The following is a 60,948-nucleotide window of genomic DNA, read 5'->3' as shown; positions in this document are numbered from 1 at the left end:
ATTGCTCAGTTTGGCCGGGCGGGCAGCTCCAAACTTCTTCCATTTAAGAATGGAGGCCACTGTGTTCTTGGGGACCTTCAATGCTGCAGACATTTTTTGGTACCCTTCCCCAGATCTGTGCCTCGATACAATCCTGTCTCGGAGCTCTACGGACAATTCCTTCAACCTCATGGCTTGGTTTTTGCTCTGACATGCAACTGTGGGACCTTATATAGACAGGTGTGCCTTTCCAAATTACATTACATTACATTTAAGTCATTTAGCAGACGCTCTTATCCAGAGCGACTTACAGTTAGTGAATACATATTATTATTTTTTACACTGGCCCCCGTGGGAAACAAACCCACAACCCTGGCGTTGCAAACGCCATGCTCTATCAACTGAGCTACATCCCTGCCGGCCATTCCCTCCCCTACCCTGGACGACGCTGGGCCAATTGTGCGCCGCCCATGAGTCTCCCGGTCGCGGCCAGCTGCGACAGAGCCTGGATTCGAACCAGGATCTCTAGTGGCACAGTTAGCACTGCGATGCAGTGCCTTAGACCACTGCGCCACTCAGGAGACAAATCATGTCCAATCAATTGAATTTACCACAGGTGGACTCCAATCAAGTTGTAGAAACATCTCAAGGAGGATCAATGGCAACAGGATGCACCTGAGCTCAATTTCAAGTGTCCTAGCAAAAGGTCTGAATACTTATGTAAATAAAGTATTTATGTTAAAAATTTTACACATTTGCAAAAATGTCTAAACCTGTTTTCGCTTTGTCATTATGGGGTATTATGTGTAGATTGCTGAGGATTTTTATTTGTTTTATCCATTTTAGAATTAGAATAAGGCTGTAACTTAACAAAATGTGGAAAAATTCAAGGGGTCTGAATACTTTCTGAAGGCACTGTAGATGAACTGCTCAATATGCAAGTGCTGACTGTAAATTGAACAAAGTGCTTTTCAATAATCTCTCCTTTCTCCCGAAGTGTGCACTTCTTAAATTCTCCCCCCCCTGCAAGAATGGATACGCTGCTACCCTGGATGCGCCTAGGCCACCCCCTGGATGACAAAGAAGTGAGCAGGGTAAAACCAAAGATGGTGGTATATAGTATACTGACTCAAAGGCAGGGAACATATCGACAACAATAGTACCATTTTGAGTTACAAGGGATATGGTTGAGTCATGAATAGGTTACGTTGCCAAATAGCTGTCTGCCTAGACACAAGTCACTGTCTGAGCATTCGCAAACAGCGTCTGCCATATCACGGCATGTATAAACTACTAGACATTTGTCTCAAGAGTTGCAAAATACTCAATAACGTGTTTTTATTGAGGGGCGTAAAGAACACATTTGAATAGTGAATGTCCGACTCTAGCAACTTAGGCCTACAATCGTTTTTATGTAGGGGAAATGGCACGATACAGTTACACGTGATGTCGGGGCTCATCTCACAGTGACCTCAATAACCAAATATTCTGTTTGGGGAGTGCAGAGACTGCAAGAAAAATTTGAACGGATTGTGATAACCAGTAAAAAAAAAAAAAAAAAAGCCAGGGCACATCACACTCACACCTCCATCAATCACACTCTGACAATGGAAGTTCATATACATAATGAGGTTTTGGTAGCACAGACCGATTTTATTCCTCACACCTGAAATTGACAAAGACAAGAAACACCTTCATTTGACACACAGTGAGGTGAAAAGCTGAGCTTTTTAAGAGCAAGCTCCCTGCTATTGGCTGTTAAGACAAGACAGTGACAGGTATAAAATGTGTTTTGATAATGCATCAACACCTATTTCATTCCTGAGAAGATTTGCTGTACATTTCAAGTTATTGAAAAATGCAGTCTAAAATGTAACATACTTTAACCAACAAACACAAGGTATGTAAACATTGATAACTTAATAATTTTAGATTGTACCGTACTGTGATGTACGTATATTTGCAAATGGATAGTGAAATGCTGAGATCCATGTCCTACTCCCAGTGATTACAATAAAGGTTCTCTATCTGGCAACAAAGCATTTGTAGTAATGCATCACTTGGCAGAGATTTGAAATGGTTGGTGAAGCAATCATTCAGACAGACAGCATTGTGGGCCTCGGACCACAGTGTGTGTAGTGTAAGCTACAACCCCTATACAGCAGAGTACATTAATGCACAGATATGAGCCATGTGAGCCCTCATTGCAATTGTTTGCCAGTAGTACAATAAATCAATTATCAAAATGTTGTAACATTGTCTCCAAGCGCTGATTCTACAACTTTGGTTGGGGCATTTAAGTCAATGGCAATATCGCACCAATCAATAACAGACGAACCAAAAGGCCCATTAGCAGCCTACATTACCAGGCAATTTAGATGTAGCTTGGTGCGCAATAATGCTAAGAATGATCTCATGAAAATTCAAATGTAAGCTGATCTTAAAGTCAGCTTATGAATGTGCCGCATTCATTTGATTCTTTGCATACAGGATCAGAGCAATCATTTCAAATGCCTTTTACAGACTGTAAATGACTTACACCAATCTTGACTTCCTCTTAATCCTTTATACTTCTTTACATAAGAGAAGACCATGAAGCAAACTACTGTCCATAAAGTTGATATTAAACCACAAGAAAGGGTTACATTAAATGATTTCCTTCATAAGACACATACTCTGGATAGAAAACTTGTACGAAATCTTTAAAAAAGATTTTCTCTTGTCCCTCTGTCTTTTCCAATGGAAGGCATAATACTTCTTGGCTAAGTAAAGTACGTTTGTGGGAAATGTACATCATCTTTGTAGTCTTCAAGCTTCACAGGAGAATTAGGTGCAAATATGCCTCTCCTCTTCAGCAGTGTGGGCAGGCGCTAGAGTTCATCACGTTCGCTTCCTGGAAGGTAAACAAGGGTGAGAAATGACTGCTGTTATCTGGTACCGTTTAGACCTGTCAGGACATTGGGTTGTATTTGGGGTAACTGTAAATAAGTTGACAAAAACGAAATAAAAAAGCTAAAATAAAGGGGGAAAATACATTGATACAGTGGAGAAAAAAAGTATTTAGTCAGCCACCAATTGTGCAAGTTCTCCCACTTAAAAAGATGAGAGAGGCCTGTAATTTTCATCATAGGTACACGTCAACTATGACAGACAAAATGAGAGAAAAAAATCCAGAAAATCACATTGTAGGATTTTTAATGAATTTATTTGCAAATTATGGTGGAAAATAAGTATTTGGTCAATAACAAAAGTTTCTCAATACTTTGTTATATACCCCTTGTTGGCAATGACACAGGTCAAACGTTTTCTGTAAGTCTTCACAAGGTTTTCACACACTGTTGCTGGTATTTTGGCCCATTCCTCCATGCAGATCTCCTCTAGAGCAGTGATGTTTTGGGGCTGTCGCTGGGCAACACAGACTTTCAACTCCCTCCAAAGATTTTCTATGGGGTTGAGATCTGGAGACTGGCTAGGCCACTCCAGGACCTTGAAATGCTTTTTACGAAGCCACTCCTTCGTTGCCCGGGCGGTGTGTTTGGGATCATTGTCATGCTGAAAGACCTAGCCACGTTTCATCTTCAATGCCCTTGCTGATGGAAGGAGGTTTTCACTCAAAATCTCACGATACATGGCCCCATTCATTCTTTCCTTTACACAGATTAGTCGTCCTGGTCCCTTTGCAGAAAAACAGCCCCAAAGCATGATGTTTCCACCCCCATGCTTCACAGTAGGTATGGTGTTCTTTGGATGCAACTCAGCATTCTTTGTCCTCCAAACACGACGAGTTGAGTTTTTACCAAAAATATATTTTGGTTTCATCTGACATTCTCCCAATCCTCTTCTGGATCATCCAAATGCACTCTAGCAAACTTCAGACGGGCCTGGACATGTACTGGCTTAAGCAGGGGGACACGTCTGGCACTGCAGGATTTGTGTCCCTGGCGGCGTAGTGTGTTACTGATGGTAGGCTTTGTCACTTTGGTCCCAGCTCTCTGCAGGTCATTCACTAGGTCCCCCCGTGTGGTTCTGGGATTTTTGCTCACCATTCTTGTGATCATTTTGACCCCACGGGGTGAGATCTTGCGTGGAGCCCCAGATCGAGGGAGATTATCAGTGGTCTTGTATGTCTTCCATCTCCTAATAATTGCTCCCACAGTTGATTTCTTCAAACCAAGCTGCTTACCTAATGCAGATTCAGTCTTCCCAGCCTGGTGCAGGTCTACAATTTTGTTTCTGGTGTCCTTTGACAGCTGTTTGGTCTTGGCCGTAGTGGAGTTTGGAGAGTGACTGTTTGAGGTTGTGGACAGGTGTCTTTTATACTGATAACAAGTTCAAACAGGTGCCATTAATACAGGTAACGAGTGGAGGACAGAGGAGCCTCTTAAAGAAGAAGTTACAGGTCTGTGAGAGCCAGAAATCTTGCTTGTTTGTAGGTGACCAAATACTTATTTTCCACCATAATTTGCAAATAAATTCATAAAAAATCCTATAATGTGATTTTCTGGATTTCTTTTCTCAATTTGTCTGTCATAGTTGACGTGTACCTATGATGAAAATTACAGGCCTCTCTCATCTTTTTAAGTGGGAGAACTTGCACAATTGGTGGCTGACTAAATACTTTTTTTCCCCACTGTACACACACCCCACTGGGCACACATTGGTTGAATCAACATTGTTTCCACGTCATTTCAATGAAATTACATTGAACCAATGTGGAATAGACGTTGAATTGACATCTGTGCCCAGTGAGATTTAGATTGATATGTTCAGAGACTTCTCTACCGTATGGAAGCAGCTATAACGGGACTGGAAACTGAGTGAGTGTTCTGTCTCTGTATGCTAACCTGTCTTCTCTGGAGAGGAGGAGGGTGCAGTCGTCGGGCTCTGCATCTGCGTTGCTCGGTCATTGTCTTTCTGCTCCTGGACGTCTCGCAGTAACTGTTTGATCTTGTTGTCGTACTCCACCCACTCAGGCACGATCCTCACGGCCGCCGACAGCTTGGGCTCCTTGGTCTTGGGGTTATTGCACTGCAGATAACGCAGACAGACACATCAGTCATGACTTCTTCCACCAGAACAGTGGACTTCCTCACAACACAACAACCCCTCCCGGTGTCTGCGGCTACCATTTAAAGCTGATCCGATTTTCTTCTCCATTAAAAGAGACAGTATCTCATGTATCGCTGGTGTCCCAGGGTCAGAAAAGAGTATGCAGTCATTGTGAGCCTGTCAGATATTCCCACAGCCAATTCTTCACTCTATCGTCATAATTAGTTTAGGAGATGGGGGAAATAACACCAATTTCCCATATTTTCTACTGTCATCACAAAAGCTTAGAGCAGATAAATGCCAAACACATTAGCATTACTGGATGGATGATAGAAGTTATGGAGCCTAAAAGGATATGCAATAACACTGAGAGTCAACATCATGGACTCTACATAGGATCCATACTCAAAAGATTGGCACTTAGTATGAACTGCTCTTCCTCAATAAAAATGAATATGGGAGGCTGTCAGCACTTTTACAAGCTCTTGCGGAATAGACTAAGAAATGGTGGCCTTCCCTTTGCGCAAGTGGACTCACAGCTATGCTGAAGTTGCTACAACTGTCAGGTTGTAACTGATAAAGCCACACTAGGACGGTCAACTGCTACTGTATAAACATTTACTTTACTCTATCAACTCTATTGAATCCCCAACTAAACTAAAATAACAGTTTTTTTGGAGCTCACAGCAGTGGAGGTGAACGTATAAATTACACTTCTATTCTTGACTGTGTTAGCTGCTAAATATCAGCTAGGATTATTCTTGCTTCCTGCAGAGGTAGACGATGGAGAATTCTATATATGCTGCTGTTAAGGGGGTGTGTTGTAGAGACATTTCCATCAGTAAGAGTATGTCTGGCATAGTAATGAGATGCCCTTCCTCAGTCAGTCAGTCAGATAGATAGAACATAGACCCACCAGGTCAATGGTCTTGGCGGTGGTCTTGGATGCGTTGTCACACCAAGTCTCACACCAAAGCCACTCCTGGGGCAGGGACTTGATGGCCACCTGGTGGATCATGTTGTTGGGCAGGTCCTAGCAGAATGAAATCAAACATTTACTCTACATTTCAATTAATAGTAATTAGACATTTACTGACAGAATTTTCAAAAGGTAAGCAGAAACAGATCCTCTGCTACGGGCATGTCATTGTAATTCAGTAGTTGTCCAGCCATTGAGACGGAGAGAAGTGTGTGATGTCCCTCTCACCTGGTCCAGGTTGGACAGACTGTTGGGGTCCTGGCTCAGGGCTTGGTACTGGCCACGTAGTCGGTCTCCTGCTGCTATCTTCCGGAACTTCTTCAGATCCACTACATACAGAGCACTGGACAGAGAGAGAGGAGACGGTTATGAAACAGTCAAAATGCTTTGAAATGAATAACCCACCTAGAGGGAAATACTGCTATCATAAACCGAAGCTAAATGTCCCAGTCATCCACATTTATAAGCGTATGTAGTGTATCATGTTAACATACACAAAGGTGCCACGTACTTAATGTGCCATGACTCCCATCACAGATCATGACAGTCTGACTAAATTAAATCTGATTCATACAGGATAATTTACCGGCATTTCAGCGAGCTCTGTGGTTTGGTTCATTTCACACCCTGTCTACCCTGCTTGGCTGTGGTTGGCCCCATGCAGCTGTGCAGCCTGCTGGAATCAAATAAAATGTTCCTGATTTGCTGGCGGCCTTTGTTCCAGCTAGCTAGCCTCCCAGGCAATGGACTCCTGCTCTGGCCCTGGCCCAGTGGATAGAGCGCCTCGCTGGGGAGATTAATATGTTCAGCAGGGCTGGCTGGCTGAATTAAGCCGCTTCAAACGGGCCAGCAGCACCCCCACACTCCCAACAAGGAACCAGTGCACTAGTCCCTTTCCTTTTTTACCATGCCTAGTTATTCATGTATAGCAATGCGGACACAGGGCTGTAAATATTGAGGCTGAAGTAAAGATATTTTCTCACTTCTGGAAGTAACTGTCTGTTCAATGTGGTGTTCCACATACATATCGTATGGCTTTCATGGTTCAGTCTCACAGAGTGCAAGGAATGAAACAACATGTCAATGAAGACCAACCCCAAGCAGCGAATAGAGGTGCGATACTGTAGTTGTGATACAAATATTCTCGTCTGTGTGAGAGAGAAAAAGGAATGTTTTATCAGAGAAGGTAATTTATCTATGCAGAGGATAGGATCCTGCTGCATCTTCCACACCCACAGTCCCCTCTGAGAACCATGTTATGCCTCGTTGTGAAGGACAGGAAATAATCCATGAATGTTTCTGTATAAACCGCCAATAGTCGACTCAAAGGAGTCACTGTCAAATACTGAACGTTACTGTTTTCTAATGTATGCATTTATTCTGCTGAATACATTGAGGGAACACATTTTCCTTGAATTGTATTTTCCTTCATCTCTTCGGCGAATAACTTATGTGAAATATCAATACAATGACAGTGCATCGGCCTTAAAAAGGGAAAAAAGAGGAGGATACCATAACTGTCAAGCTTGTATGCATTAGCAAAGAATATGTGCTTACTATGCAATAGTAACATTGTAAAAATGCACTTCCAGTGGCTGGTGGACATTAATAGCATACACAATAGTGCTTCAAATCAAAACGTCAAACTGTGTAGGTATTGTAGCGGTGTTTACCTAATGTGGTATCTCCTGTTCCCCAGATGTGAGGCCCAGTAGCCAGTCTTCCAGAAGCGGTAGCCCTCCATCTCCTTCCGACTGTCACAGAAGGGAGTGTACCCATAGGGGGCGCCCTCTAGGTTCAAATCCCTCAGCTCCTTCAGATCGGCCCTGACTATCTGTGAGGACCGGGAACAACAGTAAATCAGCACCAATGACAGCACTAAAACCGGTCGGTTGACATGCACAAATCCTGCAGGTCCACTTCTAGGTGATATATAATTTTTTATTATGGGTATCCATTTGATTTTGTAACAGCGGTATCTTGTTTTCACTAGACAGTTACCTGGTCAGCGTCCACAAATATGATTTTGTCCACAGCCAGGGGGAAGAGGACATCCAGGAAGAGGATCTTGTAACCCCAGATGATCCTCTGTTTCTCAGTCTGCTGGTGGAGCCAGCGGGGCCATTTGTATTGGACCAGCTCATACTGGAAACCATAGGCCTCAGCCATGTAAGGTATGGACTCCTAAACACACAACCTCATATAATGAGAGAAAAAATAGATAGTTCCTAGCAGAAAAATAATGATTTTTCTTCTTTAGGTTAATGAGAAAATGTACAATATGTTCTGACATTTGGTCTCAGAAAACAATTATTGTGAGGAATTGACTAAAATCCTCCTCAAAAACCAGCTGGAATTGTTCGAAATAGGTTACACTTGATCATTGTAAATATATAGACACTGTGCACTTGGTAATGCACATTTCACAGATCAAGCAAAGCGCCCTTGAAGCATAAAATAGTTTGAATCTTTCATAAATAGTGAAACATTCCAAATGCAGAACATTTATAGAATTTTATAACACTCCCCATTTCCTGTGGCTCGTTTGACTATTTTAGATATATATGATGTAGCTTAGTAGGCGTTCATGTATATGGACTCATCCCTATAGGAAGAGGAACAGATGGATAAAAAGAGGACAATCACAAAGGAGAAGGCATCCCACAGTTCCTTTCATCCCTCAACACAAACAAATCTATTTCTCCCAGGGGTCGCGCTGCAGCGAGGAGAAAGTTATCACGACAAGACAGGAAGGCAGAAAGTTTGTGTGGAGTCAAGCCGTGAGGCGGTTACCTTGAAGGACGGTGAGAGGTAATTCTTGAGGAACCAAAACTTCACAGGGGTTTTGGTGTGCTGGAGTACGGACAGCATCATTATTCTGGAACAGGAGGAGAGAGAGGGAGAGAAAGAAAGAGAATGAGAGGGAGGGAGGGAGAGAAGGAGTAAGTCTCAGAGGATGAGGGCTAAGAAAAGGCAAGAGGCGCGTGGGGCCTCCAGACCAGCAGTGTACGTCTCTGTGTGTGTGTGTGTGTGTGTGTGTGTGGGCGTCTCACCTCAGGAAGCGCTCGTACAGATGGCCCGAGGCCACAGAGAAGATGTTGAGCACATCCTCCCTGTTCTTCTCTCTGTCCTCTGAACTAGACCCACCACCTGCGATGCTACAAAGGACCATGCACGTTACATAAGCTTGATTGAAGTAGCCTGCTCAGTAACCTCCTCAGACAAACACCACTACCTCACAATCTAGCCAGCATGCCTCGGCTACAGCCTGAAGGAACCATACTGCACTATTTCAGTAACAGAGATGATTCTCCAAACATAAATCACTTATAATTTACACTTGAGTAGCGTTTGCTGAGCGACAGAATTGCAAAGATCGTGGCACCACTCTGGTAGACCTAGATCAGTTGTTAGTGTCTTTTACAGCAGAAAGTGCCACTGCTCTCCTGCTGGCTCTCCTCCAGAGTAATCAACTGATTACAGCAGAGACACAATAAAGGCAGATGTAACTTTTATGGGGCCCATTCTGTTTTCCTCCACAAATATCAAATAAAGAACAGATAATTAAATAGTCTCTCACAACACCTCCAGAGCACTAGCTCCTCTCTATTCCCACTCGGCTTGCTAATGGCAGATGGTTTTGGACTCAGTCATGAGATTGGTGAACCCTCTGGGATAGTCAGGTGTATTGACTGAATGGATCTATTCTGGACATGGCATGTGAACAGAGTATTTGAGAAGCGTGAAAGCCCCAGAAGCTGCTATGGAGAGAAAGGCAGCTGGAAGTGCTGTATCCAGGTTCTATTCAATATCCAATCCAAATCTAGCCTAAACTGATCTGATAGCGTGTAGTATAAAATAAATAATAATTAACATGTAAAAACATTAGCACTGTAAAAACTGACTGTTAAAAAAGATGCCATGAACTAAGATAAAAGGTAGGAGTCCAGGCAGGTGTTTATCAAACCAGGCACTGTCCAAACTCATAAGATCATGCAGGGCACATTTGTAGGAAACCAATCAGGGCTTGTGCTTGGGGCAGTGATGTCTGCAGTCAAACTGTGTGTCCTTCTCTGTAACAGACTGCTGATGAGGGGAGTGTGTCTCTCCTCCCACACTCAATCAGCAGAGCAAAGCAAGGCCCAGAGGCTCCAGCGCATAGAATTGAAGAGGGAAAGAAAGTCTGCATCTCTCTGCCCTCGCACACACAATACTGTAGCAAACCGTCTATGTTCTCTCCCTGTCTTACAAGTCTGTCCAACTTGTCTGTATCTGTCAAATCTCTCTCTCTCTCTCTCTCTCTCTCTCTCTCTCTCTCTCTCTCTCTCTCTCTCTCTCTCTCTCTCTCTCTCTCTCTCTCTCTCTCTCTCTCTCTCTCTCTCTCTCTCTCTCTCTCTCTCTCTCTCTCTCTCTCTCTCTCTCTCTCTCTCTCTCTCTCTCTCTCTCTCTCTCTCTCTCTCTCTCTCTCTCTCGCTCTCTCGCTCTCTCGCTCTCTCTCTCTCTCTCTCTCTCTCTGCTTGAATTCTTTGCTTCAGTCCTCTATTCATGTCATACAAGGCTAAAGCCTTCCTCTCTTCCATTCTCATACAAGAGCCAGCCTCACAGTGTTACTGTAAGCCCCACCAATGCACTGGTACAGTGAGCTGGTTGCTGGGCCGTCACCACTGTGGTCCGGAGGATGCCTTGTGCTTGGCCTTGCTAAGCCTGTCATTATGAAGGGCTGGAGGGGGCGAGGGCTGAGGGGCGAGAGGCGGCCTCCATTGTGAGGGCCAGATAATGCCATCTACAGCTCTCTGCTCCAGCGGGACCCCAGATAAGCAGCTTTAGGTCTTCAGCTTTTCAGGTGAGGGCTGGTTTGGACGACATGCACCAGATAATCCAGACCTCTGGAATGACCCAACCCTCAGAGTACTGTCCACCCATCCACAGCCTGAGTACAATCACAGATGAACTCCAGAGCTGGATTGTAACTCTCCGCATTTCAGTTCCTACTACAGCCACAACAACGTCAGTTTACTGTGTGGGCAGTTCTAGCAGTATTTCTCTACGTCAAAGCATATTATTTTCATGAGAAAATATAATGTTCAATAAAATAAGGGTTTATACCAGTGACTTCAATGTGACAGTAAGAAAATAACCAGTGTAAAAATAAAATAAAAAGCATAATTATCATTAGGAACTGAGCCTGGGAAGCAACCAAGACTCTTCTATGTTAATGAATATGGTAAACAGACAGGTTAAGTAGTTGCAGCAACACACGTCCTACCTTTTCTCAAAAGTGCTCCACACACTTCACACAGCAAGCATTAGGTGAGGAGACAGATCACACAATTAGGGTGTGTCAGTGGAAACACAACACGCTACACACATACACACATACCTAGGTCTACAGTAGCACATTTTTTTTGCAATAGATTTTACAGAGTAATATCTCAGTCTGGCTCCGAGGGCACCATCTCTCCTGCTGAAACCGCAGCATTATTAGTGACCATAGATAGTGGATCAACTCGCCCACAAATCAATGCTCTTACCACCATTCTATTAATGTAACTTGATCAAATTAAGTCTATGTAAAATATAGCTACTGTATGTGAGAATGCGCCACACTCTTACCTAGCAATGGAATCCCATATTCCCTTATTCTCTGTGGCTTCACTTAGGAGATCCTCGCTGATTTTGTCAGTCTTTTTCTGAACCTACAGTGGGGAATTAGATAGAGGCACACAGTTTTTTTTTCTTCATTTCTCTCTAAAGCTTGGAAGTACACTTGAATCCATGCAATATCCTTAGATTAGGAGATGACACATTACACTACGAAAAATGGGTGAATATCTCCAAACTACATTGTCTTGGAGTGTGCTTGTGTTAGAGCTACACTACATTACCTAAAGTATGTGGACACCTGCTCGTCGAACATCTCATTCCAAAATTATGGCCATTAATATGGAGTTGGTCCCCCCTTTGCTACTATAATAGACTCCACTCTTCTGGGAAGGCTTTCCACTAGATGTTGGAACATTGCTGCGGGGACTTGCTTCCATTCAGCTACAAGAGCGTCAGTGAGGTCGGGCACTGATGTTTGGCGATTACGCCTGGCTCGCAGTCGGCGTTCCAATTCATCCCATACATGTTCCCTAAACTATTGCCACAAAGTTGGAAGCACAGAATCGTCTAGAATGTCATTGTAAGCTGTAGCGTTAAGATTAAGGGGCCTAGCCCGAACCATGAAAAACAGCCCCAGACCATTATTCCTCCTTCACCAAGCTTTACAGTTGGCGCTATGCATTGGGTCAGGTAGCGTATTCCTGGCATCCACCAAACCCAGATTTGTCCGTCGGACTGCCAGATGGTGAAGCGTGATTCATCACTCCAGAGAATGCGTTTCCACTGCTCCCGAGTCCAATAGCGGCGAGCTTTACACCACTCCAGCCGACACTTGGCATTGCGCATGGTGATCCTAGGCTTGTGTGCGGCTGCTCGGCCATGGAAAACCATTTTCATGAAGCTCCCGACGAACAGTTATTGTGCTGACGTTGCTTCCAGAGGCAGTTTGGAACTCGGTAGTGAGTGTTGCAACCGAGGACAGATGATTTTTACGCGCTACGCGCTTCAGCACTCGGCGGTCCCGTTCTATGAGCTTGTGTGGCCTACCACGTCGCGGCTGAGCCGTTGTTGCTCCTAGACGTTTCCACTTCACAATAACAGCACTTACAGTTGACCGGGGCAGCTCTAGCAGGGCAGAAATTTGACCAACTGACTTGTTTTTTTGTTTGTTTTTTTGGGGGGGTAGATCAGCTTAATATTGCAGATAGATTGTAACTTCCATCAATGTAATTGTCTGCATCACTTCCAATCCCCCATGTTTATATATATATATATATATACAGTGGGGAGAACAAGTATTTGATACACTGCCGATTTTGCAGGTTTTCCTACTTACAAAGCATGTAGAGGTCTGTAATTTTTATCATGGGTACACTTCAACTGTGAGAGACAGAATCTAAAACAAAAATCCAGAAAATCACATTGTATGATTTTTAAGTAATTAATTTGCATTTTATTGCATGACATAAGTATTTGATCACCTACCAACCAGTAAGAATTCCGGCTCTCACAGACCTGTTCGTTTTTCTTTAAGAAGCCCTCCTGTTATCCACTCATTACCTGTATTAACTGCACCTGTTTGAACTCGTTACCTGTATAAAAGACACCTGTCCACACACTCAATCAAACAGACTCCAACCTCTCCACAATGGCCAAGACCAGAGCGCTGTGTAAGGACATCAGGGTTAAAATTGTAGACCTGCACAAGGCTGGGATGGGCTACAGGACAATAGGCAAGCAGCTTGGTGAGAAGGCAACAACTGTTGGCGCAATTATTAGAAAATGGAAGAAGTTCAAGATGACGGTCAATCACCCTCGGTCTGGGACTCCATGCAAGATCTCACCTCGTGGGGCATCAATAATCATGAGGAAAGTGAGGGATCAGCCCAGAACTACACGGCAGGACCTGGTCAATGACCTGAAGAGAGCTGGGACCACAGTCTCAAAGAAAACCATTAGTAACACACTACGCCGTCATGGATTAAAATCCTGCAGCACACGCAAGGTCCCCCTGCTCAAGCCAGCGCATGTCCAGGCCCGTCTGAAGTTTGCCAATGACCATCTGGATGATCCAGAGGAGGAATGGGAGAAGGTCATGTGGTCTGATGAGACAAAAATAGAGCTTTTTGGTCTAAACTCCACTCGCCGTGTTTGGAGGAAGAAGAAGGATGAGTACAACCCCAAAAACACCATCCCAACCGTGAAGCATGGAGGTGGAAAAATCATTCTTTGGGGATGCTTTTCTGCAAAGGGGACAGGACGACTGCACCGTATTGAGGGGAGGATGGAAAGGGCCATGTATTGCGAGATCTTGGCCAACAACCTCCTTCCCTCAGTAAGAGCATTGAAGATTGGTCGTGGCTGGGTCTTCCAGCATGACAACGACCCAAAACACACTGCCTTGGCAACTAAGGAGTGGCTCTGTAAGAAGCATCTCAAGGTCCTGGAGTGGCCTAGCCAGTCTCCAGACCTGAACCCAATAGAAAATCTTTGGAGGGAGCTGAAAGTCCGTATTGCCCAGCGACAGCCCCGAAACCTGAAGGATTTGGAGAAGGTCTGTATGGAGGAGTGGGCCAAAATCCCTGCTGCAGTGTGTGCAAACCTGGTCAAGACCTACAGGAAACGTATGATCTCTGTAATTGCAAACAAAGGTTTCTGTACCAAATATTAAGTTCTGCTTTTCTGATGTATCAAATACTTATGTCATGCAATAAAATGCAAATTAATTACTTAAAAATCATACAATGTGATTTTCTGGATTTTTGTTTTAGATTCCGTCTCTCACAGTTGAAGTGTACCTATGATAAAAATTACAGACCTCTACATGCTTTGTAAGTAGGAAAACCTGCAAAATCGGCAGTGTATCAAATACTTGTTCTCCCCACTGTATATATACATACACACACACATATATACACACATACATATATATATATATACATATACACATACACACATACATACATACATACATACATATCCTTAAAATATATATATATTCCCCTTTATTACTTTCCAACCCCGCCACCCTTTCCCCACTTGGAGTAAACTAGTGAACAACAACGCCTAGGCCTCTACTTCCAGCCCATACCCACTATCTACATTTTATGGACACAGTCAATTTTACAATAATTACATTTTGTTTGTTCTTTCTCCTGAACTTCTTCTACTCTCAACCTCTCCGATCATTTTCATGATGTCCATCCGGTTTGCTTCTATATGCCATATCTTTCTAACTGTGCTCCTTCACAAAAGCTCCCAACCTACAACCCATACACTTATTATGGACACAGCGTGCCTACATTATTAGTTATCTTGTTATTGTTTGTTGTTAGTTGTTATTAGTCCCATCCTTCAATTCCATTCAACACCTCCCATCTATCTTTTAACACCATCCATATAGGATTTATATTTGCCATATATATTTCAACTGTACTGTGATGTCTTACAAAAGTTCTGAACCTTTCTATTCTCATTGTTTCTACAGATTGTGAATTGAAAATAAACATTTTTGCTAATAGTATTATTATGTTATTGATCGATTGACTATGACTTTTCAGATCACCCAGTAGTGCTATCTGCAGGGTTAGCTCCAGGTAAATATTGCAATCCTTTAGCCATTCCTGGACCTGTGTCCAAAAACAAGCTACAAATGAACAGTACCAAAACAAATGATCTAATGATTCTGTCTCTTCGCAGCAAAATCTGCAGAGCTGGGAAGATTGTATCCCCCATATAAATAACATTGGTAGCAAGAATTGTATATAATAATTTAAATTGAAGGATTCTAAGTTTTGAATCCGGTTTGTTTTGCGTATCAGTCCAACTGACTTGTTGGAAAGGTGGCATCCTATGACGGTGCCACGTTGAAAGTCTTCAGTAAGGCCATTCGACTGCCAATGTTTGTCTATGGAGATTGCATGGCGGTGTGCTTGATTTTATACACCTGTCAACAACAGGTGTGGCTGAAATAGCCAAATCCACTAATTTGAAGGGGTGTCCACATACTTTTGTACATATAGTGTATGTGGTTAGAGAATACATACCCTGACTTTGATGATCTTGCTATGGAAGCTGTTCAGCACAACTTTAACATCACCAGAATCAGCAGGAGAATCAGTCCCATCATGCCTGTAAGAGAGCCAACAATTAGGGGGAAATAGTTAGAACATGGACATAGTATTCTCTGAACAGCATCTCCCATTTGCCTCTTCCCTGTGAAAGTAACCAACTCTTCCACTTTACTTTCAGATCACCATGACCATTTAAGATGTATATAGCAATATATATTATATTATATAGCTATATAAAATTATATTTGAGTTTGTGGATAAATTTACATCTGCCAGATGCCTTTTATGACGTTTTTGCCCTGAAGACCATTCAAAAAGTCTAGAAAAGTTGAAAAAACTAAAAGGCTGCTTCCTGGAAAACGACGCGTCACTTGCATAGCGTATTCAGTTCAATATATTGTAGTATCCACATACACGTAGGCCACCAGCTAACATGTGTCATTAACTGTGAAGAAGCCCACAGCACGAGTGTCCCACTCCCAGCCAAACCCATCAATCCAGAGGGAGGGGAAAAAAACACAAGGACAACAACAAAGGTTATGCTCAGGAAGAAAACACACGGTGAGAGAAAAGCACTGGGGACCACCGACAAGGCATTCAGACAGACAACAGAATAATGCATGCAAACAGGCCTTTCTGGGAACTCCGCCAAGGTCTTGCTCTGATCATATTAATCCCCCCTGCTCGTCATTCAGCATCCCTTTTATTCCATTTGATCTGTCGTTACTTTCCAACCGTGCTTTCTGTTTTATCTATTGACACATTCTTTATGAGGAAACCCCTGTAGTTTCAATTGTGTGGCCACTGGACTTAGGCTGTAATTGTTTTAAGATGACCCAGTGCTCTATTCTTAACCCTTGTCCAGTGGAGAGTGTGTCTCTGTGGAGTAAGTAACATTAGACACCCAAGGTCCGAGGGTTAGAACACCACTGAACAACCTACAGCCAGAGATGAGCAATAGGCTATCATGGCTCAGCAAACCATCATGACTTCAGTGCTTACTAAAGGCAGAGAATTAACCGTATCACTATGATAAATGTCCGCCCTCATTGGGCACAAAGTGCATTTTCCCCCGTTGGAAAGTGCTGTTTGGTTTGGACTGGTCCACTGTCGCCTCTGCCTCAGCCGAGGCCATTAGGGGCTGTGGTGGGAAAAGCACAAGAGATCAATTTGTATCCGGGGAGAGCTGGGCGTCTCATTCATCGCTGTCAGGGGCAGTACGCTACAGGAGAGAGCACGGCGTTGGGACATGCAGTGAACAGACACTCCCACTCTGCTCCGATCGGCCCCCCTAACCAGAGCAGAGAGCCATTAACAGCAAGAATAATGGCGCTGCCAAGGTGAAAAATGACAACACCTTTTAGCTTAACCTGGAGGAGTGGGGAATAACTATTGTTGTCTGATATGATTGTGGTGGAATCCAGGGCTGGAGGTGTCCTAAACCTTTCCTGTGTGGAGATGAATGGGCGGGTAATAGCTGGGAGACCCAATGTACTGTATGGATCCATGGACGGAATCACGGAATTGTCCATTCATATTCTCTAGGATTTCCATGCACAGTACTGCAAGTGGTGTCATGAGTGATATATTTATGACGGTTTTAATAAGATTAATTTGTTCATTAGTTTTATGTGTTTTTAAAAGATCGGATAGATAAATGCATGGAATTTCAAAAAGGCTTGACCAAGCCGCAACCCTAGAGAGGAATGTCTAAAATCGACTACAGTTAATGTACATCATGGGATATAAAAAAAAACATCAACGTGCCCTGTATAAGCAGCAATCCACACCCACGCCCTTCCTAGCAGCCAGGAAGATATTGTGCTGCTGATTTTCCTGGGTTTAGAGCAGGTGACCGGCTGAATCATCCCTCCACTCGGTCTTCCCTCTAATAGCATCCCTCCCTCCATCCCTCCTCCCACCAGTCTCTGTCTCCGAGGCCATACACACACAGCACAACTCCCTGCACTCATCAAAACCTTGAGCTGCAACAAAGTCAGCAGCTCCCTGCGTTACCATAGTGATGTGCTTGATACCTCCAGCGAGCGGTTACTGAGGTAAAAAAACAGATGTTGTACAGATGGAGACAGTTAATTACCAGCAGGTTCTGCATGCGTTCACACATATTACTAACTTATATCTGGAATGCAGTGAAATCATATCATGATATGATGAGAGAAAACTGATGGCAGACTGGGAGATTCAAAGGAAAATTAATGCTCAATCATTAGGAAAATCAACTAAAATATTGACTCTGTAGACTGACTATACTCACGCTAGAATTTGATAGATATCCTCCGACCTCCCCTCCCGTAGCTTCAAGATCCAGGCTCCAGGATTGGCTTTCAACTGGAAGTATCCCTATTGACAACATCGGTTAAGATAACATCAAAGAATTATCTGAGATCCATTTATTTATATATTTTCATTCCTTGAGTCCATTATCAGAAGCATAGCTGTACACAGTTCTGCAAACTGTCTCCATATGAGCACCAAACCCTCCATAACAATGCCATTCAAATTCCTATTTGAGCCATAATGAAACTTGGAGCCAAGATGGCGCCCATTCAACTACTACATTTGAGTGGTTCTCACCAGGTTGGCCATGACGATGGTATCCTGCATGAGGGGGTCCTGGCTCATGCCCAGGGTGAACTGCAGGCCGCGGGGGGGCTGGCCCGTAGACAGGTCAAAGCAGTGGCCCTCCAGCAGCAGGTGCTCCAGCTCGTACTCTGCAGTCACTACACCTTTCATCTGAACAGAGGTTAAAAGGTCAGAGGGGAAATGAAGAATACCATCTGGGGGAGGGTTAAGGAGGAGAATCACGTCTCTTCCCTTGGTTTGGTCTGATACCCATTAGCCTAGCTCAGTACCTCCTGTAGGTGGATGTTGTCCAGATCATAGGGGCTCCTGACTGCCTCCACCATCCAGCTCTCTGGGGTGATCATGTTCAGGGTGAGGAGGGGCGACTCAGGGAGTTCCAAGAAGTGAGCCATTGGTCCTGCAGACACTGTTTCATTGGCCAGGAAAGACACATCCGACTCCAACACAAAACGGTAGAAGCTAAAGAGAGAAGAGTTCAGTGAGGAGTGACAGAAGTCGATAGGTTCTCACCTAAAACTGTGAATGTTAACAATTATCAAGATTAGGTCATTTGAGACAGATGCATCGCAACTGAGTAGCTTCTGTTAGCTATAGACATACACGTTGTATATTATTTAACTTTCTCGGGAAGGGAGTCGTTCTATTGTGAGCGCTGAGGATACAGTGTCTTAAAGGGAGGTATCTGAAACCGTATCGGCCAATAATAGGAACGTATGCCCCAGATATAGAGTATATTCTACTTCTATGGTATTAGTCAGCCAGAGTTTCCACATAGGTTATTGTCTGCTAATCTTTATGCTAATTGCTTTTTCTTCAATCTGCCCTCTGACACAGTGAAGTCGTAATGAGTAAAGATAAAGCGGCAGACGATCAATATTACTAACACCTTCTCTCTGTATTTAAAACTGACAACCGATCCCAGAGGCTAAAGGATCCTCACATTTCCTCCCGAGAAGATTTTTCAAAAGTTAATTTCAGTCGCAGCAGCTTGTCTTGCTGCTGGGGAGAGTTAGAGAGAGGAGCGCTTTGACTCCAGGGTGGAAGAGAGCGAGAGCTGGTGCATATAAAGTTAGGAGGAGAGGGGACAGAGGATTAAATTACTGAGCCATAACCAAGTCTCCAGAGGAAACTCTCTTTCTCTCGCTCTATCTTTATTGGATTGGTCCAAATTTGGAAGAGTGAACCAATTCTAGACAGAGAGAAAAGTCAGAAAGAGCTGAAGACGGCAGCCAACTGAACTGATATCCTCCTCGCCATCCCCCTCAAGCCATGAAAGTCTTGGAAGACATTACAATGTGCTCACAATGGCAGCGGATGAGATGCACCTGTGCTCGCCAGTAGCAAAGTATCCCAAATAGTGAGCAATAGAGTTAGCAGCCCTCAGTCACTGCTGGGGTGCGGTAGTTGGAAGGAGTCTTGTGCTCTAAACTGGCTTATTATTCATTTTCCCATATTCTCCTAAACCCACAAATTAAGTTAACATTTACACACTGATACCATCAAATATCATTAATGTTAAGAAAGAAACTCCACTCAATTGCACCTATGCGATCAAGAGATTGAGTCTACCTTAAAACCTCCACACCTCTATGCACTACCATATATGTTCTAAACTATTTGTCTTGAGAAGCAGGGGAGGCCCAGAGCAATAAGGTGGTGTTATTAAACAGATAGCATCTGTGGGGTAGTCTCAGAGAGGTCCTGGGTGGTCACACACACACACACACACACACACACACACACACACACACACACTACAGTACTTGGGCAGGAAGTTTAATTAGGAGCAGAGGAGGAGGCTTACCTCTTGAGGGGCATATCGGACAGCTTGGCCCGGCAGTTCATAAACACCTGCAGTTTCACATTGACCACTTGACTGAGCACCTGCAAGAGGGGAGTGGGAGGCAGAACCCAGTTAGCGTACACAGCAAAATAAACCACTCAGCAGACGGGGTAAACCTACACGCTCCAAGTTCTACAGACAAGCTCAAAGTCTGCTGTCCATCTTTACTCAGCTACTGTATCCCGCTGTGAAAATCTGTTTGAACTGGCTAACACAAGACATAGTTTCTCCTTAATAAACACAGTGATTAGTGCTCAGGTTGACAGGAAGATTCAAACAGAGGTGAGGGCATAAGAACAGCGTGTCCGACTGTGTACAGCTGGTTCTCTCCCGTGTGTCCCAGCCGTGCCTGGCTGCCTGCAGCTGATTGAGTGGCAGGGTGATCACCGCCGCATCCCAGCACACTGCAACATACTCTCCTGGCCAACGCGACACACTCCACATCACACCAGAAGTGGCTGGCTGCTCAGGAAGTGATAGCAAGGTGACTCATAGAATTCACCTCAGTCATATAACAGGCAGGCAGGCAGCTAATGTACAGAGTGCAGCCAGTGGGTTTGTGTCAGTGAATCATCATCATCAGACTGAATAAGCAGGCAGCTCCAAATAGCACTGTCCTTTCCTTTTCCCTGAGGAACTCAGAGCTGTACATTTCACACTGTGCAGCAAAAATAACTGGCAAATATCTGTCAAGTTGGGTAATTAGCATGGAATAGCCCTTGCAGAGCAATAGAGTTATTTACATTTTAGTCATTTAGCAGACGCTCTTATCCAGAGCGACTTACAGTTAGTGAATACATATTTTTTTTATACTGGCCCCCCGTGGGAATCGAACCCACAACCCTGGCGTTGCAAACGCCATGCTCTATCAACTGAGCTACATCCCTGCCGGCCATTCCCTCCCCTACCCTGGACGACGCTGGGCCAATTGTGCGCCGCCCATGAGTCTCCCGGTCGCGGCCGGCTGCGACAGAGCCTGGATTCGAACCAGGATCTCTAGTGGCACAGTTAGCACTGCGATGCAGTGCCTTAGACCACTGCGCCACTCAGGAGTTATCTCTGAATCTATTTACAAACATGTCCATTTAGGGAAAGTCACATTTAATGAATGATGAAATTGTAAAGAAGCATTGAAAATGTACCTTTCAGCCTATATAAAAGAGAGAATGAAAATAATGAAAAGTAATAACATCAGTTATGGGTTTGAAAACATTCAGCCTGCACTTTCACACTTGCCCTTGTCGGAGCTTGTCAATATCTCTGCAGCCTTCCTGCAAATGAAACCGAATGTTGAATGTCCTTGACGTAGTCACAATGAAATAGAGGTGATAGAGAAAAGGGAAGCGCTGCTTACAATCAACAGCGGTGACATCTTCTGGGCGTCCCGGGTCACGGGGTCCACGATGGCCACCACGTCGTAGAACACCTGGTCTTCCCGAGGGGCGAGATGGAGCACGCTAGGGAGGAGGAAGAAAAGGTAGTGTCAACACTCAGCAACACGTTGGCAACGTGGCTCTACTTCCACAACACTCAGCAACACGTTGGCAACGTGGCTCTACTTCCACAACACTCAGCAACACGTTGGCAACGTGGCTCTACTTCCACAACACTCAGCAACACGTTGGCAACGTGGCTCTACTTCCACAACACTCAGCAACACGTTGGCAACGTGGCTCTACTTCCACAACACTCAGCAACACGTTGGCAACGTGGTTCTACTTCCACAACACTCAGCAACACGTTGGCAACGTGGCTCTACTTCCACAACACTCAGCAACACGTTGGCAACGTGGCTCTACTTCCACAACACTCAGCAACACGTTGGCAACGTGGCTCTACTTCCACAACACTCAGCAACACGTTGGCAACATGGCTCTACTTCCACAACACTCAGCAACACGTTGGCAACATGGCTCTACTTCCACAACACTCAGCAACACGTTGGCAACGTGGCTCTACTTCCACAACACTCAGCAACACGTTGGCAACATGGCTCTACTTCCACAACACTCCCTCTCCCTATTAGTACCGTTTCCAAATGATACAACTAGCAATTCCCCGACCCATTACAACAAAAGGAAAGCCCGGTGAAACTAAAAGTGCAGTAGTGGGAGACATAGTGGTGAGTGAGAGTGCTATCCTTCACCTGTGCTTGTCTTTGACAAAGCGGACATCTTTCCTGCCCTCTCCTTTAGGGGCGGCGGCGAGGAGGGCGTCCACTTTCATGACTAGATCGCTGGCTCTGGGGGGCAGAGGAGTACAAGGGTTATTCCATCACTTATTGATGACGCTTGTTAAGGTAGTCAGAGAGAGAAGTCAGAGAGAGAAGCCAGAGTATGCGTCCCAAATGGCACCCTTTTCCCTTTATAGTGCACTCCTTTTGACAAGGGCCCATAGGGGGAATAGGGTGCACTATGTGGGAATAGGGTGCCATTTGGAACACAGCCAGAGACATCTGTCCTCGGCTCAGAGTTGTGACTTCAATCTGTTTCAGGGGGGGACATTTTGAATGAATAATATGGCTCAAGACAGATCCTGCAATCTTTAAAAACGGACATTTCTCCACATAGAAATACACAAGACTATTTCCAAAAACAGTAGTCTTTTTTATAGTTTAGAAAATAAACGTAATGTGAGGCTCTAGGGGTTATGAGAAGTGATTTGGAAAATGATCTGAGTATTTTCACTTGATAACATCTTATGATTTTCATCATAGGATATGAGAAATGATTTTCACTTGACTTTCATCATAAAATGATGATTTGTGCATCAGCGTCCATCGCAGAAGGTGAAGCACAGGGCACTGCTACAGACAGTGAGTCCAAACAGAGAGAGAGAGATGTTAACAAACATACTGCTTTCCCTTCATTCCCATCTGCTTGATTCTAGCTTTGACTTTCTCGGCTGTGGTGCTCAGCGTAATCTTCTCTAACAAATGGAAATCCTCTACGTTGAATTCCTCCTCGTCTTCAAATGGCCCCAGGATCTAGCATGGAGAGAAGAGAATACAATCATGGTCAGACCTTACATTCAATGTTTTCAGAGAGTGGAAACGTGATGTGCCACACAGAGCAAACAACCCTCAAAAATAAAATCCCTTAACAATTTTCACTAATAGAATGCATTCCTCAACAATGTCAAAGTTCAACAATGTGCTCTGATGTACCTGTTTCTAGACATTGAATGTTGGACTTTTGTACAGAGCATCCACCTAAAATAAAGTACTAATCTAAAGGGAGATGGGTGTTTCATCTCTTCCCCCCATATGGTCATTGTGTTCCAGGGCTGCTGCCTCTCCATTTTCCCTTTCTATTTTAAGAGGAGAGAAAGCATCCCCTACTCTGCTGGACGGACTGCAGAGGAATGTAAAATGATATTAATTGTTACTGCCATCTCAGGGTCTGGCCCCTTCATCCTTTGCTGTCAGCACTGCTGCTGCTGCCGAGACATCAGTCATCAGCTCTGCTCTATGATAACACACACACACACAGACGCACACACACGGACAAGCGCACACACAAACACACACTCTCACACGCTGCAGCCCTCTGTGCCACCTGTGACCTCTGGGAAACAGACGTCATGCTGACTGGACAGTCCAGAGGAGCTATGTGAAACACCAGAGAGAATAATACTCACCTCCTACAGCAGCTTACTGTGGAATAACCCGCTCATCTCATCTCCCCCTGACAACACTGACAGCGCTTACTTTACCGAAAGGTCAATGTGCTCTACTACCTCTCCCGATTGACAGTAATCCATGGTTCATATAATTATTTGTTATGATGTTTAGTATCATTCGGTAAGTAATGCTGAGATAATACATTTCCTGGTGTGTTAATGTCATTGCAGTGGACAGTGGACTGTATCACTATAACACTGGTAAAACAGGGACTGTAGAGTCCTGTCCACTCACCCTGCCGTTGCTGACCACGGCCCTTTGTCCAGTGTGCAGCCTCAGGACATCTCTGCAGAACAGCTGCTGACTGCGGATGAAATCCACCTCCATGGTGTTGAACTTCTTCTCAAAGGCATCCGCGTCCATGCCCTGCAGTGGAGAAAAAGAAACACAGTCGTACTGTACATGTCTGAAGAACGGGTGATATATGATTGGAAAGGCCTCCTGAAGGACATCGCTCCCATTGCAGTCCACTCAAAACAAAGTCTGAATCGCATTGATGTAAAGTAGGATGCATGCCGGGCTAGAAATCACTTTGTTATTGACAAATCGTTGAAGTCCTGCATCAGGGGCAATCACTGCTCCGCTATTAAACATACATATTTCAAAGTCAGAGCCAGCTGAGCTAATAGCAATGCACATGCTGGGAGAAAAAAAAATCAGAAGAGAGATTAATCAATTTGTAATTAATCTAACACAAATTTAATTAAACATTGGCCATTTTGTCCATAACAAATCAGCCACCAGAGAGAGTGTTCAGTTTGCAGAGTCAGGTTATTAGTTTCTCAAACAATTTTTTCACCCCCAAGGAGAACAGGTGAAATACCAATAATGTCAGCCCCAACTATGTCAGCAAGTCTGTCTGGCAGCCAGTAATAACATCATATCCCCAGCTCTCTGGATCCCAAACCCCAACCCACAGAGCTCCACACACAGAGCCACTGCTGATATTTCCATCACTATCCCTCCTTCCCCTCCTCCTTCCTCCCTCCTTTAACGAGGGCAGTAATTGAAGGCCAGGCTGCTGTGGCAACTCTCCCAGCCTCTCTGTGTTAAGGCCACTGGCTGAACACTCACTAGACTCACCAGGATTTACTGTTGTCACTGGTGAGAGTTAAAATGGGGGGGGGGGGGGGGGGGGGGGATTTCCTGTCAGTTGATTGGCTGATCGATCCCCGAGAAGAAGGTTTGCTATGAGTCTGCCAGTGTGAATGAATCCTATACTGTAATAGTGTGGAGACAGACTGAGTGCAGGAAGAACACCTGTGGTTGTAGAGATGGCTTAGAGGAGAGTAGAGGAGGGGAGCCATGGTCAGGCTTGATCAGGCATATGGCTGTACCACACAGCCACGAAGACCAGGCAGCAGCTCAGCCACCACGGTCTCTCTGGGGATGGGGTATCCAAAGAACACTGGTAGTTAAGTATTCAGCACGTGGACCTTGTGCTCACTCCTCACGCTCTGACTGATCAAGTGTAACTGACAGTGAGTAGGTCTATGCATCCTTTGTATGGAAGCTGTCAGGCATGCTCAATATTTATACTACCACGTTATATTCAGGGTGTGGCGAAATGAGAAGAGGTGCTCATCCGTCACCAGTCCTGTGGCACAGGGTTTCACAAAGAGAACAGTGGAGACGAGTCTCCAGTCATTCGGCAGTAGCTAATAATTCAAGGGCTCCATGTCAAATCTATGAACCAACTACAGTGCCTTCAAAAAGTATTCATACCCCTTGATTTATTTCACGTTTTGTTGTTACAGCCTGAATTCAAAATGGATTAAATAGCTTCTTACCCATCAACACACAATACCCCATAATGACAAAGCTAAAACAAACATGTTTTTAGAAATGTTTGCTAATTTATTGAAAATGAAATATCTCATTTACATACAGCACCAGTCAAAAGTCTGGACACCCCTACTCATTCCAGAGTTTTTCTTTATTTTTACTATTTTCTACATTGTAAAATAATAGTGAAGACATCAAAACTATTAAATAACACATATGGAATCATGTAGTCACCCAAAAAGTGTTAAACAAATCAAAATATATTTTATATTTGAGATTCTTCAAAGTAGCCAGCCTTTGCCTTGATGACAGCTTTGCACACTCTTGGCATTCTCTCAACCATCTTCATGAGGTAGTCACCTGGAATGCATTTCAATTAACAGGTGTGCTTTGTTAAAAGTTAATTTGTGGAATTTATTTCCTTCTTAATGCTTTTGAGTTGTTGTGACAAAGTAGGGGTGGTATACAGAAGATAGTAAAAGACCAAGTCCATACAGTGGATTGCGAAAGTATTCATCCCCCTTGGCATTTTTCCTATTTTGTTGCCTTACAACCTGGAATTAAAATTGATTTTTGGGGGGGTTTGTATCATTTGATTTACACAACATGCCCACCACTTTGAAGCTGCTAAATATGTTTTATTGTGAAACAAACAAGAAATACGACGAAAACTTGAGCGTGCATAACTATTCACCCCCCCAAAGTCAATACTTTGTAGAGCCACCTTTTGCAGCAATTACAGCTGCAAGTCTCTTGGGGTATGTCTCTATAAGCTTGGCACATCTAGTCACTGGGATTTTTGCCCATTCTTCAAGGCAAAACTGCTCCAGCTCCTTCAAGTTGGATGGGTTCCGCTGGTGTACAGCAATCTTTAAGTCATACCGCAGATTCTCAATTTGAGGTCGTGGCTTTGACTAGGCCATTCCAAGACATTTAAATGTTTTCCCTTAAACCACTCGAGTGTTGCTTTAGCAGTATGCTTAGGGTCATTGTCCTGCTGGAAGGTGAACCTCCTTTCCTTGTCTCAAATCTCTGGAAGACAAACAGGTTTCCCTCAAGAATTTCCCTGTATATAGCGCCATCCATCATTCCTTCAATTCTGACCAGTTTCCCAGTCCCTGCCGATGAAAAACATCCCCACAGCATGATACTGCCACCACCATGCTTCACTGTAGGGATGGTGTTCTCTGGGTGATGAGAGGTGTTGGGTTTGCGCCAGACATAGCGTTTTCCTTGATGGCCAAAAAGTTCAATTTTAGTCTCATCTGACCAGAGTACCTTCTTCCATATGTTTGGGGAGTCTCCCACATGCCTTTTGGTGAACACCAAATGTGTTTGCTTATTTCTTTCTTTAAGCAATGGCTTTTTTCTGGCCACTCTTCTGTAAAGCCCAGCTCTGTGGAGTGTATGGCTTAAAGGGGTCCTACGGACAGATACTCCAATCTCCGCTGTGGAGCTCCTTCAGGGTTATCTTTGGTCTCTTTGTTGCCTCTCTGATTAATGCCCTCCTTGCCTGGTCTGTGAGTTTTGGTGGGCAGCCCTCTCTTGGCAGGTTTGTTGTGGTGCCATATTCTTTCCATTTTTTTATAATGTATTTAATGGTGCTCCGTGGGATGTTCAAAGTCTTAGATATTATTTTATAACCCAACCCTGATCTGTACTTCTCCACAACTTTGTCCCTGACCTGTTTGGAGAGTTCCTTGGTCTTCATGGTGCCGCTTGCTTGGTGGTGCCCCTTGCTTAGGGATGTTGCAGACTCTGGGGCCTTTCAGAACAGGTGTATATATACTGAGATCATGTGACAGATCACGTGACACTTAGATTGCACACAGGTGGACTTTATTTAACTAATTATGTGACTTCTGAAGGTAATTGGTTGCACCAGATCTTATTTAGGGGCTTTATAGCAAAGGGGGTGAATCCATATGCACGCACCACTATTCCGTTATTTATTTTTTAGAATTCTTTGAAACAAGTTATTTTTTTCATTTCACTTCACCAATTTGGACTATTTTGTGTATGTCCATTACATGAAATCCAAATAAAAATCTATTTAAATTACAGGTTGTAATGCAACAAAATAGGAAAAACGCTAAGAGGGATGAATACTTTTGCAAGGCACTGTATTATGGCAAGAACAGCTCAAATAAGCAAAGAGAAACGACAGTCCATCATTACTTTAAGACACGAAGGTCAGTCAACCTGGAAAACGTCAAGAACGTTGAAAGTTTCTTCAAGTGCAGTCGCAAAAACCATCAAGCGCTATGATGAAACTGGCTCTCATGAGGACTGCCACAGGAAAGGAAGACCCAGGCTTACCTCTGCTGCAGAGGATAAGTTCACTAGAGTTACCAGCCTCAGAAATTGCAGCCCAAATAAATGCTTCACAGAGTTCAAGTCACAGACAAATCTCAACATCAACTGTTCAGAGGAGACTGCGTGAATCAGGCCTTCGTGGTCGAATTGCTGCAAAGAAACCACTACTAAAGGACACCAATAATAAGAAGAGACTTGCTTGGGCCAAGCAACACGAGCAATGGACATTAGACCGGTGGAAATCTGTCCTTTGGTCTGATGAGTCCAAATTTGATATTTCTGGTTCCAATCGTCGGGTCTTTGTGAGACGCCGAGTAGGTGAACGGATGATCACTGTATGTGTGGTTCCCACCATGAAGCATGGAGGAGGTGGTGTGATGGTGTGGGGGTGCTTTGCTGATGACACGGTTGGTGATTTATTTAAAATTCAAAGCACACTTAACCAGCATGGCTACCACAGCATTCTGCAGAGATACGCCATCTCATCTGGTTTGCGCTTAGTGGGACTATAATTTGTTTTTCAACAGGACAATGACCCAAGACACACCTCCAGGCTGTGTAAGGGCTATTTGACCAAGAAGGAGAGTGATGGAGTGCTGCATCAGATGACCTGGCCTCCACAATCCCCCGACCTCAACCCAAATGAGATGGTTTGGGATGAGTTGCACCGCAGAGTGAAGGAAAAGCAGCCAACAAGTGCTCAGCATATGTGGGAACTCCTTCAAGAATGTTGGAAAAGCATTCCAGGTGAAGCTGGTTGAGAGAATGCCAAGAGTGTGCAAAGCTGTCATCAAGGCAAAGGGTGGCTATTTGAAGAATCTCAAATATAAAATATATTTTTATTTGTTTAAGACTTTTTTGGTTACTACATGATTCCATATGTGTTCTTTCATAGTTTTGATGTCTTCACTATTATTCTACAATGTAGAAAATAGTGAAAAAACCTTAAATGAGTAGGTGTGTCCAAACTTTTGACTGGTACTGTAAGTATTCACACCCCTGAGTCAATACATGTTACAATCACCTTTTGCAGTGATTACAGTCTTTACGGGTAAGTCTCTAAGAGCTTTGCACACCAGAATTGTACAATATTTGCACATTATTATTTAAAATATTCTTCAAGCTCTGTTGTTGGTTGATGATCATTGCTAGACAGCCCTTTTCAACTCTTGCCATAGATTTTCAAGCCGATTTTAGTCAAAACTGTAACTCCCTAGTCCTTTCCGATGACAAGCATACCCATAACATGATGCAGCCACCACCATGCTTGAAAATATGTAGAGTGTTACTCTGTGATGTGTTGTGCTGGATTTGCCACAAACATAACGCTTTGTATTCAGGACATAAAGTTCATTTCTCTGCTAATTTCTTTGCTGTTTTACTTTAGTGCCTTATTGCAAACAGGATGCATGTTTTGTAATATCTTTATTCAGTACAGGCTTCCTTCTTTTCACTCTGTCAATTAGGATAGTATTGTGGAGTAACTACAATGTTGTTGATCCGTCCTCAGTTTTCTCCTATCACAGCCATTAAACTCTAACTGTTTTAAAGTCACCATTGGCCTCATGGTGCAATCCCTGAGCGGTTTCCTTCCTCTCCGGCAACTGAGTGAGAAAGTATGCCTGTATCTTTTTAGTGACTGGGTGTATTGATACACTATCCAAAGTGTAATTAATAACTTCACCATTCTCAAAGGGATAATCAATGTTTGCTTTTTTATCAACCAATAGGTGCCCTTCTTTGCGAGGCATTGGAAAACCTCCCTGGTCTTTGTGGTTGAATCACTGCTCTGATGAGGTAGTCATTCAAAAATCACGTTAAACACTATTATTGCACACAGAGTGAGTCCATGCAATTTATTATGTGACTCGTTAAGCAAATGTTTACTCCTGAACGTATTTAGGCTTGCCATAACACAGGGGTTGACTCATGACATTTCAGCTTTTCATTTGTCATTAATTTGTAAAAATGTCTAAAAAGATAATTCCACTTTGACATTATGGGGTATTGTGTGTAGGCCAGTGACACAAAATCTCAATTTAATCCATTTTAAATTCAGGCTCTAACACAACAAAAATGTGGAAAAAGTAAAGGGGTGTGGATAGTTTCTGAAGGCACTGTACTCTCTATGTGAGGGGGGAAAGGCACCACTCTCGCTCTTCAAGTTAAGTAAGAGTCTACTGACACACCCGTGTGTCAATCTCAAATCAAATCTTATTTGTCACATGCGCAGAATACAACAGGTGTAGACCTTACCGTGAAATGCTTACTTACAAGCCCTTAACCAACAATGCAGTTCAATAAATAGATTCAAGAAAATATTTACTAAATAAACTAAAGTTAAAAATAAAATAAAAAGTAACACAATAAAATAACAATAACGAGGCTATATACAGGGGGTACCGGTACCGAGTCAATGTGCGGGGGTACAGGTTAGTCGAGGTAATTTGTACATGTAGGTAGGGGTAAAGTGACTATGCATAGATAATAAATGTAAATAGTCTGGGTGGCCATTTCATTAATTGTTCAGGAGTCTTATGGCTTGGGGGGTAGAATCTGTTAAGGAGCCTTTTGGACATAGACTTGGTGCTCCGGTAGCGCTTGCCGAGCGGTAGCAGAGAACAGTCTATAACTTGGGTGACTGGAGTCTTTGACAATTTTTTGTGCCCACCTAGTATATAGGTCCTGGATGGCAGGAAGCTTGGCCCCAGTGATGTACTGTGCCGTACGGTTGGATGCCGAGCAGTTGCTATACCAGGCGGTGATGCAACCAGTCAGGATGCTCGCGATGGTGCAGCTGTATAACTTTTTGAGGATCTGGTGACCCATGCCAAATCTTTTCAGTCTTCTGAGGGGGAAAAGGTGTTGTCGTGCCCTCTTCACGACTGTCTTGGTGTGTTTGGACCATGATAGTTTGTTGGTAATGTGGACACCAAGGAACTTTAAACTCTCGACCCGCTCCACTACAGCCCCGTCGATGTTAATGGGGGCCTGTTCGGCCCTCCTTTTCCTGTAGTTCGATCAGCTCCTTTGTCTTGCTCACATTGAGGGAGAGGTTGTTGTCCTGGCACCACACTGCCAGGTCTTTGACCTCCTCCCTATAGGCTGTCTCATCATTGTCGGTGATCAGGCCTACCACTGTTGTGTCATCAGCAAACTTAAATGACGGTGTTGGAGTCGTGCTTGGTAAGATGTAAAAACAAAACAAAAAAACATGAAAATCTGTCCGTTTAAGCTAGAGATATCTGTTTTCTTTCATGGGCTGCGTCTCAATCCACCGCATCCGCCTATGTCGGCCTTCCGTATCTATGGTGGAAGGTGGTCGAGCTACAGCGGTGTTTGTCAGACCACGAGACATCCCGAAAATCGGTCTTATCAAGAAAGTGCCTGTAGCGTCTAAACGGTTTGGCCTACAAATTAATATGACCACACTGTGGCCACGATGGTATTCTCCGTTTTGCTCTATGACCCCCACAAGGGACTAGTCTGAAGATAACCTGGTACCGGTTTTAAAAAAAATAATGGAAGTATGGAGGTAGTTTTGTGCCATCAAAAATAAGGGGTTAAATATGTGTCCAAAATAACATTTCCTGATCTTTCTTATATCTCCTAGATATAGGACAGACACTTTAAAGCATTATTCCTTATGATTTATTTTTTACTGTCTGTTTTGCCATTTATGAATGTGTTATTCATTGTGTTCCTATGGGCTAAAGTAGTAAAGGCCAAATTGTATATTTTATCAAATAATATTTTCTTGTATATACCTACAGGGGTCCTAAAATTCAAAAGCAAATTGCTAAATAATCCATGGTATGGCCATCTTAAAACAATTACATATGTTATCTTAGTAGACCCCCCCCCCCCCCCCCAGTTTACCTTCACCAGTAAGTTCTTCATCTTGGTTCCTTGTTGGAGGAGCTGGACAGTTTCCTCTTTAAGGATTTTCTGCACAAACTCCACTGCGGCCTTATTCTTCTGGGTGAGCAGGGCGGCCCACACTGCCCTGTTGAGCACAGTGCTGTCCTCGCTGGGCGCACCACCGCTGGGATTATCAATCACCCCCACACGCACACCACCACTGGCCCTCTGCACACACACACACACACACACACACACACACACACACACACACACACACACAAGGGAGGTTAGAGAGCACTTAGCCTAGCACTGATTTATTACACACTCCTATTTACAGAGTGGAGGTGTCAAGAAAGGAGTGAAGAATGTTAATTGAATTAATATAACCTTCAAGGTGTATTCTCTTCTTTTGTAAAGACAACACACAATAGCAGCTTGTTTAAGTGCTGTAATGTTCATCCTTCCCTCGTTGTCTGCACCATGAGAACTTTCACATCTGCACATAGCATTATGTCAAGCTTAATGGCCCAGTGGAGTCAAAAACGTGATTTTCCTGTGTTTTATATACACTCGTCGGACAGTTTATTAGGTACACCCATCTAGTACCGGTCGGATCCCCCTTTGTCTTCAGAACTGCCTGAATTCTCCGGGGCATGGATTCTACAAGGTTTTGGAAACGTCCCACAGGGATGTTGGTCCATGCTGACGCTACGGCATCACGCAGTTGCTGCAGATTGGAGGCGGTACATACATGCTGCCAACAGCCAGTTCATCTCATCCCAAAGATGCTCTATTGGGTTTGGTTAGCAACAATGTTCAGATACGCTGTGGCGTTCAATCGTTGCTCAATTGGTATCAAGGGACCTAACGTGTGCCAGGAAAACATTCCCCACACCATTACACCACCATCACCAGTCTGTACCGTTGATACCAGGCAGGATGGGGCCATGGACTCATGCTGCTTACGCCAAATCCTGACTCTGCCATCAGCATGACGCAACCAGGATTCGTTGGACCAGGCGATGTTTTTCCACTCCTCAGTTGTCCAGTGTTGGTGATCGCGTGCCCACTGGAGCTGCTTCTTCTTGTTTTTAGCTGATAGGAGTGGAACCCGGTGTGTGGTCGTCTGTTGCAATAGCCCATCCGTGACAAGGATCGACGAGTTGTGTGTTCCGAGATGCCGTTCTGCACACCACAGCTGTACTGCGCCACTATTATGTCTGTCTGTGGTCCGCCTGTTAGCTTGCACGATTCTTGCCATTCTTCTTCGACCTCTCTCATCCACGAGCTGTTTTCGCCCACAGGACTGCTGCTGACTGGATGTTTTTTGTTTGTTGCACCATTCTCAGTAAACCCTAGACACTGTCATGCGTGAAAAGCCCAGGAGGGCGGCCATTTCTGAGATACTGGATCTCGCGCCCCTAGTACAGACGATCATACCACATTCAATCTAACAGTAATTGAATGCCTCGACGCCTGTCTGACTGCTTTATATAGCAAGCCATGGCCACGTGTCTCACTGTCTGTTGGAGCGATACATTTTCGTGAACGGGGTGTTGTATCTAATAAACTGGCCGGTGAGTGTATATTTCCACACTATGAGGTTGGAATAATACTGTGAAATTGTGAAAATTATGATAGTTCCCTTTTAGTGTAAGAGCTGTTTGAAAATACTTTCAGCCTGTTTTGGTGGGATGGAGTTTTCCATGGTGACATCATCATGCGGTAAATTAGTTAATAGACCAATAAGAGAGTGCCAAACCTCTCTGCCAATAACAGCTAATTTTCAGTTTTCCCCTTCCCACTCAGACCACTCCCAGACAGTCCTAGCAAAATCCTTGCTTGAGAAATTGCCCTTTGCTAAGAAGCTATGTTTCTTTTTGACCATTTTAATTGAAGAAAAAAATCACAGTAAGGTACCTTTAACTTTGCCTATACAAAACATTTTGAGGATGTCCTTGAAATTACTGCAGACAGGAGATTTATTGTGAGAATAGGTGAGATTTCACTAACTTTATAACATTCTTGTCTCTTGTTGACAAGGTATTGTCTGTCTCAGTAGAGAGCTCATAATAACTATACCTTCTTAAAAATAAGCCTCAATAGCTTGCAGTGGTCAGACCTTCATGACTCTACTAATAGTCTTTCTCTTCTTATCTGCAGTAAAGTGAGGTATAACCCTGGCTGTATTTTATATCAACCATGGAATATTTATGTGGGTGTTTATCAGAGAATAACAACTGCAGCCTTTGTTTTCATTTCAGGCCAAGGTAAAATGGTGTCCCACGTGAGTTTTAAAATTTTAATTCCAACAAAGATTCTCCATGGCAGCTGGATAGTAATTAAAGTCTAGGGGTATACCTACCTTGCTTGACTACATTAAAAGCTAAATTAGCATTGGTGTGGCGCAGGCCACTGCAGTGTACTTAATTAGGATTCCTAAATCACATTGACGTGACTGATCGGCAGTACTGAGCAAAAAGTCAGATGTTTATTTTTGTAATTTAGAAATGATCATTAATACATAGCTTAATTCATAGCTCCAAACTTTGCCAGTGAAAATTATGTCATTTGTGCCTTGTGTGGATAAGGGAAAGGAGAAGATCTGCAGTAGAGCAGGGTTTCTCAAACTCGGTCCTCGGGCCCTCCCTGGGTACACGTTTTGGTTTTTGCCCTAGCACAACCCAGCTGATTCAAATAACCAACTCATCATCAAGCTTAATTATTTGAATCAGCTGTGTAGTGCTAGGGCAAAAAACACAATGTGCACCCAGGGAGGGCCCCCCATGTCAGAGTTTGGGAAACCCTGCAGTAGCGTACAGCAGCAGAATCTCACCAAGTGTTTCAGTGCGTTCAGCAGCAGTCTTCTCCCTGAGGCCTTTTCAAAATCCCCAACGATCCACACAGTCACTCCATTAATCCCATCCTCGTCTGGAAATAAACATCAATTACTGTACAACGCAACATTTCAAATAGGGTGACATTTCTGAAAGCAGAAAAACTGCCATTGTCAAAAAGCACTGAATCATTTCAAATGCTCAAATACACAGTGACTCAGCCAGTCTTGACATCAAATATAAAGCAGATATTAAAGTATTTCTGACAATTTTTTCAGTTAAAAAGAGGGATCTCAATCTTAAAGCTCCAGCATGCTTATAAGGGAATATTGCTAATCCCTTAAAAAGGGTCTTGACACAGACCACCTACTGACAGTGGAGACGGGCAGTGAGAAGGGAATTAAATCTGGCTCAAGTTATATGATCCAGAGAGAAGAGAGAGAGAGTGAGAGAGAGGCACAGTCCTTGAGAAAAGCACACTAAATCAGAAGGAGATTGTGCAACCTGTCAGGGTTTACTGCTTCATTCCCCCCTGTCACCTTCCTCAGCCTCTCAGCTTCCCTGGGCAGCTCCAGCCCCACCCTGACTCTGAGCAGGGCTCCCCAGGCAGGATGCAGCAGAGTTGGGGCTGAGGCCGGACCAATGGACCACTGGCCTGATGCCAAACTATTAACCAGGGCGCAGTGCAATTACCTCAGACCAAGCACAGACGGCTCCCCTAACGGGCAATTTTACACATCCCTGGATCCATACTAATATGTTGGTATATTATCTGTGTGTAAAGTGTGACGATCCGCCTGGTGAAATGAAATGTTTGACGAACAAACACTCCTCAGACGTTCCCACCCTCGTATAAGCTGCTCAGCTTTTTCGGAACAAATAGTTTATACCCTTGTTCAAGTATACTCAACCATACATCACTACAGTATTTACACTCAAGGGAGAAAGAAATATAAAATCAGGAGTGCCACAAAAGTATACCCTGCCTCTTACCATTTTTGGTGAAATACTTCATTCTTTTTGCTATGACAGCAGTCTTGTCCTTGGAGTCCAGGTATGAGAACATGGTGGTGTCCTCCCACTCATATACAACTGAAAGGAGAAAATGAATAATCTTAACAAAAGTATTGTAAATTGTATTGAGACTGTATTGTCAATACACACATTATCAAAGGACAAGAATGTGTTATTTGTTACCTGGAGTGGCTGTGAGATCCAGATATGTCCTGTCAGTGCTGAGGATGAGAGGGTTGATGCGTGGCACCACATTGGCCTGGTCCATCAGATGGTCCACCACATCTGTCCCCTCAGTAAGCTGGCCCTGGTCATGTGAAGTGAGGAAATCATATTATTTACATAACCTATTCAACCAAATCAGTTGACCTAGAGACAGTTCTCATATTAAATAACAAACTAAGATCTGTTTCCACAAATGGACAATAAATGGACACAAATGGACAATATGATAATGACTACAATTCCCCCAACAGTTCTTACCATGTAGACAGCTCTCTGGAAGAAGTTGGTGGTGTCCATGATGCGCTGTAGGATGACAGTCTCCAGTTCATCTGGGTCCATCTCCTCAGCATTGAGTGGGACTCCGTTGAACAGAGCCAGAGGCAGGGGGCCCAAGCCACTCTTCTTGTAGAACATTGCCCCTGCCTGTTGTCCCCAACACAGACCAGAGCCTGGGTTAATGGACACTCAAGCTATTTGATTAAGTTCCTCGGCTTCAAGTACGCGCACACTCGTGAAGAAGCCGCGACCGCGCCTCTTCCCCCCTCAGCAAGTTGAAAAGGTTTGGCATGGGCCCTCAAATCCTCAAAAGGTTCTACAGCTGCACCATTGAGTGCATCTTGACTGACTGCATCACTGCTTGGTATGGCAACAGCACTGCCCTCGATCGCATAGCGCTACAGAGGGTGGTGCAGACAGCCCAGTATATCACTGGGGCCGAGCACCCTGCCATCCAGGACCTCTATATCAGGTGGTGTGAAAGCCACCCAAGCCATAGAATGTTCTCTCTTTCCTGTTTCATGAGTTATTTATGCATTATGAACAAACATTTAGAGGCATGTAATCAAATTAATCTGGTATTTTGAAACTGTAATATACTTTATCTTATGGTTTACATTTGAAAAGTACATGCACAAGAGAAACATACCGTCCATTAACCATACCTTTCTTTTGTCATCATACTCAGAATCCTCCCCAAGAATCCTTGCAGCACTGGCTTTGGGGTACTTCTTCTTGAGATATGCAGACACTGTGTCAACAGACAATGTCTCGCCGATCTCCACTTTGTTGTACATCTGCAAGTGCACAAAAAAGGTCAGTGAGACTTGACCATCACTCTCCATTACATCAAAGGCACTGTCCATAACTTCCAGGCCTGCCTACATAGGCTGATGCCTCAGGACTCCTCACTCGTCTAGTCCAATAATGTCTGAGACAGCGGCCCAACAGAGAGGGCACCATTATACAACTGAGAAACATCAAAGAGACATGAGCTTGTAAAAGATTGTGTTTAAATAATTCCACAAGAAAGTGCTTGCTGGAAATGGGTAAGCATGAGATACTCACAGAGACCATAGACATGAGAGCCTGTGATAAATCATACTCGTCGGCGATGTAATTCAGCAGCCGGAAAAATGCAACTCCAGCATCCATAGTTCCATCGACTTCGTCTTCAGTATTGACGACAAACACAAATCCAATCCTTAAAGAAGCAGAAAAATACATTGTTTCAATTTGCAGACAAAGTCTGAGTCACCATCTGGTGGAGTTGACAGGTGCAAAGAGAAACGTGTAGTTCTCTGCAACCTATAAAGTACCTGAGAGGAATCTTGTGTTTGTAGAAGAGCTCTGCCAGTTTCACCAGCTCAATGCTCTCTTCCTGAACTGGGTCCAGCAACAGCACCTGAAAACAAAAGAACGTAAGACTTCTCAGCTAGAAAAACATCCTTACATAATCAGTTTACTCTGACATGTAGGTCTATTGTAGTGCAAATTCACCTGACCACCATGTATTATACAGGATTTCCTCTAAAAGATGAAACAACTGTTCCAGTGGCTTTGTGTCACAACCCTTCCCAAATGTCCTTTCTTCTCACCAGGTTGAAAAAGTTGCGTCGTATCTGGCGGATCACTCCGGGGAACGTGGCTCTGAGGAGTTCCTGAACACCGGAGGGCCAGCTGCGGTACATGGAGTCTGTCTCGATGTCGTTAATCCACTGGGAAAGGAAAGAGGAAAGCTGGTTTAGTGTGGAAGGTTGTGGAATTAGTTTTGTCTTAAACTGAGTTTAAGTGTCCCGAGGCCCAAATACATCAGAGTAATCAGCACAGTGAAAGCTTTGCGAGCGTAGCTGCATTTAATTAGAATTCAGTACTTTAATACTAAAATAAGCCACACTCACATCAGACAGAAATATTGGCAACCGTAACCTCAATACCATACATATCAGCAACCTACAGTTTTAGTCTTGAAAACGATCAAATTAATTAAATGCGACTGCACTTTATCCCATATTCCCCAAGGAGCAGATGATAGATGATACAGTGCATTGGGAAAGTATTCAGACCCCTTGACTTTTTCCACATTTTGTTACTTTACAGCCTTATTTTAAAATGGATTAAATTGGGGGATTTCCTCGTCAATCTACACACAATACCCCATAATGACAAAGCAAAAACAGGTTTTTAGAAATGTTAAATACAGTATTTCTGTTTTTAATTTGTAATACATTTGTAAAAATGTTTAAACCATTATGGGGAATTGTGTGTAGATTGATGAGGAAAATGTTTTATTTAATCCATTTTATAATAAGGCTGTAACGGTGAAAAAGAGAAGTGGTCTGAATACTTTCCGAATGCACTGTATGTTTGTGCCATCTGAATGAAAAGTGCATGGGAGGTTAGCTACATGTATATACTCCAGTGTTAGGAGGTAGGGAAGCAGATGCCTACTGTAGCTTAATCATCCATTACAAGCCAAACTGGCACTAACAGAACTCTCTCCCCCCCTCAGAACGCTGAGAAACCTCCCTGAGAAACAAAGAGCCACAATGGGATACCAGCACTCCTGTCTATCTCTGCACAGAGCAGACAACCCAAAGGGGAACATTTTCTACTTGCCTCACTGAGAGAAAAGACAGACAGCCAGCCTGATTGGAAGAAGACATTCTCTAGATGAAATGTCACGTCCATTTGTTGGTTTTTTCCCCCAAGGTTTTTTCCATAATAAAATGGCAGAGGGGCCTCATTTTTTTTTTTTTTTTGATACAGTAGCTTTCCTTGGCTGGCTGCCCAGTGTATAATTGAGGTTTTTGGCAGACTGGGACTAGTGCAATAGTCTGGTGACTGATCCTCTAATCCACACCCCGATGCCAGCACTCAAGACAAAGCACCTGCAATGCTGATCTGGGCCAGGAGAAAGAAAGAAAAACCATCCCTTCCACAGGACGATGGTTGTTGGCACAGGTTCATCTCTCAGGTTGTTTTCACATATAGTCCTCTTTCAAATAATCGATCTCAGTCCTCTTTAAAGTGAACTCTGGGGTAAAAAAAAAGAAGCTAAAGAACTCGGTTCTCTTTGTATTAACACTGCCCTTGCCTTTGAATTAGGACTCAACTATTTTGCCAGTTCAATTCACCTATTCTGTGGTCCGAGTCCTCTTTGCATTCACATTGTTATGTTTAGAAAGGAACCAAGATCTTTGTCCAACATTCACACAATGGACAAGCCATTCCATCAGAACGTGTTATCGGACAGCTAGATATACAAATAAAATCAAATTTTATTGGTCACATACACGTGTTTAGCAGATGTTATTGCGGGTGTAGCGAAATGCTTAAATTCTTTTTTATACCTACTTACATTTTGAAAGCTAATAGATTGAATTTAGTTAAAAGATGAGACATACAGTAATAATTATAATTTGACGATAATATAAACATGTAAATATTATTGGTAACAGAATAAATAGCAGAAGAATACTGCAGATTAAATAATGCTGTAATTTAAAATTGTACACCCAATGTAGGCTACTGGCCCTTTAAAAGTTAGTTTTGATTTTGTGGTTGGTGCTATCTGGGATCTTTTGGATGTCCCTACCCTAAATCCTACCCATAAACCTTAACCCTTACCTTAACCATTGTAAATGTCAACTTCAATGGGGTAACGTCAGAGTTGGGACGTCCCAAGGATACCGGATAGCAAGGACCTTGGTTTTGTACCCTATGTTGTGATTCTCACCAAATATGTTGTCTTTTCACACTATTCAAACCCCACAATCGAATAACAGCGTATGAAGCTTTCTTAGCTTATAGATCACATATTGCAAACAAATAATCTGAGCATCGTGTCAGTATAAAAACTCCACACATATTTTAGAATTTCTGTGCATCCTTGACAATTGCTAATTAATATCCAAAAACAGCACACGTTTTTTCCACTAAGCTGCACATCATCATCTTCTCTCTTTTGTGGCACCAAAGTGAGGGGTTATTGCAGTATTCTAGTGTGTGGTGCTGGAATAATGACAAGCGAACATGGGGAGCTTTGTGTTCACATTGACCTAAAAAAGGGAACTGGACCACGGAATTCAAGCAAACCAAACTCAGACCACCTCTCGAGATGGTCTCAGTTCGGTTCGCTTCAGGGGCTCTTTTGAGGGGTATGAGTTTTCACACTGAACAAAAAATTAACGAACCGCACTGAGTTCACAAAAATTGGCTGAAAGGAACCAAGTGTGAAAACACCCTGACTCTCACCGTTATAGCTGGATGACGGATGTCTAAGGCGTAGTTTTCTTCCACTGGGTTCATGGGCAGTCTCAGTAGCTTTCCTAGGTCCTCTCCCGTAATGCCCAGGTTATGGAGGCCCTCCAGGATCTTGGCTTCTCCTCTGATAGTGTCCAAGATGCTACCAAAGAAAGAGAATCAGAGAAATCGCAGGTCAGCTTTCATCTCCCCCGAGCAGGGCAGCTGTCTGTAGGAGGTGCGCTAGGATAGCTCTGATCCTGTATCCCTGGATCACTGAGCTGTGGGCAGCAAGCGCTGAGGCTGGGGCGACCCGGGGAGAGAGAGCAGAGAGCAGGCAGGCTGACGGTTGATCCTCCCTGCTGAGTTGAGCTCCTACTGTACCTGAAGGGGTTGTGGACATCCAGATCAATGTGCAGGCCGTTAATGAACAGGCCTCCATCTCCCGGATGGATCCCCATGGTCTCACTCAGCCGCTGGAATAGAGACGATTCACTGCTGTTAGTCTGATGCCAACCAAACCCTCATTATCTCTATAGTATATGGCTGATATTACAATGTAGAAATATATTCTAAGGGCTGTAAGCTCTGAGATGCCAGAGGAAAGAATGTAAGATCATTTACAATAATAGCCGTAAACAGATGATACGTTGAGACCTCACATTAGACAAACAAGTGCACAGTCTTAGGGACAAACTGCTGCTTCTGATATCACACCTTTTGGTTCTCCTCAATTTCTCTTCTCATTTCTTGGTTTACGGACACTCTTGTCAGTGATCTGTGGGAACAGTAAAACATGTAGTCACCATCAGTTTTTTTCCCCGCATCGAGCAGTAAAACCCCTGTTTAATCTCCCAAATCTGTGGGCCCTCAGATGGTATATCTACAGCCGACTCTCTGTAATCACGCGCCAGACCGCTGACTCAGCACTCCTGGGTTGTTGTTCATAACAGCTGTCTAAAACAAGTTACATCCCATGATCGGATTCAAGTCTACAAGCTCTGAGAACTTCTTCTTATTTCATTTCAAATGGGCTTATTTATTCCTGCAGACTGTGCAAGCGTTTTTAAATAGAAAGAGTGAGGTGTATAGCTTTACCTGGCTTTGCTGGGGAAGTTCTGACTGAGGTCTCTCATAAGCTTCAGCGCATCAAACTTTGGTACAGACATGATCCTGGCCGCTGCCTGGAAGCTTAGATCTGCAGATGTTTTCATCAGAAGTTGAAATCTTATGAAGTTGAACCAGTTAATAACCTTTTCTTGGAAAGGTAGATCACCTTGGGATGCCTATATTACTTGGTGAAAATGTTCCATGCATAAAAAAACTATTGTTCATTTGTGACATATAGATTAAATAAAATATTGAATAAAATATTGATTTCAATCAAATAATTGATTCAGACTGAGGCACTACGTAAAACTCTGTGAACTGTGAAGTTGGTACACATATCATTAGCTCAATTTCTAAATATTTCAAATAGTAGACCATTTTCCCTTTCCCTAGGATATCATACCATGCTGTGTAGAACTGATTGTGCATAAGGGTTATCGAAAGCTTGGTTAGTCCTGCCCATTTCCACTCTACTTCATACAATCAAAGTAATAGCACACGGGTGGGAGCAACATGTGGCCAAGCCCGGTACATTGAACATGTACTTGACAGTCTCTACTGTACATAAACTGATTGCTTTACTAAGCTCAAGAGTAAAGTGCTATAATTTCCATTCCATTGCCATTAATCAAACTGTCACCACAGTGATCCTCACAGTCAGTAAGTGGCACACAGGCTAGCACATACAGTGGGGGGGGGGGGGGGGGGGGGAGTATTTAGTCAGCCACCAATTGTGCAAGTTCTCCCACTTAAAAAGATGAGAGAGGCCTGTAATTTTCATCATAGGTACACATCAACTATGACAGACAAAATGAGAAAAAAAAATCCAGAAAATCACATTGTAGGATTTTTACTGAATTTATTTGCAAATTATGGTGGAAAATAAGTATTTAGTCAATAACAAAAGTTTCTCAATACTTTGTTATATACCCTTTGTTGGCAATGACACAGGTCAAACGTTTTCTGTAAGTCTTCACAAGGTTTTCACACACTGTTGCTGGTATTTTGGCCCATTCCTCCATGCAGATCTCCTCTAGAGCAGTGATGTTTTGGGGCTGTCGCTGGGCAACACGGACTTTCAACTCCCTCCAAAGATTTTCTATGGGGTTGAGATCTGGAGACTGGCTAGGCCACTCCAGGACCTTGAAATGTTTCTTACGAAGCCACTCCTTCGTTGCCCGGGCGGTGTGTTTGGGATCATTGTCATGATGAAAGACCCAGCCACGTTTCATCTTCAATGCCCTTGCTGATGGAAGGAGGTTTTCACTCAAAATCTCACGATACATGGCCCCATTCATTCTTTCCTTTACACGGATCAGTCGTCCTGGTCCCTTTGCAGAAAAACAGCCCCAAAGCATGATGTTTCCACCCCCATGCTTCACAGTAGGTATGGTGTTCTTTGGATGCAACTCAGCATTCTTTGTCCTCCAAACACGACGAGTTGAGTTTTTACCAAAAAGTTATATTTTGGTTTCATCTGACCATATGACATTCTCCCAATCCTCTTCTGGATCATCCAAATGCACTCTAGCAAACTTCAGACGGGCCTGGACATGTACTGGCTTAAGCAGGGGGACACGTCTGGCACTGCAGGATTTGAGTCCCTGGCGGCGTAGTGTGTTACTGATGGTAGGCTTTGTTACTTTGGTCCCAGCTCTCTGCAGGTCATTCACTAGGTCCCCCCGTGTGGTTCTGGGATTTTTGCTCACCGTTCTTGTGATCATTTTGACCCCACGGGGTGAGATCTTGCGTGGAGCCCCAGATCGAGGGAGATTATCAGTGGTCTTGTATGTCTTCCATTTCCTAATAATTGCTCCCACAGTTGATTTCTTCAAACCAAGCTGCTTACCTATTGCAGATTCAGTCTTCCCAGCCTGGTGCAGGTCTACAATTTTGTTTCTGGTGTCCTTTGACAGCTCTTTGGTCTTGGCCATAGTGGAGTTTGGAGTGTGACTGTTTGAGGTTGTGGACAGGTGTCTTTTATACTGATAACAAGTTCAAACAGGTGTCATTAATACAGGTAACGAGTGGAGGACAGAGGAGCCTCTTAAAGAAGAAGTTACAGGTCTGTGAGAGCCAGAAATCTTGCTTGTTTGTAGGTGACCAAATACTTATTTTCCACCATAATTTGCAAATAAATTCATAAAAAATCCTACAATGTGATTTTCGGAAGAAAAAAAATCTCATTTTGTCTGTCATAGTTGACGTGTACCTATGATGAAAATTACAGGCCTCTCTCATCTTTTTAAGTGGGAGAACTTGCACAATTGGTGGCTGACTAAATACTTTTTTTCCCCACTGTAACTAACGGGTATGGCCAGGGGTTTTTCCTGGTCAGTTCAGGTGGTATACACTGAGTGTAGACAAACAAAAGGTGTAATGGGTCCGCACTCAAAACGTTGTTGCATTAAGCTTACTTAAGAAATAGAAGAAACAGTTTTCTGTAAACTATATACTTATTTTCAATGATAGCTGTAATGGCATCAAGTATACTGTCAATAAACACTGGCATATATTATCAGACTTCTGCCTACCAGAATCAACCTTTATTTATATTTTTTATTTAACCTTTATTTAACTAGGCAAGTCAGTTAAGAACAAATTCTTATTTACAATGACGGCCTACACCGGCCAAACCCGGACGACGCTGGGCCAATTGTGCACCGCCCTATGGGACTCCCAATCACGGCCAGATTGTGATACAGCCTGGAATCAAACCAGGGTCTGTAGTGACGCCTCTAGCACTGAGATGCAGCGCCTTAGACCGCTGCGCCACCCGGGAGCACTATTCACCTATAAACGACCAAGAAATCTATCAAACACATTGGTTAAATCAGATGTGGTCAGAGAGAAAAGAGGCATTCGTAAAAGGATGCTTCACCTGTATATCATATACCTCATGTAGCACCATAAGGAAATATTATAACTTTGTATGCCCTTAGACTTCTAGGACCTATGAGATAAAGTAATGTATAACTTGCAATACTAAAGGAGTTATTTATATGTTACAGTGTTCTTGCAATAAGATTTATATTGGAAAAACATCCCGCGCCTTGAAGAACATAAATCCACTATCAGACGTCAAGATATCACCTCACCAGTTACAAGACACTTTATAGAACAAAATCATTCTATTAATGAATTGCGTTGCGTCGGGATCTAAAATGTTCATCCTCCACGCAGAGGAGGTGATTACAACAAGAAAAGATGCCATGTCAATAAATACAAGTAATTCTGTATCTCCACATGGTTCAAACGAATAACGAGATTTCACCTCCTTCCTATAGGCCAAAAGTTATACAAGAACACTGTCCATATCAGATTTTACATATCGTTTATGAGTTAGCCCAACACATTCATGAACGGTTGAGCCTGATGTCATTTGTGGTAAGCTATCTCATGAATTGATATAATGTATGTGAGTAAGTGAGCAGGCACATAAGGCAATTGATTAATGAATGGTTCATGCCTGATGCCCTCAATTGCCCTTTGTGCCCACTCCCATATCCTATAATTCTGTATTTCTGTGACTAACTTGTATACAGGTAGACCAGAAAAGCTACATCCCTGATTGGCAGATGAGTGGCAACCCTGATTAGAAGCACCTGCTGCTCATCAGTTGTTCCCTACAAATGCTGTTTTTAATTAAAATAAAATTGTACCTACACACTGAAGAAGGCTGCAAAGCCGAAATGTCTATGTACGCTATCCCTGATGCAGTGAAAATAACAATAACAAAATTGAAAAATGAGGTGAGCTTTGTGACATCTTTTCGAGTGTGGACCCATTACACCTTTTGTTTGTCTGAATTTGCGGGTTTTACGCACCAGCCAAGCTTCTGGGAGAGCGCCATGGTCCCCTTTTGATACACTGAGTGTACAAAATATTAAGAGCACCTTCCTAATATTGAGTTGCACACTCTAATATTGAGTTTGTACACTCAAGGTATCTATTAGCTAGGGCCTTGAGTGTTTCCTAGTCAGGTCATGTGGTCAGGAAAAACGTATAACATAACTAATGGATGCTCAGTACCTTGAAGCTCCCACACTTTGAGAGGAGTCATGTCGTTGGTGCTCTCCAACAGATGCTTCCGGAGCTCCCCTAGCTGCTCCTCCAGGTCTGGGTGGGATTTTCTGGGACAGAACAAGACAGAAGGTGATACTATGGTTCCAATTGTATTATACAAATATATTGACTTATAAATACATTGACTTACTTCAATTTCCCAAAGAGAAAGCCCTGGACTTCATCAATGTCATCCTCATCAGTGTTCACTGCTCCTTTATCTTTAGAAAAGCAGAGTTGCCATTAACATTCTTCAATTGGCATCAGTTCAATATATATTTTAATACAGAATAAGCATGCATAAACAAACCTTTTACTTGTGTGTCATCCACAGCTTTGTATTCGGTGCTTTTTATGGCCAATTCAACACCATATCCAGACAACAGCATCTTCTGAGGCTTTGGCTCCTGTAGTGGAAATCAGCAATTGAAATATAATCTTAACCATAAAAGCATGTGTTTTAATTCAATGTAAGGGGGAAGAAAAACATTTATTTACACTTCAAGGCCTATAAGAAATCATGTTTTCTTCATGAGTGGACAAACTGGTAGTGCATGCCAAAGGGCCTTGCATGTTAACTTCAACTCCATGACCCTGTGATTCTTAAGATTTTATTCACATCTCAGAGACATGAGGTGCTCTGAATGTGTAGTCTTTTACACCTACGCGGTAGCTCGTGAACTCTGTGGTACATCTCTGAAAAGAACACATTAGTGCTGCTTCTCACAGTGTCAGGCCATCCGTTACTCAGGCCCCAGCTAACTTCCTCTGGTTATCTGTATTCTCCTGCTGAACACTGGCAGCTAATGCAATCCATTTGTTGTACAGCCCTGATGACCTCACCCTTTGTGGATGTTGTTCTTAAAGCTGCAATGGCCTTCCTGTCACCCCCTCCATTCCATCTTCCCACAGAGCTCAAAGTTGGGACCAGTGACCACAATGCACAGTAAAGCACAAGCCTGTTCTCCATTAGCATGAACACTTCCAAGCTTCCAACAACATGCAATCTTACATCCGTCCAATATTGGTTAGAACCAAATCAGATTTTCACATGTAGAAGAGCATAGCCAACCATTATGAGTTATAGCAACTGAGGATAAAAAAAAACGGCATACAGTGGTCATTTAATAGATTACTGTTCAAAATAAGTGTGGTAAAGCACCCGGTTTTGAGGACAGTTGTTGTACCCCCTATAAAATCCCACTTCAATCCCTGGCTAGAGCGTATCAATCTTTAAATACCTTTAAAAATGATTAAGGAAATCCAAAAAGCCTCACTACTCACAGCTACAAAGTGACGTAGCACATAGATGAGCTTGCCCTCCGCAGCCTTCTCAGCCAGCACCTTGTGGAAAGAGCCAAACTTTTTGGTGCCGATCTCAGCATAAAGGATCACAACAGGGACATCTGTTTTATTGAGTCCAGGGTATCTGTGCTCATTCTTGTATAGATAAGGTTTTGGCCTGCAAACATGTAAAAAGAAAGTTAGATTCCACCATTTACATACAAATCTATAATTTGTACTAATCAAACTTGAATGACGTCATTTATTAACTGTTAATTATAAAATAACAGATTTTAATTTCATTTATTATAATTTTTGTTGTTAGTTTCCTCTAGCACTAGAGTGAGGTAGATCCTCTGAGGAGATGAGTATGAAGTGGTGTGTAGCTACCTGCCTGCAGCTTCCTTCAGGAGCTTCTTCAAATCCTTTGTGCTGCAGCCATGTTGGCCATGGACCGAAACAAAGGCAAGGCATGCCTCAGGCGGAGACTCATCACTGCCTATCTGTTGAGAGCAGAGGAGCGACACAATTCGGCTACAGCATTAGGGCTGTGGCAGTCATGAAATGTTGTCATCCGGTTGTCATGCAAAAGACTGGCAGTCTCACGGTAATTGACCGTTAATTAACATAAACACATTTAGCATCTCCAGGCCGCCACACATACAAGCCGCTGATGGGCGCCTTTTGAATATCTACATTAAAAAAAGTATAATAAATCAATTTAATATATACCATCACAATAAATCCATTATTTATTTTAGGCAAGTCTAAAGAAACATTATGATATGAAGAAAATGTATTTCAGAAAAGCAGAATATGAGTTGGCCTACTGTATGTTAGTTATCTGGCTATGCTCCATGCTGTAGGGTTGTTCATTTAGCTGACAAGATATGCTTATAAGTCCCTTGCCATTATTTTATTTTATATGATTTTATAGTAAGAAGAATATAATTGAACTTAGCTGAATAAAATTGAAAGGATATTTTTTCCATTACGGAGCAAGTGTGCATGTGGAGTGGCTATGTTGAGCTTAAAAGTGATCATTTGAAACAGGTCCTACAGTATATGACAGATTTAGAGTTCTTTGGCAACTTTAGTTGTGAATGACACAAACCTATACAGAAGATAGCCCTATTTGGTAAAAGACCAAGTCCATATTATGGCAAGAACAGCTCAAATAAGCAAAGAGAAACGACAGTCCATCATTATTTTAAGACATGAAGGTCAGTCAATACAGAACATTTCAAGAACTTTGAAAGTTTCTTCAAGTGCAGTCGCAAAAACCATCAGGCGCTATGATGAAACTGGCTCTCATAAGGACCGCCACAGGAATGGAAGACCCAGAGTTACCTCCGCTGCAGAGGATAAGTTCATTAGAGTTAACAGCCTCAGAAATTGCAGCCCAAATAAATGCTTCACAGAGTTCAAGTAACAGACACATCTCAACATCAACTCTTCAGAGGAGACTGCGTGAATCAGGCCTTCATGGTCGAATTGCTGCAAATAAACCACTACTAAAGGACACCAATAATAAGAAGAGACTTGCTTGGGCCAAGAAACACAAGCAATGGAGATTAGACCAGTGGAAATTTGTCCTTTGGTCTGGAGTCCAAATTTGAGATTTTTGGTTCCAACCGCCGGGTCTTTGTGAGACGCGTGTGAGTGAATGGATGATCTCTGCATGTTTAGTTCCCACCGTAAAGCATGGAGGAGGAGGTCTTATGGTGTGGGGGTGCTTTGCTGGTGACACTGTCTGTAATTTATTTAGAATTCAAGGTACACTTAACCAGCATGGCTACCACAGCATTCTGCAGCGATACGCCATCCCATCTGGTTTGGGCTTAGTGGGACTATCATTTGTTTTTCAACAGGACAATAACCCAACACACCTCCAGGCTGTGTAAGGGCTATTTTACCAAGAAGGAGCGTGATGGAGTGCTGCATCAGATGACCTGGCCTTCACAATCCCCCGACCTCAACCCAATTGAGATGGTTTGGGATGAGTCGGACCGCAGAGTGAAGGAAAAGCAGCCAACAAGTGCTAAGCATATGTGGGAACTCCTTCAAGACTGTTGGAAAAGCATTCCAGGTGAAGCTGGTTGAGAGAATGCCAAGAGTGTGCAAAGCTGTCATCAAAGCAAATGGTGGTTATTTGAAGAATCTCAAATATAAAATATATTTTGATTTGTTTAACACTTTTTTGGTTACTACATGATTCCATATGTGTTATTTCATAGTTTTGATGTCTTCACTATTACTCTACAATGTAGAAAATAGTAAAAATAACGAAAAACCCTTGAATGAGTGGTGTTCTAAAACTTTTGACCGGTAGTGTATGGGCTGCATGGTGCGACTATAGACTATTGATGATTTGAGAAAGTAGCAAAAAAAGCTTGTGCCCCAGGCTGCACAGCTGTTCTCTCATCAAGTGATCATATTTTCACCAATCAGACTATTCTCAATTTAATCAGGTATTTTGATTTATAATGGCCCATTGGCTCCCGAGTGGCGCAGGGGTCTAAGGCACTGCATCGCAGTGCTTGAGGCGTCACTGCAGACCCGGGTTCGATCCCAGGCTGTGTCGCAGCCGGCCGCGACCGGGAGACCCATGAGGCGGTGCACAATTGGCCCAGCGTTGTCCGGGTTAGGGGAGGGTTTGGCTGGCTGGGATGTCCTTGTCCCATCGCACTCTAGCGACTCCTTTTGGCGGCCGGGCGCATGCACGCTGACTTCGGTCGGCAGTTATACAGTGTTTCCTCCGACACATTGGTGCGGCTGGCTTCCGGGTTAAGCGAGCAGTGTGTCAAGAAGCAGTGCGGCTTGACAGGGTCATGTTTCAGAGGACGCATGGCTCTCGACCTTCGCCTCTCCCGAGTCTGTATGGGAGTTGCAGCGATGGGACAAAACTACCAATTGGATATCACAAAAAAGGGCTAATAAATGTTTACTAAATAAAGAATGGCCCATTATGAAATGGACATTAACAGGGGCAGGAGAAAAAATACATGTCATCTGTATGCACTCGAATAGCAAATGGAGGCTGTGCGCTTTCCAGCCGGTCTGTTTTGTAGGCTACTTCGGTTTTATAGCAGAGCATGAGCTTATTATGAGTAGCTGAGAAATAAATATAAGAAAACTTATTTCACTCCACGCATCAACCACTGTTTGAGGAGCATGCTCTCGCTGCCCGACAGGTGATATTCCGCCCAATCTCTGAATGCCATGGCCTCTCCAACCTTGTTCCTGCAGCTACCCAGTGCTTAGTTTGGCAAACCAAGTGAAATCTGTTCAAGAACATCGATAGTAACATGTTTTCACAACAAAACATATTTCACTAAACTGTTGACAGCCCGTCTGCACGCTCAAGAAAGGAATAAAGGGGAGAGAGGAGATGGAAACGCATGGTGGTGAGATATTCTGTAGCTAAAGGTAATGTGTCACCCAATTAATTATTTTATATACAGTGGGGAGAACAAGTATTTGATACACTGCCAATTTTGCAGGTTTTCCTATTTACAAAGCATGTAGAGGTCTGTAATTTTTTATCATAGGTACACTTCAACTGTGAGAGACGGAATCTAAAACAAAAGTCCAGAAAATCACATTGTATGATTTTTAAGTAATGAATTTGCATTTTATTGCATGACATAAGTATTTGATCACCTACCAACCAGTAAGAATTCCGTCTCTCACAGACCTGTTTCGTTTTTCTTTAAGAAGCCCTCCTGTTCTCCACTCATTACCTGTATTAACTGCACCTGTTTGAACTCGTTACCTGTATAAAAGACACCTGTCCACACACTCAATCAAACAGACTCCAACCTCTCCACAATGGCCAAGACCAGAGAGCTGTGTAAGGACATCAGGGATACATTTGTAGACCTGCACAAGGCTGGGATGGGCTACAGGACAATAGGCAAGCAGCTTGGTGAGAAGGCAACAACTGTTGGCGCAATTATTAGAAAATGGAAGAAGTTCAAGATGACGGTCAATCACCCTCGGTCTGGGGCTCCATGCAAGATCTCACCTTGTGGGGCATCAATGATCATGAGGAAGGTGAGGGATCAGCCCAGAACCACACGGCAGGACCTGGTCAATGACCTGAAGTGAGCTGGGACCACAGTCTCAAAGAAAACCATTAGTAACACACTACGCCGTCATGGATAAAAATCCTGCAGCGCACGCAAGGTCCCCCTGCTCAAGCCAGCGCATGTCCAGGCCCGTCTGAAGTTTGCCAATGACCATCTGGATGATCCAGAGAAGGAATGGGAGGTGGTCATGTGGTCTGATGAGACAAAAATAGAGCTTTTTGGTCTAAACTCCACTCGCCGTGTTTGGAGGAAGAAGAAGGATGAGTACAACCCCAAGAACACCATCCCAACCGTGAAGCACGGAGGTGGAAACATCATTTTTGGGGATGCTTTTCTGCAAAGGGGACAGGACGACTGCACCGTATTGAGGGGAGGATGGATGGGGCCATGTATCGCGAGATCTTGGCCAACAACCTCCTTCCCTCAGTAAGAGCATTGAAGATGGGTCGTGGCTGGGTCTTCCAGCATGACAACGACCCGAAACACACAGCCAGGGCAACTAAGGAGTGGCTCCGTAAGAAGCATCTCAAGGTCCTGGAGTGGCCTAGCCAGTCTCCAGACCTGAACCCAATAGAAAATCTTTGGAGGGAGCTGAAAGTCCGTATTGCCCAGCGACAGCCCCGAAACCTGAAGGATCTGGAGAAGGTCTGTATGGAGGAGTGGGCCAAAATCCCTGCTGCAATGTGTGCAAACCTGGTCAAGACCTACAGGAAACGTATGATCTCTGTAATTGCAAACAAAGGTTTCTGTACCAAATATTAAGTTCTGCTTTTCTGATGTATCAAATACTTATGTCATGCAATAAAATGCAAATTAATTACTTAAAAATAATACATTATGATTTTCTGGATTTTTGTTTTAGATTCCGTCTCTCACAGTTGAAGTGTACCTATGATAAAAATTACAGACCTCTACATGCTTTGTAAGTAGGAAAACCTGCAAAATCGGCAGTGTATCAAATACTTGTTCTCCCCACTGTATAAAAAATCCCCTATTACTAGGCTATTCAAAATCAAATACAAATTCATTAATTGTAGCCTAACTGTAAGCCGCCCTGCACAATCAATGAACCAACAGCATTGCCAAGGGCTATAAGTTCTCTCGTAGACTCATTGATATAAATTTTGGAGCGTACAAGTCCATCCAGTATGCATAATAATACAGTCCACACTCTAGACCAATTATGTACCAAAGACACCGTCAATCCGTTTTGTTTTATGTTCTTCTGCCATGCGTAATATGCATAGGCTATGTATTGTAGAACTGCACAATCATAATAGTAATTAATAAAAACCTATGCATAAGCTCTAGTATGCGTATTGGTGTTTTGAATGAATCATCACCTTAGAAAGCACTGTCCATTTCGTTGTGTTAGGCTTTGAAACAACAGCTACAACACTGTTTCAACCTGCTGTTGAACGTCTTTCTTCAAATTGATCATCACAGTGAGGTGAGTTGTAAAAGTATTTCAGGGCCTACCTGTTGGGATGCATGAACAGCTGGTGAGTAGGACCTCAAGGAGAGGGCAAATTTGAGGAGATTGACCTGGAGCTCTGTCAAAAATTGTCCAGCCTTCTTGATTACCAAGTTGTAATAGGAGCGCACAGACTCTGTAAAGGAAATCTGAGTCAAATGAATGTGCAAAGAAACTTGACTCTGACAATCAAAATCCACATAAATTAGTTTGTAGACAGATTTATGAGGTTTTCTCATGGAGCAAAGATATTTATTATTCATCAAATTCAATCCACATTTACATTTCTGTATCAATCAGGCACTGTCTGGAAGTGCAGGAAAGAGGCAATGTAACAGATTGTGTGAGAAGCATTGTATCTGATATAGAATACCTATTTTGTGGTTATAAAACTGAAGTGTTTGCTTGTCACATCAGAGTTTCCACATACCTCCATTTTTGTAAACTGTTAACTCCTTCACAGTGTCAACAAAGTCCCAGAATTTCTCATTTCCGTCCTCTGCAATAAACTCACTAAACAAAAGAGAAGGAAATAAAAAGTTATGATAACAGGAAAATGTAAGTTCATTATGACTGAGGAACTGCAACGTGTTACATTAAGTTGCTCTTATACCTGTCTTATAGTAACACTGTAATTACTACACATTGTACTTTAGTAATTACATAGTTATAAAGTTTAGCCGTTTCGGTGGAATAAGGAGCAGTCCCTATTTCTATTGTAATTAGTACAAAAGCATCATCTACATGCATGTAGCCTAGCCTACTGCTTACAAAATGGATAGGCCTGCATATGTGGTATTCAGGAGAGACATGAGTAGTAGGCCTATGCTATCCTGGAGACATGTTTTTGTTTTCGAGGAGATTTTTTTCAGTAAAGCCTACCTTGTCTCCAGGAGGAAAGGCGTCATGCTCCACTTGGCTTTCAGACTGGCAGAGACGCCTTTCGATGCGGACTGGACATACTGGACGTTCAGCAGGAGCAGCGACAACAACAAGACGTTTCTCATCCTCTACACAAGACACGATGGAGAAGATTGACATATGCGGCAATAGATTAGCCTTATAGAAAAGAGCGTGAAATGTAACATGACCCTGTAATGTTATCGTCTCAATGTGCCACGTAGCTGTAGCAAGCAATTGTTTACAGATGCATTAGCAGGCAACATTATGTGAAGGAATAGCCTATGCAGTCCATTTAAGAAGACTAACCGAATGAGATGAAAGAAGGTGATAAGATAACAGGGGCAGGAAATCGTTCATGTGAGAAAGTCTCAGTTAGCCAGGATGGCAAATGATAGGCTAGTCAGGATAGCAAATGATAGCCTCACGTTTCATTTAACACACACTATAGGAAAGCTGCTTATATGAATGAAAACTGATTCAAGCAGCGCTACAATAATGTCAAGGCTACGACAAGACCGTTACTTTGTGGCCCATAAAGCTCCCGAATGAAGCTTCGAACGTTCTACAGACATTTCTAGTGGTTACAATGTATCAATCTTCCTTACCCCGGTAATGCTGGCCGCTGCCATTGATAGGTCCTTCGCTACCTATTTTATTGAAGAATATATTTGTTTGTATTCTTTTTAAAAGCCAAAGGAAAATAAAGATTGTATAATATATATTGGATTTTTTTATTACATAATGTATACCTTTCTGAGAAGTGTACTCGGGCGTAGTTAATCAAAAAACTAGTTTTTGGTGACAATATTTTGGGACATGCAATGTCATGGCCACCTACATTTGAGATTTTTTTTTTTTTTTTTTAAGTGGTTTGCGGAGCAACGGTTACTAGATCCTTGGGACGTCCCTACCCTAAACCCCTACCCTATCCATAACCATTTTACATTTAATTTCAATGGGACGTCCGAAGGATCCCTGATATGCACCGAAAAGGCAACATGCTGTAAAAAATTGCTGCTCCTTATATATAACCTACTGTGAAATCACAATCGAATTTGATATGAATAAAGCATGCCCTACTTACTGGCTATGTAGGCCTACAGTGGCTTGCGAAAGTATTACATTTACATTGACATTTTAGTCATTTAGCAGACGCTCTTATCCAGAGCGACTTACAGTTAGTGAGTGCATACATAATTTTTTTATTTTCATACTGGCCCCCCGTGGGAATCGAACCCACAACCCTGGCGTTGCAAACACCATGCTCTACCAACTGAGCAACGGCCGGCTATGACAGAGCCTGGATTCGAACCAGGATCTCTAGTGGCACAGTATTCACCCCCCTTGGCATTTTTCCTATTTTGTTGCCTTACAACCTGGAATTAAATTTGATTTTTGGGGGTTTGTATCATTTGATTTACACAACATGCCTACCACTTTGAAGATGCAAAATCATTTTTTATTGTGAAACAAACAAGAAATAAGACAAAAAAAATACAGAAAACTTGAGCGTGCATAACTATTCACCCCCCCCCCCCCCGTCCCCCCCAAAGTCAATACTTTGTAGAGCCACCTTTTGCAGCAATTACAGCTGCAAGTCTCTTGGGGTATGTCTCTATAAACTTGGCACATCTAGCCACTGGGATATTTGCCCATTCTTCAAGGCAAAACTGCTCCTGCTCCTTCAAGTTGGATGGGTTCCGCTGGTGTACAGCAATCTTTAAGTCATACCACAGATTCTCAATTGGCTTGAGGTCTGGGCTTTGACTAGGCCATTCCAAGACATTTAAATATTTCCCCTTAAACCACTCAAGTGTTGCTTTAGCAGTATGCTTAGGGTCATTGTCCTGCTGGAAGGTGAACCTCCGTCCCAGTCTCAAATCTCTGGAAGACTGAAACAGGTTTCCCTCAAGAATTTCCCTGCATTTAGCGCCATCCATCATTCCTTCAATGCTGACCAGTTTCCCAGTCCCTGCCAATGAAAAACATCCCCACAGCATGATGCTGCCACCACCATGCTTCACTGTGGGGATGGTGTTCTCGGGGTGATGAGAGGTGTTGGGTTTGCGCCAGACATAGCGTTTTCCTTGATGGCCAAAAAGCTCAATTTTGACCAGAGTGCCTTTTTCCATATGTTTGGGGAGTCTCCCACATGCCTTTAGGCAAACACCAAACACCAAACGTAATTTTTTTCTTTAAGCAATGGCTTTTTTCTGGCCACTCTTCCAAAAAGCCCAGCTCTGTGGAGTGTACGGCTTAAAGTGGTCCTATGGACAGATACTCCAATCTCTGCTGTGGAGCTTTGCAGCTCCTTCAGGGTTATCTTTGGTCTCTTTGTTCCCTCTATGATTAATGCCCTCCTTGCCTGGTCCGTGAGTTTTGGTGGGTGGCCCTCTTCTGGCAGGTTTGTTGTGGTGCCATAGTATTTCCATTTTTTAAAATAATGAATTTAAATGGTGCTCTGTGGGATGTTCAAAGTTTCTGATATTTTTTTATAACCCAACCCTGATCTGTACTTCTCCACAACTTTGTCCCTGACCTGTTTGGAGAGCTCCTTGGTCTTCATGGTGCCGCTTGCTTGGTGGTGCCCCTTGCTTAGTGGTGTTGCAGCCTCTGGGGCCTTTCAGAACAGGTGTGTATATACTGAGATCATGTGACAGATCATGTGACACTTAGATTGCGCACAGGTGGACTTTAACTAATTATGTGACTTCTGAAGGTAATTGGTTGCACCATATCTTATTTAGAGGCTTCACAGCAAAGGGGGTGAATACATATGCACGCACCACTTTTCCATTATTTATAGAAAAGAAAGAAAAATGCCATTTAGCAGAAGCTTTTATCCAAAGCGACTTACAGTCATGCGTGCATACCTTTTTGTGTATGGGTGGTCCGGGGGATCGAACCCACTACCTTGGCGTTACAAGCGCCATGCTCTACCAGCTGAGCTACAGAGGACCACATTTATATTTTAGAATTATTTGAAACAAGTTATTTTTTTCATTTCACTTCACCAATTTGGACTATTTTGTGTATTTTCATTACATGAAATCCATATAAAAATCCATTTAAATTACAGGTTGTAATGCAACAAAATAGGAAAAAATGCCACGGGGGATGAATACTTTTGCAAGGCACCCAATGTGTTAATTTAGAGACTTGTTGTGTGTGAAGTATTTAAAACAATTTTGGAAATACATTTTAGTCATTTAGCAGACACTCTTATCCAGAGCAATTAGGGTTAAGTGCCTTGCTCAAGGGCACATCGACAGATTTTTCACCTAGTCGGCTCGGGGATTAGAACCAGCGACCTTTCGGTTACTGGCACAACGCTCTTAACCACTAAGGTACCTTCCTGAATTGCACCTGGTTGTTTGTTCCCCTAAAGTATTAAGCCCACTAAATATGATTCCTGAAACAGACGTAGACAGAAGTAGACAGATTTGTATCAAAAATCAAATCACATTTTATTTGTCACATGCGCAGAATACAACCTATGGGCACCTACCTCCAGGGGCCCCCCACCTCCCCCCAAAAATGTGGCAGTGAGAAAAATGGGGCACAGAGAAATATGTGCCTTTTTATAATGCTATTCTACACATTTTGTCAAAAGGGCTGAGAGAATATTTTGTAGTTCTAAAGCTAATTTACAGCAATTCTACACATTTTGCCATGGGGCAGAGAGAGAAAAAATGCTGTTTTAAAGCTCATCTCATGCTATTCTTCACATTTTTTCATGAGGATGAGAGAAATGTTGCAGTTTTAAAGCTAATTTCCTGCAATTCTACGCATATTCAAATCAAATTGTATTTGCCACATGCGCCGAATACAACAGGTGTAGACCTTACAGTGAAATGCTTACTTACAAGCCCTAAACCAACAATGCAGTTTTAAGAAAAAAAATGTTAAGTAAAAAAGAGATAAGTGAAAAATAAAAAATAACGAAAGAGCAGCAGTAAAATAAAACGATGAGAGAGGCCTGTAATTTTCATCATAGGTACACGTCAACTATGACAGACAAAATGAGGAAAAAAAATCCAGAAAATCACATTGTAGGATTTGTAATGAATTTATTTGCAAATTATGGTGGAAAATAAGTATTTGGTCAATAACAAAAGTTTCTCAATACTTTGTTATATACCCTTTGTTGGCAATGACACAGGTCAAACGTTTTCTGTAAGTCTTCACAAGGTTTTCACACACTGTTGCTGGTATTTTGGCCCATTCCTCCATGCAGATCTCCTCTAGAGCAGTGATGTTTTGGGGCTGTCGCTGGGCAACACGGACTTTCAACTCCCTCCAAAGATTTTCTATGGGGTTGAGATCTGGATACTGGCTAGGCCACTCCAGGACCTTTAAATGCTTCTTACGAAGCCACTCCTTCGTTGCCCGGGTGGTGTGTTTGGGATCATTGTCATGCTGAAAGACCCAGCCACGTTTCATCTTCAATGCCCTTGCTGATGGAAGGAGGTTTTCACTCAAAATCTCACGATACATGGCCCCCCCATTCTTTCCTTTACACGGATCAGTCGTCCTGGTCCCTTTGCAGAAAAACAGCCCCAAAGCATGATGTTTCCACCCCCATGCTTCACAGTAGGTATGGTGTTCTTTGGATGCAACTCAGCATTCTTTGTCCTCCAAACACGACGAGTTGAGTTTTTACCAAAAAGTTATATTTTGGTTTCATCTGACCATATGACATTCTCCCAATCCTCTTCTGGATCATCCAAATGCACTCTAGCAAACTTCAGACGGGCCTGGACATGTACTGGCTTAAGCAGGGGGACACGTCTGGCACTGCAGGATTTGAGTCCCTGGCGGCGTAGTGTGTTACTGATGGTAGGCTTTGTTACTTCGGTCCCAGCTCTCTGCAGGTCATTCACTAGGTCCCCCCGTGTGGTTCTGGGATTTTTGCTCACCGTTCTTGTGATCATTTTGACCCCATGGGGTGAGATCTTGCGTGGAGCCCCAGATCGAGGGAGATTATCAGTGGTCTTGTATGTCTTCCATTTCCTAATAATTGCTCCCACAGTTGATTTCTTCAAACCAAGCTGCTTACCTATTGCAGATTCAGTCTTCCCAGCCTGGTGCAGGTCTACAATTTTGTTTCTGGTGTCCTTTGACAGCTCTTTGGTCTTGGACATAGTGGAGTTTGGAGTGTGACTGTTTGAGGTTGTGAACAGGTGTCTTTTATACTGATAACAAGTTCAAACAGGTGCCATTAATACAGGTAACGAGTGGAGGACAGAGGAGCCTCTTAAAGAAGAAGTTACAGGTCTGTTAGAGCCAGAAATCTTGCTTGTTTGTAGGTGACCAAATACTTATTTTCCACCATAATTTGCAAATAAATTCATTAAAAATCCTACAATGTGATTTTCTGGAAAGAAAATTCTCAATTTGTCTGTGATAGTTGACGTGTACCTATGATGAAAATTACAGGCCTCTCTCATCTTTTTAAGTGGGAGAACTTGCACAATTGGTGGCTGACTAAATACTTTTTTCCCCCACTGTACATACATACATTCACATACAGTACCAGTCAAATGTTTGGAAACCTACTCATTGTAGAATAATAGTGAAGACATCAAAACTATGAAATAACACATAAGGAATCATGTAGTAACCAAAACATTTTAAACAAATCTAAATATATTTTAGATTCTTCAAAGTAGCCACCCTTTGCCTTGATGACAGCCTTGCACACTCTTGGCATTCTCTCAACCAGCTTCATGAGGAATGCTTTTCCAATAGTCTTGAATGAGTTCCCACATATGCTGAGCACAGGTTGAGAGCTTCAAGTTCCTTGGTGTCCACATCACCAACAACTATCATGGTCCAAACACACCAAGACAGTCATGAAGAGGGCACGACAAAGCCTATTCCCCCTCAGGACACTGAAAAGATTTGGCATGGTTCCTCAGATCCTCAAAAAGTTATACAGCTGCACCATCGAGAGCATCCTGACTGGTTGCATCACCGCCCAGTATGGCAACTACTCGGCCTCCGACCGCAAGGCACTACAGAGGGTAGTGCGTACGGCCCAGTACATCACTGGGGCCAAGCTTCCTGTCATCCAGGACCTCTATGCCAGGTGGAGTCAGAGGAAGGCCCTAAAAATTGTCAGACTCCAGCCACCCTAGTCATAGACTGTTCTCTCTGCTACTGCATGGCAAGCGGTACCGGAGTGGCAAGTCTAGGTCCAAAAGGCTTCTTAACAGCTTCTACCCCCAAGCCATAAGACTCTTGAACAGCTAATCATGGCTACCCGGACTATTTGCATTATTCCCCCCACCCCACCCCACCCCACCCCACCACACCCCACCCCACCCCACCACACCCCACAACCTCTTTTTACGCTGCTGCTACTCTGTTTATTATCTATGCATAGTCATTTTAACTCTACCCACATGTACAGTTGAAGTCGGAAGTTTACATACACTTAGGTTGGTGTCATTAAAACTCGTTTTTCAACCACTCCACAAATTTCTTGTTAACAAACTATAGTTTTGGCAAGTCGGTTAGGACATCTACTTTGTGCATGACACAAGTAATTTTTCAAACAATTGTTTACAGACAGATAATTTCACTTATAATTCACTGTATCACAATTCCAGTGGGTCAGAAGTTTATATACACTAAGTTGACCGTGCCTTTAAACAGCTTGGAAAATTCCAGTAAATGATGTCATGGCTTTAGAAGCTTCTGATAGGCTAATTGACATCTTTTGAGTCAATTGGAGGTGTACCTGTGGATGTATTTCAAGGCCTACCTTCAAACTCAGTGCCTCTTTGCTTGACATCATGGGAAAACCAAAATAAATCAGCCAAGACCTCAGAAAAGAAATTGTAGACCTCCACAAGTCTGGTTCATCCATGGGAGCAATTTCCAAACGCCTGAAGGTACCACGTTCATCTGCACAAACAATAGTACGCAAGTATAAACACCATGGGACCACTCAGCTGTCATACCGCTCAGGAAGGAGGCGCGTTCTGTCTCCTAGAGATTAACGTACTTTGGTGCGAAAAGTGCAAATCAATCCCAGAACAACAGCAAAGGACCTTGTGAAGATGCTGGAGGAAACAGGTATAAAAGTATCTATATCCACAGTAAAACGAGTCCTATATCGACATAACCTGAAAGGCCGCTCAGCAAGGAAGAAGACACTGCTCCAAAACCACCATAAAAAAGCCAGACTACGGTTTGCAACTGCACATGGGGACAAATATCATACTTTTGGGAGAAATGTCCTCTGGTCTGATGAAAAAAATATATAACTATTTGGCCATAATGACCATCGTTATGTTTGGAGGAAAAAGGGGGATGCTTGCAAGCCGAGCAAGGAGGCCTACAAACCTGACTCAATTACACCAGCTCTGTCAGGAGGAATGTGTCACGATCGTCGGATATAGAGGGCCAAGGCGCAGCGTGGAAGGTGAACATACTTATTTATTAAATGATACACGAACCAAACACCAAATCGATACGTGATGTCCACAGGTGCAAAACACGGAACAAGATCCCACAAACACTGTGGGAACACAGCCTGTCTAAATATGGTTCCCAATCAGAGACAACCAGCAACAGCTGATACTCGTTGCCTCTGATTGAGAACCACTCTGGCCAACATAGATATACAAAAACTAGAC

The 60,948-nt window shown here is 43.1% G+C and overlaps 1 protein-coding gene across 1 annotated transcript; it reads right to left on the bottom strand.

Moving 5' to 3' along the window:
• Positions 1-1,606: 1,606 nt before the first annotated feature.
• uggt2 (UDP-glucose glycoprotein glucosyltransferase 2) lies at positions 1,607-53,945 on the bottom strand. Its single transcript, XM_084179624.1, has 40 exons — positions 53,908-53,945; positions 53,282-53,409; positions 52,830-52,912; positions 52,405-52,535; positions 47,225-47,337; positions 46,835-47,012; positions 45,861-45,957; positions 45,702-45,771; positions 45,518-45,618; positions 41,474-41,573; positions 41,093-41,153; positions 40,760-40,851; positions 40,388-40,538; positions 37,729-37,848; positions 37,450-37,535; positions 37,199-37,334; positions 36,796-36,927; positions 36,113-36,277; positions 35,813-35,936; positions 35,609-35,707; positions 34,615-34,709; positions 31,794-32,003; positions 24,048-24,179; positions 22,987-23,117; positions 22,278-22,373; positions 21,486-21,588; positions 20,093-20,172; positions 18,558-18,747; positions 18,280-18,438; positions 17,960-18,045; positions 15,658-15,742; positions 11,621-11,703; positions 9,061-9,165; positions 8,801-8,885; positions 8,009-8,191; positions 7,681-7,841; positions 6,236-6,350; positions 5,945-6,061; positions 4,824-5,007; positions 1,607-2,872 (listed from the first exon to the last, which is right to left on the bottom strand). The coding sequence occupies exons 1-40, from the start codon at positions 53,929-53,931 to the stop codon at positions 2,850-2,852; spliced, it is 4,614 nt and encodes a 1,537-aa protein (XP_084035750.1). The 5' UTR covers positions 53,932-53,945; the 3' UTR covers positions 1,607-2,849.
• Positions 53,946-60,948: the final 7,003 nt, after the last annotated feature.

Source organism: Coregonus lavaretus, assembly GCF_964263955.1.
Source record: "Coregonus lavaretus genome assembly, chromosome: 16".
NCBI classification, from domain to species: Eukaryota; Metazoa; Chordata; class Actinopteri; order Salmoniformes; family Salmonidae; genus Coregonus; species Coregonus lavaretus.
This window is presented reverse-complemented; position numbering and strand designations above follow the sequence as displayed.

Excerpts from the sequence above, each read along its gene's own strand:
- uggt2 (XM_084179624.1), bottom strand. The coding sequence starts at position 53,931 with ATGGCAGCGGCCAGCATTACCGGG. Across the intron at positions 53,410-53,907 it reads CAGCGGCCAGCATTACCGGG|AGGATGAGAAACGTCTTGTT; the intron begins GTAAGGAAGATT and ends TGTCTTGTGTAG. Across the intron at positions 52,913-53,281 it reads CCTTTCCTCCTGGAGACAAG|TGAGTTTATTGCAGAGGACG; the intron begins GTAGGCTTTACT and ends TCTTTTGTTTAG.